Source organism: Mytilus galloprovincialis, chromosome 7, assembly GCF_965363235.1.
Source record: "Mytilus galloprovincialis chromosome 7, xbMytGall1.hap1.1, whole genome shotgun sequence".
Lineage (NCBI taxonomy): Eukaryota > Metazoa > Mollusca > Bivalvia > Mytilida > Mytilidae > Mytilus > Mytilus galloprovincialis.
In genome coordinates this window covers 22011107-22083195 of record NC_134844.1, presented here as the reverse complement: position 1 = coordinate 22083195, position 72089 = coordinate 22011107, and the positions used below count along the sequence as shown (strand labels likewise).

At 31.5% G+C, this 72089-nt stretch overlaps 1 protein-coding gene and 1 pseudogene across 1 annotated transcript; both read right to left on the bottom strand.

Moving 5' to 3' along the window:
* Positions 1–12546: 12546 nt before the first annotated feature.
* Positions 12547–44133, bottom strand: LOC143082550 (uncharacterized). The gene is made up of 24 exons (XM_076258270.1): positions 43884–44133; positions 41711–41760; positions 41200–41535; positions 40551–40625; positions 40115–40177; positions 39529–39610; positions 37640–37760; positions 36168–36240; positions 34403–34594; positions 32363–32489; positions 30912–31031; positions 30342–30451; positions 29449–29567; positions 27333–27487; positions 26887–27000; positions 25940–26034; positions 23273–23405; positions 21909–22090; positions 21110–21194; positions 19127–19504; positions 16684–16775; positions 15285–15414; positions 14717–14895; positions 12547–13414 (listed from the first exon to the last, which is right to left on the bottom strand). The coding sequence occupies exons 1-24, from the start codon at positions 43942–43944 to the stop codon at positions 13328–13330; spliced, it is 3159 nt and encodes a 1052-aa protein (XP_076114385.1). The 5' UTR covers positions 43945–44133; the 3' UTR covers positions 12547–13327.
* Positions 44134–68395: 24262 nt separating this feature from the next.
* Positions 68396–69332, bottom strand: LOC143084154 (cyclic GMP-AMP synthase-like receptor 2; annotated as a pseudogene).
* Positions 69333–72089: the final 2757 nt, after the last annotated feature.

Here is a 72089-nt window from a genome sequence, read left to right as displayed (position 1 = left end):
ATATAAAATTAATGTCAGATCAGTATAGATAACTTATTGACTTGTGTTATGGGTAAAAGCAAACATTTCTTTTTATATAAATAACAGCCGTTAGTATTCTCGTTTGAATTGTTTTACCGTCATTGTCATTCCGTGGCCTTTTAGCTGACTATGCGGTATGGGCTTTGCTCATTGTTGAAGGCCTTACGGTGACCTATAGTTGTTAATTTGGCGTGTCATTTTGGTCTCTTGTGGAGAGTTGTCTTATTGGCAATCATACCACATCTTATTTTTTCATAAGAAGATACATGTAGATGTTTTTGTTATTGCTAATGAGACAAACTCTCCACCAACTCCAAAATGACGTAGAAATTAACAAATATAGGTCACCATATGGCCTTCAACTATGAGTTAACTCCAAACCGTATAGTAAGATATAAAAGACCATGAAATGAAAAATGAAAACAATACAACATAAGATACAAAAACTGACCTCGAGTTGAAGGTACAACTAATAGTTACTGTAACTTGCTCTATTATTCAGTCATTAGGTTTTCTAGTATATTGAACAACAGCTTTTAATATAACTATTTTATAGATTTGAAAAACCAGTTAACTAAGTATTTTATATTATCATGCGAAAAAGATATAGTAACGCGAATGGTCAATATTTGTATGATAAAAAATAGTAAAGAAAATTAATGTTCGGTAAAAATATATTGTAAATGCAAAACTTTTTATTGGATTAATTGTCTATTTAACTATTGACTTGCAAATAGTCAACGGAAGACATATGGACAGTACAGCACACATTTTCATTTTTTTCCTATACTTTATTATGGTTAGTATAAAAATAGGAAATATCATACTCAAAGTTATTTTATTTGGTTCAAAACTCGTGATTATCGCACTAAATTTAGCCTTGACTTGTTTCTAAGACTGATACAAAAGTTGATATGATTATAATCTTATATTTCATATTTACACATTCCTGTTGTTTTTAAACCCGTTTGAAATAAAATTTATCAACATCATCTATTATAACTGAAAATCTCAGTTGGATGAAGTTGAATTTTCGGTTTTGATTAAATGAAATTAAGTGCCCGCACAAACTGTAGATTGAGATTAATAAAACAAAATATAAGTGATTACGCTTTATTTTATTGGACAGTTAATTCAAGATAAAGTCAGGTGAACGATTCCTTTCAATTTGTATTTACTATTCTAGAAAATTAATCTCCGAATACTGTATAAAATGTTGTATTCATTTTTAAAGATCCCAAGTGTCTAAAGTTGTAACAGATCTAGAGTTTTAGGTTAGAATGCTATTCCCTATATGTTTGGGACCAGAGACATTTATAAGATATAGACATATGTATCTGTTCGGACTATAACTTATTTAAATAGAATGTAACGAAGAGCTTAACATTAGAATAATTTACACAAGTGCCAACATAAGATACATACATGCAAACGTTGCAGACACCTTCCTTCATTCACTAAAAGCAGTTTTAAACCAAAAAGTAAACATTAAAGAAGTTTCAACTTATGTGACTAAATGTACATTTTGGAAATAAGTCAACGAGGTATGATAAAAAAAAAATGAAATAAAAAAAATACCGAACTCCCAAGAATATTCAAAACTGAAGATCCGAGGTTAAATCGCAAAAGCTCAAACACATCAAACAAATGGATAGTAATTTGTGAAAGGCATTTCTTATATAGAAAGTGGAGGATTAAATCTGGTTCTATAGCTAGCTAAACCTCTCACTTGTATGACAGTCGCATGAAATTCCATTATTTTGACAACGATGTGCGAACAAAAGAAACAGACACAAAAGGTGAAAAAAATAAAAATAGGTCAACAACAGTCAACACAATCTTAATCCCAACTAATTCTTTAATAATTTGGTGAAATTTTAAGGTTTATAATGAGTAAATTACCAAATCGTTAATTCGTGATGAATAATCTCAAATATATGTTATAGTAGTACATGCAACACCATAGGTGTGACATTTGTAGCCTGATCTTCCAACCTTCACAGAGCACCTGGAATCACCCCAGTATTGTGGTGATGTTTCGTGTTGCCCAGTCTTTGGTTTTGCTGTGTTGTGTTTAGTAAACGCTGTTTGACTTTAGATTTGAACATACCAGTCAAGAATTCGAAGGGTATATATATAGGCTTTAAAAGCTACTATTTGACTTTAGTTCGACGTAAAACTGGTGTGTTATATTAATTTACTAAAATGTATTTATTTGATAACGCATTATAAAAAGGCCCGTAACATTTCATCTTGCTTTAAAGAAAGAGACATAAATATACCAAAGGAAAAATGTTAATATAAAAAACGAAACAAAAAAACGAGTGTACAAACAATATTTAATCTAGCTTAGAATGAAGACTACAGTATATAAAAACGTAGAAAAGAAGATAATGCTGATTTACTGAAGCTAAAAATATGGTTAAGGAAAATGATTGCTACACATATGTTCTGAATAATAAAATGAAACCCGATAAAAAATAACGAAGAAACAAACTGAAATGACACACGAAAACAATTTTAATGTTGTGTAAATGAATATATGTATTGATTCAAGTGCTATTATGTTATAGATAATATTAGTTTATGTTAAGGGTGTTTTTGCATAGCTAATCCAAAGGAGTAGGTCCGGTAAGGACCGATTTTGGCCTCAAATTTCAGTTTCATCTGACGAAAGTTTTTGACCACTTTTTAAACACTTAAGTGTCTATTTCATATGATGCAATTAATTTATGTGAAAGATTTTAACTTATTTAGTCATTAAAAACGATCCGATTCAGGGTCAAATATGTGAAATATACCGAAGATGCGAAAAAATGTCACTTTTCAGATGGTTTTTGTCAAAAACGAAAGTGGCCGCATCCGTGTTCATCCTCAATTTATATATGTTATGTATTATCATCAAATACAACTTCCATTTCAATATTTTGGATGAACACGAATGCGGCCACTTTCGTTTTACACGGAAACCGTCTAAAATTTAACTAAAATGCTGGAATTGTGAAGATTTCAGTAATTTAGCATGAATTAATGGTGCTTGTTCTTAATATATGTGCATTGTATTGTCAAAAGGAGCCCATATTTATGTAGCAGAACCTTTCTACTATCCAATAAATGACTAAAAGTTTACATTTTAACAATTTGGTAAAACTGCTATATTTTGGGGCCAAAAAGGGGTATTACTGGACCTACTCCTTTATCTTAAACTTTTATGATTTAATGTATTTTAATTTATTCAATTTCTGCATTAAAGCCAGTTTAAGTATCTAAAAAAAATGCGTGTATAAATGTCGAGAATAATTATGATGAAAATATTGGCATTTGTAATTATAATTAAAATTTGGAAAATTTTTGATGAACATTTTTTGGCATAAGATCCTTTATATTTTGTATTCCCCCCTTTCAACCGTTGAGCTTTTAGAGTATAACTGAGAAGCAGACTATTCCTATCATAAAACACTTATTTTGTTTATCTTATAATTACACCATATCATCTTTTTTTCAAATTGATGAACAAATGAAAACAATACAACCTAAGATACAACAAATGCTCCTCGAGTTGAAGGTACAACTTATAGTTACTGTAACTTGCGTTATTGTTCAACCATTAAGTTTTCAATATAGTGAATAACACAACGTTTAATATATATATATAACTATTTCATAGATTTGAAAAATCAGTCAACTCAGTATTGTATACTATCATGCGAAAATGTTATAGTAACGTAGAACGGTAGAAACAGTTCTTCATTTGTACAGTTATTCAAAATTTCAGATGGAACCATTTGCATGGATACTTCATTTATTGTATTTTTATATTTATCAAGATTTTTTTATTTAATTGTTGGTACTGTTTAAAATAGTATATATGAATGAACTATTAATACTTACACCGCCTCTTGAAAATAGGCACCGCATTTCTGCTATGAGATTCTTTTTTTATATATAATGTGTATTTCATTTAAGGTTATATAATGATTTGAACTTACCGTAAGAAAGTGTTGCCGTTTTACTCCCGTTAAAATTGACTGATACTAGCTTTACGCTGTTCTTTATATGACGCTGCTGTAGAATTGATTTTTCTTTCCCATTGACAAACCATTCGTATTTCCACTATCACTGACGCTTGCCATTAGCAAACAGTTTGTGCTGTAAATATGGGTAGATACTTTTTGTTTGAATTACTAAGGGGTATTATATTTTCACGTAAAAAGCGTTGCAGTGTTGTAGAGGATAGACAAGTGGGATAACATCGAACATTACATCCTTCTTCCATTATTTTTTTTACCCGTGCTAGTAAAGTAAAATGATAAAATAACAGTATTATCTTGTATACTTCTTTTTTGCTTGTTTGATTTAGTTATGTCTCATTTAAGTATACACCATTTTTCTATTTATTCATTTACATATACAATATTGAATATTAACCCTGTTTTGTACTAGACAAACATATTTTATCGTGCTATTTCACAAGGTAATATGCAGTTCGCAGGAAGACTGGTTACCTTACCGGACGCAATATCCTGACTCCGACTAGACCTTTTCTTTGCGTGCTCAATACAAGTACAAAAATGTATTTATAATCAGGGGCAATAGTATTTTGATTGATGTGATTGATATTTAAGAAGTCAGGATCAAGAATAACGAAAGTGTTGTAGGACTTCACCTTAATCCTAAAAGATGTTATTAATGAAATATTATTGTGTTTCACATTGATGAATATAATTGCTTGATTTGCAAATGCAGCTGCAACTCAAGTTGCATTAAAAAACCAAATATTTTCTCTTTCATCATGCACTTTAAACATGTTACACAAGTGTTCTAAACTAAAAGACAAATTGAAAGAGTTGGTTAGGCTTTGTTTAGTTCAACTGACTCTACTTTGGTTTTGGAAATCATGTCAAAAGAAAAACGAAGTTAGCAGTAGCCTTTAACTATATTTTCTGCTATATAGCTGATACTATCTCACTAAATAATTCTAAATTTCTATGTTGAACGCATCTATCCCATTGAACTTGAAATAAATGATTCAACAGATACAGTTTAAAACTCATATCTTGACTTATTCCCAATTCTGAACTTTATGTTGCACCATTCCAGCAGCGCTTGCTTAAGGAGTATTTATCTACCAGTTGATACGATATTCCAGCTTGTACTTCATAGTAGTATCAGGATTTCCTTGATAGAGGGTTTCTACTCACAAGGAAGGCATTAAACCAAGAGTCCGAAGTGGTGAAGTTGAAATCATCCCTTCGTAAATTTACGGACGCTATCACGAGTTGGTTGACCGTTATGAAATATTTATTTCACAGATGATAACGGATATTTTCATATTATCTTAACTAAAAACCTGTCCTATTTTCTCGAATGTGACCTGCCGAATAAGACTTATTATCGGATAAGTACTAACATCAACAACACCACGTGTGCCACATTGGGAGCAGGATATGCTTGCCCTTCAAAAGTACATGGGAACATAGAGGTTTTGGTGTGGTTCTTGTTACTCCGTCTTTAGTTCGTTTGCTATGTTTTGTTTGTGTTGTGTACTATTCTTTGTCTGTTTGTCTTTTTCGTTTTTAGCTATGGCGTTGTTAATCGACTTATTGATTTTGAATGTCCCTCTGGCATTGTTTATTTTTCTTTTAAATCAAAGAACAATGATTTCTAATTTCTTGGATAGTAACAGGTGTATAGAGATTAATCTAGAAATAATCTGCGAGTTCTTTCAATAGTGAATCTTTGATTTGAATCAATGCACTAATGCAAGAGATGACGGCTAGAACTGTCGAAGCTCTATGTAACTAACATTAAAAAGGTTACACTATCAACATATAATATTCACCAAGATCGCAAACTTTTCATCAACAAGTCTTGAGAAAGAAGAGTTTACATAAAAATATCATTATAAAATGTATGAAATCATAAGCGATATTACACCAATTGTTTAACTATGTGCCGCACCGTCCTTTCGGCGAAACATTCGTTATGATTAATGTGCATGATAAATTAAGTTATACCGACATATTTAATAGCATAATACTTGGTAAATGCATTAAGTAAGATTGAAATAATAATCTTCACTATTTTAAATAGATTCATGAGAATTGGTGTTTCATGCAAATGAAATTAACATTTGATAAATTTTACGCGTCGAATTTCTTTTTTGTAGTTAACTTGATCAGAAACATCTGAAGCCAAAAATTTAAAAGCCAAGAAAAGGCATAGCATCGAACACAGAAAGCTTTATTTTAATGTAACCTATGTGGTCGAGTAGTCTAGGGAGCTCGACATGGTGCAGGCGTGTTTTCCACTATAGTTCGAGGCGAATTTTAAGGTCTAACATTGTTGGGCTGAAATACATAATTATGTGTTGTTCAACTCCGTACCTTATTTTGCCTTTACCGGTTGTTCTTTTTTTCGAGCTTCGCTGATGAGTCATAAGGTGACAAAACGTGCGTATAACTTTCCCAATTCGATGCCATTGCTGAGTGAAGTTTTTCCTGCCGATGGTATCACCAAGCAAGCGCTGCAGTGTTAACAAGAATAAGAATGAAAGAATAAGAATATTTATAAAATCCAATCAAAGGGCCCGTTTATATAATATCAATTATACAGTAATTTTAAAGATATATTACATGAAATATAAAATGATAAAAATAACTATTGACATGAATATCAAATATATGGTCATTTTATAAATTTCCTGTATAAACAAAACTTTTTTGGAATTTTGGATCCTCAATACTTTTCAACTTTATACTTGTTTGACATTATTATTATTTTGATCTGAGCGTCACTGATAAGTCATATGTAGACAAAACGTGCGTCTGACGTATTAAATTATAACCTGGTACCTTTGATAACTATATACTCCATACAAGATGGTGTTTTAAAATAGATAAAATAGAATATTTTGTCTGTATAATACATAAACAATTTTGAAATTAAAAAGATAACTACGTCACTATTATGTGTATCTAGCCTTTTATATCTACCTGTCTCAATAGCTTAAAGAGGGACGAAAGATACCAGAGGGACAGTCAACCATATATAGATAAAAAATAAACTGACAACGCCATGGCTTAAACTAAAAACACAAACAGACAAATAATACAGAAGACACAACATAGAAAACTAAAGACTAATCAACACGAACCCACCACGGAAGAGCAAGCAGATCCTGCTCCACATGTTGCACCCATCGTGTTGCTTATATTATTGCAAATCCGGTTAATAGTATAATGCAGGAGGTAATATTCATGAAAAGGGAAGGGTATTGTCGTTACAACATAAGGAACATATCCGATATCATCTGTGAAACGATTATACCGTAACAGTCAACCAACTCATGCTGGCGTTCGTAAAATTTACGAAGCGATGATTTCAACTTCAGCCTTTGGAACTCTTGATTTAATTTTACTTGTAAGCAGCAATTCTCTATCAAGGAAATCATGATAGGAAATACAAACCCGGAAATATCGAATGAATTGGGAGATATATATACTCCGTATGCAGGTGCTGCTGAAATGTTGCAACATAGAAATGTATAACTGATGCACACTGATTCTAAATTGAGTTTAACTTTTTCGATACTTAAAAATTTATTAAGTTGACATGATTATGCTAACCCAAGACGTTTTAAAATTTAAAATAAGTACGCTATTTTCCTTTTTTGATATTTGCATTTCCGTCTATAGTATATTTTCCTATATCTACTAATTAAAATAGTTTTGACTTATTCAACGTCAAAAGTTTCTATATCAACATCAATAAATTTCAGAATATATACAATATTAGAATACCAAGATCACTTATTACATGAGTGATGGTAAATACTTGTGAAAAAGGCTTGTTTTAACAAATGATCCTTTTCTAAACCATTCATTCTTTACAAAAAGAATAGAACACATAATGTCAACATGCAATGGAGTACAACCTACTTCTTCCATAACAGCTTAACTACGAGACTTTTTATTCACCCCGAGACTTTATTTGTAGAACTTTAAACTTACGTTTTCGCTATCAAACTTTTTTTTCCTCAATATCAAGGGGTTGTTTATTTGAAATTTTGAAATATTAGAAGTATAATTTCCCCAAATTTCTGAATAATATGTCAACATTGGCTTTATTGTGTTGTCAAAGACATGAAAACAACTATCCATTTTTGGAATGTTATCATCGAAAGTACTTTTAACTTGAATTCTTGTTTAACCCCTTTTGATATAAATCATATCTAGCTGTAGAAAAACTTTCGAAAGCAAAGAAAAAATACCTAGATAATGATAATTTCTAACATTTTTAAGTGGGTCACCATTAAAATAAAAGTTAAGGTGACATGAACCGTGTCCATAATAATAAATCAGCAATTTACTAAAACGTTTACTGAATTTTCGAAATACTAAGAATTTTTACCCCATGGTCAATTTATGACCTCAATGCTTTATGTCCCGAAACTTCGTTGTTTATGCTGTCTTTAACTTTTCTTTTATTCGACTGCATATTATTCGGTATTTGATTATTTGAAGATGAAACGCTAGCCTAGAAAACAAAAAATTAAACCTGATATCATTGTTAAGGTTTTTGTTTTTATATTATTCGTGTTACACTTTGATTGTTATTCCATACATATATTTGCACATTATTTCTCCCTTATGATTTTAAAGCCATTATTGCAATCTCTTAATCATTGTTTGTCAATACAATTGTGTTGTTTTATAATGTAGATAGTCATTTAACACAGTAATTAAGGTGACCAACAATTAGTTTTACTTTGGGTTACAAAGAAAAGTAAAATCACAAAAATACTGAACCCCGAGAAAAATTCAAAACGAAAAGTCCCTAATCAAATGGCAAATCAAAAGCTCAAACTCATCAAACGAATAGATAACAACTGTCATATTCCTGACTTGGTACAGACATTTTATTATGTCGGAAATGGTGCATTAAACCTGGTTTTATAAAGCTAGGTAAACCTCTCACGTGTATGACAGTCTCATCAAATTCATTGAGGCAAATGCTTCAAGTGTGTTGCAATTGTTCAGATGTTCAAACCAATAAGAGTTTTTGCTACATAAAAAGAAATGAATTTAACAAACAAAACCTGTGGGAATCCCATGACCTACGAAAGGAGAAAGACCGGTGGTCAAAAGGGAAAAATATTGTTACAGAAATACCACACTCAGAAGGTAAATTTAAAAAAGGGAAATCGATAAAAACGGAAAAATTCAAGCTTGTTCAATCAACCTACCGAATAAAAAATAAAATGACAAAAATAACGACCCCGTGGAAAATTCTACACGGAAAGTCTCTAAGCAAATGGCAAAATCAAAAGCTCAAATACATCAAACGAAAGGCTAGCAATTTTTATATTTCTGACAAAAAGCAAAAATATTTTTTTATACTTCTGCTATGCATGCATCAACTTCAATGCAAATTAATACATAATCAAAATGTCACACTTGGTAAAATTACAGATCAGACTACTACACCGGTAACTAAAGATCTAAGACCTCGAATACATGTCGCTATTGAGTTGAGACACGGACACATCGTATCTTTCAACCTATAAGTGAGGGTGGCCGTATGGTTTTCCTTCATAACTGTATGTAGCGTTTTTTTACCTTTAAATCCCTATATTGTTTTCACGAGTGTTATGAAAAAAAGAAATATTTGTAATAATGTGGAGAAGAGGGTATATTACTGCTAAGAAATGAGGAATATTTGAAATATCACTTTTTTCATAGATTGAGTTTGAAGTGGTTCATTGAAATACGGTTTAGTGAGTGAATTTGGGATACCGAATCTCTGAGGATATATCACTCTAACCAAAAAGTCAAGCATTTCAACGACACCATCTTCGACCAATCGCAAGAGATCAGTGTTCTTCAAGATCTTCACAAAGTAAGATTTTGCATGACACAGGGAACTTGAATCTATGATTTCCACTTTTGTATAGTCAGCTTTGTTTTATAAAACGACGTAGTTGATATTTTAATTAAGCATGATAATAGTAAATTGTTATACGTAAAAAATCAATAATTTCGATATTTCAACAAAAGTGGAAAGATTTTGGAGTAGATCTTGAGTATTATTTAGAAACCACACCTGATTGACACCATTGGTTGAATAAACTTTCATCAAAATGTTTCTGAAAACCATCTTTCACTGTAGAAAGGGTGGTGGTCGGAATATCTTGACAACCAAGTTTAGGTATCCAATATAAATAAAAGATATTTTTATCATCATGTTTTGTTTGTTAATACTATATCTCAGAATGTACAAGGTACTTGGTACTTGGCTTTTAATTTATATTTTTCAACGAGTATTCAACAGAATGAATACTACTGTAAATTAATACCTCAATCTTTTGATGGAACACAACAAAGCATTATCATATCTTTGTTAGGCGAGATGACCTTTGATGTTTTTGTCTATGCTCTTGAAGTCAGGTTTTGGTAATATAGCACCTTATGAATGTACACCTCCTGGGCTCTCAACTGGTGGTTTAATCGGTATTGATGAAAGAAAATCCAGAAAAGCTCTTCCAACTTTTTAATTAGGTTTTAAGATTTTCAGTTATTTTGACTTCGAGTATCACTTAAGGATGTTCACCTCGGAGGAGTAGAACAATTAAACAATTACACTTTTTTTCTGAGCCTAATTTTTAGGTTTATATGACTGTTAAAAAAATAATTGGTGAAGAAAGAAATCACATAGTGGTGCACTTCTGTTTTTGCTACGACCCTTTGAAAGTACAAAACGTTGATGATTTTCTAATTTTTCATCATTTTGTACCATTTTTGGTCTATCATTGTGAAACAATCACAGTTCAAAAATTAAACTTTTTTTCATACTTTCAATAAAGTTAAAATGAACTAGTCTGAATAAATTTAACTTAAACAACTATAGGTAGGTGTTAATATACGAAAGTCTTATCATATTTTGATGCATTATCGTGATTTTTCTCTATTTTAAGAACAAAAGGCATATTATTTCAACTTCTTTGTTATAAATGATTGTAAAAATACGTATCTTAGAAAATTGAAAAGACAAAAAGTAAAATTAGATGTTCCTGGTAAAATCACTTCATCTACCACTCACCCACTTTCTCAAAATTTTGGCTAAAAATACTCAATTCAATTCAATATTTTATTTTAAAATACTAGCTTGGTTGGGAAAAAAATTAGCAAAATGTATTACTCAAAAACTGCTTATTGTAAATACATCATGTTTTGTCATAAAAATGTTATTATATCATTTTAAAAATTGTATGATATTTTCCACTTGTATCACATGCTTTGAAAATAATCCAGAAAGAGATTTCAACGAGACTGAAACGTTAGAAAAAATACACCCTTTAGAGACGTTATTGTCGAAATGTGTAACTGGTGCATAAACGTTGGTACCGTTAATGTTATTCGGACGTACAAGTTAACGGACTACGACGGACGCCAAGAATTGAGAAAAGCTCACCTGGCCCTATAGGGCCAGATGAGCTTAAAATTGGATCATAACATCAAAGGTCAAATATATCATTTATACTTACGATGAAGCCTATGTCTGATTGCTGTAACGTCTCATATTTAAACATTTTTAACTTTGTCTCGAGCATACCGGATTAAGGTAACATGTATTCCGGTAAACAATCGTCTTGTGTAGAGAAACGGGAACTATGTGTTTCAAGCGAATGTTAAATGTATCATCAACTCCAAGTGTGGTTGCATATGGCTTTTACTATATTAATCCTTCAAAATTACAGATGTACTAATAATAGTTAAAATAATCACAGTAAGAAAGAATTTTCTATAATTATTAGTCAGAAAAGATAATATAAAGAAAATCATTGAAGTTTTGATTAACATTACAACTAATTGTTAACATCGAATTGCCATTCACTGAACAACAAGTTTTGTTCCTTTGAAATGTGAACTACCGAATTAGACTATTTACTGGCTTTCTAATAACATGAGCAACACGACAGGTGTTACATGTGAAGCAGGATCTGCTACCCTTCCGAACCATTTGAAAACACCCCCTGTTTTTGATCGGGTTCGTGTTGTTTATGTCCCCTATTTGTGACCTTTTCTTAACGCATCATTTTCAATATAAAGGAATTTGATGCCAATGTCGTACAAGAGGTTGAGCGCTATAAAAGCAAGTTTAATCCACTATTTTCTACAATTGAGAATGCCTGTACCAAGTCAGAAATATGACAGTTGTTGTCCATTCGTTTGATGTGTTTTGTCGTTTGATTTTGCCATTTGATTAGGGACTTTCCGTTTTGATTTTTTCTCGCAGCTCAGTATTTTTGTTATTTTACTGTGTGAAAAGTCTAAAAGTATTGTATTAAACCTTTGCTACCAATTTGTTATAGTAAAATAATGAACTGCTAAGGAAACTGTTTAATATATAACAGAAGTATGAAATTCAGATGGACTCTTAATAGCTCAGGCGGCTGTAGTACAAATGTTTTTTGCGAGGTAATACAACTTTTCCGTATGACTAAACTACAATAACAACATAAAAATAATGCAAAAAATATTTATTTACAAAAGATATAAACTTTGAGTACAAACATTACTGTACATAGCAGATTTTAAAGGTATGTGTCGAAATGTTACACTGTACATAGCAGATTTCAAGGGAATGTGTCAAAATGTAATACTATACATAACAGATTTCAAAGGTGTGTCAAAATGTAACACTAAACATAGCAGATTTCAAGGGAGTGTGTCAAAATGTTACACTAGAGTCAATGAATATCAGAGTTGCAGTTGTATCGCATAGCGATAAGCAGAATTTAATGAAATATGGATACCATATTTCATTTGTTATTTTATTTGTAGATTGTTAGGAGTAAGTATAAATTCTAAAATGTACTTCTGGATTTTAATTATTTCTACTTTCCACACATTTATTGGAGTATTTCTTTCTTTTTTACAGTATTTCTATCACATTGTTGTAAAAAGGAATGCCCTTTAATATTTTATTTAAACGAGTGACATTTTTTCAAAATTGATAAATAAACCTGAGTTGTGAAACTTGTTTCTTATTGGTTACATTTTGACTTTATTATGTGCTTCCTGAATATTTTGACCTTCCAATCAAACGCAACTAAATTGATGGGATTCAACAAAATTTTCGAAAACTAGAAACAAAATACATATATTACAACATTTGAAAAATTAATTTTAAAAATATGCTCAATTCGTTCTCTTGAACATCCACCAAGATGTTATATATTAAAGTACTGAAGTTTAAAGGAATGTTTGTTAACTACATTACAAGCACTTGTTCTATTAAATGGCTAACATGGATTGTTCGTGAGAGTAATTTCGTCAAGTGCGATGTCACCTTTGCTCCTCGTTCCTCCTTTTGAAGCTTCAAATTCAATCTGAAATAATAAAAAAAACCGCTTATTTATCAGCTATCATTTTTTTTAATCGGAGAAAATGCAAAAATATATGAAGAGTTTATGAAATTCGAGATGAATTGGTCACATGAAATAAAACACATCTGACTAAGCGAGACACAAACTAGAGGCTCTAAAGAGCCTGTGTCGCTCACCTTGGTATACGTGCATATCAAACAAAGGACGCAGATGGATTCATGACAAAATTGTGTTTTGGTGATAGTGATGAGTTTGTAGATCTTACTTCACTGAACATTCTTGATGCTTACAATTATCTCTATCTATAATGAACTTGACCCAGAGGTTTCAGTGGAAATTATGTATGAAATTTATGAAAATTGTTAAAAATTGATTATAGAGGGCAACAACTCCTTAAGGGGCCAATTGAAAGTTTTGGTCATGTTACTTATTTGTTGGTCCTACTTTGCTGTACATTATTGCTGTTTACAGTTTATCTCTATCTATTATGATATTCAAGATATTAACTAAAAGCTGAATTTTTTTCTAAAAATTACCAATTAAGGGACACCAACCCAACAACGAGTTGCCTGAATGGTCTGAAAATTTAAGGGCAGATAGATCTTGACCTAATGAACAATTTTGTTTTGTAAGATTTGCTCTTAATGCTTTTGGTTTAGATGTATGAGCCAAAAACTACATTTTACCCTATGTACTATTATTAGCCATGTCGGCCATCTTGGTTCGCAGGTGGGGTCATCACACACAATTTTTAAACTTCATACCCTAGTGATGATTGTTTACAACTTTGGGTAAATTCATCTAAGTAGTTTCAGAGGAGAAGCGTTTAGTAAAAGATAAGAAAAATTTACGAAAACTTGTTAAAAATAGACTATAAAAGGACAATAACTCCTTAAGGGGTCAACTGACAATTTTGGTCATGTTGACTTATTTGTAGATCTTATTTTGCTGAACATTATTGCTGCTTACAGTTTATCTCTATTTAATATGTATATTACGAAAGTTATTTTGCATGATTGAAAACTTGGGACTGCTCTTCCCTAACCAAGTTTAATGAAAACATGCACGCGTTTAATTCGAAGATGAAAAAGAATGTATGTGGAATATGTCCATATAAATTTAACAATGAAAACTCGGGGATATTAATCCAATCGATAGTAAATATTGTTTGTTATTTTCAAAGTCAATCAAGCAGTTTGGACGAAGCAGATCGAAGGAGAAATAAATGCAGGTATGTATTATGGTGAATCACATGCTATTGTTGTTAGGCACATAATAATTAAAATATATTGTAATAAAACCTACAACAAGGTCTGCGTGGTAAGGAATCTCAACACTGGCAAAGGACCATTGGTCTCCTTGATTGCCAGACAGATCCCAATCATTAAACCACAATCCGGAATCTCTTTCCTGTGTAAAAACGGTAAGCGATCCAACATGACGTCCATACATGTGATAGTAAAATTGTAGACAAAATGTGGAAGCTGCAATCAACAAAATTACGAAACAATTTACAGATGTACATGTATAGCATAAAGTTTAAACTATTATCAAATTAATGGATACATTTAAAATTAAAGGTTGTAAATGTTAATTGAACTGTTTTTGATATAAGATACATACAATTTAGACAAAATAAAGATGCTTTAACCATAAAAATTAAGTAACTATTTACTGATTTTTTAACATTAAGTTGATACCATTATTAAATTTATGCATATATTGAAAATATTTTTTTTAATTTAAGATAAAAAAATTAAATATTTACTGCTTTGACTAACAAATTGCAAAAATTTTAAAAAGGTTACTGAAATACTGTGATATCAAAAGATTATTATTTAACAAAACATTTGATTGTGTTGAAAGTACTTACCGGGCAGTACTGTATCAATAGAGGACAAAACTGCTAAGTCATCGATTTGTTTTCCAGATACTTCAATATAAGCGTACTGACTCCCTGCGTATGCATTAGTAGGGCCTGTCTTTTTGTTCTTTGTTGGACCCTGTATTTATACAAGAAAATGTGTTATTAAAATGTTCAGGTTTCTATATAGAGAATAATACATGGCAAAATCCGTATCATATGTCGTATCATCCCGAGACATCAATATCAGCCCAAGGGCCTTTAGGCCCGAGGGATGATATTGGTCGAGGGTGATACAGCATGTGATACGGATTTTGCCATGTATTATACGGTTTATCATATATTTCAACAGAAGAGTATTATATTATATGAACTGTTTTCTGATCCATAGCACTGGGTTACCTTCAGTTCTACTTTTGTCTTGTTTCAAAGGCCTTTTAAAAGAACTATTCAATTACTTATCTGAAGCACCTGGGTTACCTTACAATTTGCGTGCTGTTGTTTTAAAAATATTTTGTTTATTATTGTATTTATTTGTGTGTTTTGTATTTTTTATACTTGCATTTAGTGTGCCGAAAAAAAATATAAAAACTTGACGTTCGTGACGTCACAAACAATATGAAAACTTGACGTTCGTGACGTCACATACCAAACAATGACGTCATTCAAAAAAATGACCTATTTTGATGAAAATTTTTCTTAAGAAAAAAAAAATCAAAACTGACTATGTTAAAAAAAAAAAAAAAAAAGTAGGGGTGTGATAAAGGGTATGCGATAAAGGGTGCGCATCAAAGTTGAGCGATATGGATTAAACAGCAGGCTATTTATCAAATATGCAAAACTACTGTATTTACTACTAAACATATGATAATTATAGATTATCGTTGATCATCTCAACGAGATTGATTTTCTCGCTTGAGCTGGTACAGCGAAAGTGAGAAAAGCAATCGAGTTGAGATGACCAATGATAATCTGTTTATCGCTATTTTACCTATGACGACGTTGTCAATTTCATGTCAATTTGGTTAGCAACGCCACGTGGCCTCCTTAGTTTCTAGCGATAATTTTTCCATCTCAAGCGAGAAGCATGATATGAAAATTATCACAAAAAAAGATCAAAGGAAAAATGCACAAAATAGCGATAAATGTATTTACACATACTTTATTTGTATGTATACAATGAGATTTTAGGTCTAAGTAGAAGAACAGCAATATAACAAAACAAAAAACATCAAAAGACAACTTAACCATTTTCAACACAAGGTTCAACACTTCATGTGTATCGAATTTACTAAGTATTACAAATTGGTCACGATCCTTCATACAGAGTTGAATGAAATATCTTAATTACATATGGAATCTTATCTACCCCTGCATAACTTGATTTCACATTCTGAATAATACTTACAGAATGATCAACAGTCCAGTCAAAATTGTCGCCTAAAATATTTTGGAAGACACACCCATGTCCTTGTTCAAAACCACAGTAATAGGACGCACCTAGAAAAACAATTGAAACATATATTATCTTTTCAAAAGTTTTAAACCATCATACAAAGGTATGCTTAATTGATTCACTCATTAAAACTATAATAACCTATGAAACGACTGCATTCTAATTTCAATGTAAACAAATGGTGAGCTTACCATATAAGTTCAAAGTAAATGATAGTTATGAAAATCAGACCGGTTTAAAAAATAAAGGAATACGACGTGAATGCTTCTTTAGATATTGCAATACAATCATTGGACTTGGTTGTTAAATTTGATATATGCTTTTTGTGCTTCTTTGTTAAATATAGTTTCCTTTTGTTCTGATTGAGATTAAGACAAGATGATGACTGCTGTACCCTTTTTGACAACTTTACCTATTAGTTCTGTTTTGTTCATGTATCGTTTTCAATATAATGGAATTTGATGCAACTGTCATACAAGTGAGAAGTTTAGCGTTATAAAACCAAGTTTAATCCACCATTTTCTACATTAGAAATGCCTGTATCAAGCCAGGAATATGACAGTTTTTGTCCATTCGTTTGATGTGTTTTATCTGTTGATTTTGCCATTTGATTAGGGACTTTCAGTTTTTAATTTTCCTCGGAGTTCAGTATTTTTGTGAATTTACTTTTTACATATTCAAGAAGTCAGAATGAAAGACATGAAATTAAATGCAATTTGATTATAAAAATTTACACAACTTAATTAACATAACTAATATAAATTAAAAAGATGTATGATATACATCTATGAGACACAAATTTACATTTAAAAACGCAAAAGACATGAAAAGGTTTAATAACTAGTTATTAAATTTCAATATAATTATAAACTAGCCTTCCACCTACCAGTAATAAATAAAAAGTACATGTATATTTCCTAAGATAAAACACACAAAATATAAAATAAGTAGATATGGTATGATTGCAAATGAAATAACTCTCCACCAGAGACCAATTCAAGTAAAAACTTTAAAACATAGGTCATCTGACGGTCTTTAAAAATTAGCAAATAGTCCTGTTAATCTAGCATAAATTTGACCCTAACCTTGAAGTAATTGCAATAGAAAATTTTTAAATTTTAATCTTTAGCATTATATCCCAAATGTACATAGAAAAAAGTCCCATAAAATCTCACTTGAGGAAAACTAAAAATTCATGATTTTAAATTCCTATGGAGATTTGCATTGACAAGGGAGATAATTCTGCAAAAAAGACAGAAATATCAATAAAATTGATACAAAATTATAAATGTACCGCTTCTACTCAACAGAATGTATTGATTCTTGATATTTTAGCCATCTTTAGAGTATGACAAACAACCTTAAAGGTGTTTTCGTATCTTTTATCAAGCTACAACCTAGATTTCATAATTCATTAGTTGACTTTTTATTAGATTTTTCAGCATGTCTAGGTAAAGAATCTCAAAGTGAATAAAACTAATTACAGATATATTCTTCTTTTTGTAATTTAAAGTTTCTTTTAACAAGGCAGATGCTGAACACATATAATTTACAGATATGAACAATACCAAATATTCACATTATGTTTTCAAAATGGTCACAAAGACATAAATTTGCAATTTCTTTAACGAAAAATGTGCCAAAATAAAATAAAAATATCCTTAACATTTAGGTTTTGTACATTTCATGAGCAGAAGATTATATAATATAGTCAAATTCGAACTTATAACCCCATCAAAGTATCAAACTTTACATGAATTTAAAGATAATCGACCAAAAACTAACAAAAAGGACTCTTTTTTGGCGGAGTTTTCTCCCTTTCCAATATTAATTTCCATAAGAAATTAAAAATGCAAATTTGAGTTTTCCTCAAGTAAGAATTTATGGGACTTTTTTCTGTGTATATTTGGGGCTTAATGCTATAGATTAGAACTAAAACATGTTCTGTTGCAATTAGTTAGACTGGACTAAAAGCCCATTATGCATAGTAAGCTTAAAGGCCCCGATATGACAAATGTAAAATAATTCAAACGAGAAAATGAATAGTCTGATTTATGTTCACAATAATAAACAAGCAAGGATGACATACAACAACAAACGACAACCATTGATTTTCAGACTCCTACCAAGGGGAAATCACATATAAAATGAAGTAGGGCTTTACATGTTTGATGGTGCCAAAGCCCCGTTCCCTTAACATGAAAAATGATGTAGCAGCACAACACAAGACCAAATTTTGAAACTTAGTTGAATGGCTTAATTCATCAGATCGATATGCATTTGTGGTAATCAATATGGCTGCAGCGGTATTGTCATCTCTGATATAATCCAACAGTATCGAAGATGTGAGACGGAGTTCAAAAACATACAGTTTGCACTGTATTTATAAGCTTACCTGGTGGAAGATTCGTAGTAGTTGGAGTTGTTGTGGTAGTAGTTGGAGTTGTTGTAGTTGGAGTTGTCGTAGTTGGAGCTGTTGTGGTAGTAGTTGGAGAAGTTGTAGTTGGAGTAGGTGTGGTTGTAGTTGGAGTTGTCGTAGTTGGAGTTGTTGTGGTAGTAGTTGGAGTAGTTGTGGTTGTAGTTGGAGTTGTTGTAGTTGGAGTTGTCGTAGTTGGAGTAGTTGTAGTAGTAGTTGGAGTTGTAGTGGTAGTAGTTGGAGTTGTAGTGGTAGTAGTTGGAGTTGTTGTAGTAGTAGTTGGAGTAGTTGTGGTAGTAGTTGGAGTTGTCGTAGTCGTTGATGCAGTGGTAGTTGATGGAGGTACAAGAGAATTTTCTACAAATCATGTAAGCTTATATAAGGCAGATGCACATTTTTATTTAGAGGCCAGCTGAGGCTCACCTTCGGCTGCGGGTGTTTCTCGCTGTTTTGAAGACCCATTGGTGGCCTTCGGTTGTTATCTGCACTTTAGTCAGGTTGTTGTCTCTTTGACATATTCCCCATTTCGATTCGTAATTTTATACACAGATATATTTCATTATCTAAACTTGTATAGTATCTGTTTAGCCAAAATTTGCTTTACATTTAGGAGCTTGTGCAATTAATATGAATTTTTGCATATCTTAACTATTTACGGAGCCTCGTTTTTTCATATCAATCAAAGATGTAAATTGATATCAGAGTTTTAATTATAATAAATATGAGCTATGCGTATTCAAAGTTGTTAGTCAGTGCATTGGTACTTACATGATTTCTTTGATGCATTAAAATTGTACATAAAACAGTTTATTAGACAAACTTATCCCACTAAACTGTGGTTGTCACTCATTTAGCAAATCAGTCCTTTTGGTTTATATTTATTAGAAAATTAACAGTTTCTACTATGCAAATGTTCAGTCAATAATCAGCCAATAATCATCCTTCCAAAGATTTCAAACAACAAGTTTATTGAAAGCTTATACAAGTCAGGCATACATGCTAAGTAAAAGTACGTATAAATAGATGTTTCAACTACTTTTTTTCAATATTAAATCACTAAAAAAAATTTGAATCTTTATTAGACCTTTCTTTGTTTACTATATGTAATGACATACCAACAAGAAATTATATAAATACTTTTTAAGCACGACGATAATGTATATAAAGGCACGAGTGTGTTCAATTTTTAAGTATTTTAAACTCAAAATTGAATAATTGTTTACCAGAAAAGGTCGTGGTTTATAATAGAATGTTTTAAAAGCTGCATCATTTAACATGTTGCTTCCCCCAAATTTTATATTCCTTGTTTAATTGGCAAAATAGTATTTTAGCAAAAGTTCACGTTTTATTTCGTGATCAAAGAACTCATAAAATTTAGGATAAAAGTTAATCCTGCATATCAAAATAGTCTGATCTGGTATCACTACTTTCATAATTCGCTATTTCGCTTTCAAAATAGTTTGATATTTGTTTTACATGTACAAATCAATCATTGTTTCTCCAAATTATGACAAACGTATATTGAATAAAGCCTATTTATATTAATAATTTAAACTCTCGGTTAAAAATAATTAAGCTACCACTCATTATGTCCAATCTGATTATAATATAAAATGCTTGTCGCATGTCTACATTGACAAAGTGGACCTTAATTTCAGTGAGTTCTTCTCGTTTTATTCGTTTTTGAAAACGTAGCTCCTATGGAATTTATATGTTGAACACCACAACTATGCTTAGCTCACTTATCTTCTATTTTGTAATTTAAATGAATAGCTAACCATAAAAACTAAATGGCTAAGGCCTCCTCAGATTCGTACTTTAAATGTGTGTTTTGTTTTGATGTATCTTTTTCAGTCACTTCTTGTAAGAAGTGTTTTAAATAAACTTTGTTCAGTTCAAACATTTCATTCAACTTTTACTTATCCGACTAAATCTTTAGTTTCTTATTAATTTTATACTAACCACAGGTGCCAGGAATCAACCAAATGTCATCAACGGCCATATCAGACATATAGGTAGTATCACCAGTTATCGATTCAAATGTAAGCTAAGGAAACAATATATAATGTGTGTTTATGTATAAAACGACACGCATAACAATATGAAAGACATATATATAATAATATCTTAATACTAATGGTACGAATAATCTTTTCCGTTTAATTACAATACTGAAAATATTGAAACGAAAGAATGTAATTACATAAAAAATTCAAATGATAAAAAATAATAATATAAAAATTATACAATGTGCTAGCTTGGATATTTTATTTTAATTCAAATCAAATGTATATTTAAATTCGATATTAGAGCAACAATATACTACATATATACAAACAGAAGAGAGCCTCTTGACCTTTTAATTATGCATGTTCAACTCTGCAAACAAATGGCCCTAAAATCACCCCAACAAATTATGATTTGAAATTCGTGTATAGAAGGGATTTCATGAGGCAACCTGATGTCATTTCCACTAATGTTATTTTTAGGAATATGTATCGTTTGTCTGATCGAACATTCTTATAGACATTTGCCAAGTACATCATATAAAGGATAAGTTTATAATAATTTTGATTACCCCGTATTGGATCTGTTAATAACAATTTTATCTGATGATGGTTCATGTACGAAGGCAACAAATGAAGAATCGATCATCTTCATGCTAAAATCTTTACAGTATCAAATCATGCATGAAGTGAATACAAATACTCGTTTCGAACAAAATGTGTTCCCACAAAAATATTAGTTCAGCTTTACTAACCTTCAAATTATCTACAGCAGGTATATATATTTCTGCCTGCCTCCAGATGTTTCCTTGATTGCCAGATTTTGTGAACAATAAAGTGGATCCACTATCGTCTGACATGTAAACGTCCAATGTCCCCATATGTGAAGCCGTATAACTGTACATATGATACCAGAAAGACAAGCATCTCTCCACCTCTGCAAAATGCATACTCCAAAGTCAAACAATCAGAATAGTTAATTGACTTTATAAACTCTTACAAACTTCGACAAACAATTCAATTTTATATTGGACTTTAAAATGCAATAATATACATCGAAATAAACTTATCAACTATAGTTGTTTCGAAAAAAAAGAAAATAAAAGAATTACAAGGACATTTTTTAATGGAGAGTCCTTGTTAAAATGACAAAGTCAAAAGTTTAAACCCATCAGAAGAATGAAAAACGACTGTCATAATTCTCACTTTGTACAGGCATTTCCATATGTAGAAAACGGTGGAGTAAACCATTGGTTTATTTGATTTGATTTTTTTTTTTTTATTTTAAACATATTTTATTCATTAAGATATGAAAAGGATTGAGCAACAGGCACAGCCTATAAAAGCGCTCTCCATATTACCATTGGTACGGTATTTATCATTTTATCTAATGAAAACAAACGCCTGATATATGATACAACAATGAATAAAAAACAACTATAACACAAGAACCAACTGGTTGTGTTTTATATCTGAAGGAGGCTTTAAATAGATTCAAGGAGAAAAGATTTGATTTTTTTCTAAAATTCATCGTATCGTCACCACTTGAGTATGATTTTGAAATATGGTAGATAAACTCATCATAGATACCAGGACTAAATTTTATATATACGCCAGACGCGCGTTTCGTCTACAAAAGACTCAGTAGTGAACATTGTTATATCAAACAAGTAATTACTAAAGCTTTTAGGTTATTTAAATTTAAACTATAACTCTTCACAAGGTAAAGTCATGTTTAAATAGGCCAAAGAACAAGTTAAAAACCAAATAATACTTTGAATCTAAAGGCAAATATTATAAAAAAAGAAGATGTAGTATGATTGCCAATGAGACAACTATCCACAAAAGACCAAAATGACACAGACATTAACAACTACAGGTCACCGTACGGCCTTCAACAATGAGCAAAGCCCATACCGCATAGTCAGCTATAATAGGCCCCGATAAGACAATTAGTTTTATTTTTGGTGTAATTAACAATGTAGCTACGGCTTTACTCTCAAACCAATTCGCTAAACCTAAAGCTAACTGGGAATCATACTTATTTTGAGGAACTAGTAATTAGAGAACGAATTTTATTTGAAGTACTAGTAATACATTTTTGAGACAGTGTACTCACTTGGTAAATCCATATCTGTATACATAATGGCTGTATCGTTAGGTATCCGTTTACTCCAAGTCTTTGTATAAAGGTATATATTTCCCTCTTTAGCAGCTTTGGGACCAGTCCAAGCACTATAAGGTGCCGGTTCCTGAATGAAGTGAGACATTTGTTCATTAAATGTGGAATAATTATGTATTTAAAATAAGAAAATTTTATTCACCGTATTTACCATACGCATTAAACTAAACAAATCAAAAACCTTGTTTCTTTTTTAATGAATCAACAGTTGTTTTATTCATTTGTAAAAAAATCAACTTTGATTATTTTCTGTTATTACGATCTCTATACTTGTGTAACTACAACAACAACAAAAAGAACCGTTCAGTAAAGCTTCACATTTAAAACAATTTGTTCGATGTTAGTTCTAAATGAAGGCAATTCATTTAACAGCTTCGTGAATGAAATCTAGAAACTTATGCATTGCAATGGTTATCAAAATTGTGATGTCGATCATATTTAAGGAATGACTGTAATATTTTTTCTGTCTATGAAGAAATACATAAAAAATTTGGTGCACACTGAATAACGCGCGTAGCGGGTTATTTAGCAGTGTGCACCACATTTTTTATGTCATTTCGAATAGACAGAAAAAATATTACAGTCATTTCTTATAATTTAATTCTAAATTCCATTTTAAACCGTAGAAAACCATGAAAAAACGTTGATGACGTCACGGTCACATGACTAAAAGAGGGACGAAAGATACCAAAGGGACAGTCAAACTCATAAATCTAAAACAAACTGACAACGCGATGGCTAAAAATGAAAAAAGACAAACAAACAACAGCACACACGACACAGCATAGAAAACTAAAGAATAAACAACACGAACCCACCAAAAAACTAGGGGTGATCTCAGGTGCTCCGGAAGGGTAAGCAGATCCTGCTCCACATGCGGCACCCGTCGTGTTGCTTATGTGATAACAAATCTGGTAAATGGTCTAATTCGGTAGGTCACATTCATGAAAGGGAAGGGGATTGTAGTTACGAAAGGAACATATCCGATATCATTTTTGAAACGGTTATTCCATAACGGTCAACCAACTCGTGATGGCGTCCGTAAAATTTACGAAGGGATGATTTCAACTTCACCATTTGGAACTCTTGGTTTAATAGCTTCCTTGTGAGCAGCAACCCTCTATCAAGAAAATCATGATAGGAAATGCAAGCACGGGAATATCGTATCAATTGGGAGATATATACCCCGTATGCAGGTGCTGCTGGAATGTTGCTACTTAGAAATTGAAAGTTCACAATTGGAAAGCTGAAATCATCTCTTTTGTCGTAAAGTTTTGTTTTCAACCGACCCTCATTGTCAATTTCTAGATGCAAGTCAAGATATGAGGCCGACTTAACTGTATCTGTAGTATCCTTTATCTCTAGCTCGATTAGATAGATGCGTTCCACCTAGTCACCAAATTTTGAATTATTTAGTGAAAGAACATCATCTATATAGCGAAAAGTAGAGTTAAAGGATATTGCTAACTTCTTATCTTTCTTCCTAAGAAGTTCCTGCATGAAGTCAGCCTCATAATAATAAAGATACATGTCGACAAGTAGAGGGGCACAGTTTGTTCCCATTGGAATCCGACAGTCTGTGGAAAACACGTCCCCCGAACGTAACAAATATGTTGTCAATCAAGAAATCAAGCATCTTGATAATATCAGTTTCAGAGAATTTTTTGTTCGAATCAGAGTGATCCTTTACAAAGTAGGATTTATCCCTCCCCAAGACAAGATACTTGTATCTACGTTGGCCATTCTTTTTTACGAAGCAAAGCAATACCAACTCTTTCAATTTGTCTTTTAGTTTGGAATGTGGAATACTAGAGTAGAAAAGTCAAATGTTTTAATACTGTTACAAGATGAAAGAGAGTTAGATTGTATGTACTCTAAAAGATCTTTGGAATTTTTAAGTATCCACATCTGATTCACGCCCCCTCTAGAATAGGCAGTTTCACAATAACTCTGAAGCCCGTCTTTGATTGCTGATAAAATAGATGTTAATAATTTAGAAAGAGGTTTCGTGGAGCACTTGGAAGACCCAGCAATATACTGTTGTTTGTAAGGACACTTATGTAGTTTAGGTATCCAATACAGTGATGGCAGATCCAGTTCTTCATCTTTGGTTGAAATTCCAAAGGAACACAGAACAGACCTATGATTATTCAGGATTTCCTCTTTGGTAAGTGTCGTGAGGGTATATGTTGAGTTTCCAAGTGAATTGATAAATTATGTCTATGGGTTCAAAACAAAATAACGTCAGCCAATCAGAAGACGCGTTACATCCAAAATTAAATTATAAAGTGATAGTTTTAGGTCATTCATTGTCATTTGGAACGGGTTTTGATATAAGAAAAACTTCTTTTAGTGAAATTCCCATTAGATGAATATGCTTTAATTTAGATAAAATAAAAACGTTAAGTCTAGTATACATGGTATAATATTAGACAAGAAAATGTTGTGAAAAATCTGTCTCATTTTAGTTCAAAGTGATTAGCAATGGTGCATATGCGTATCTGTTAGGAAAGCGACTGTCTTTTATAATTTTGTTTTTCGGAAACATAGATGATCTTTAAAATGCATGGCAAAATTCTAGTGAAAAATATTAAGTATACTTACAGAACGAGTTTCCCAATCAAAGATATCATCATTTTCTTCTTGAACTAACATACAAGGTGAACCAACCTCTACAGTACAACTAAAAACCGAATACACTGTAAAAATGAAGTAAAACGAAAGTTAGATAAGATTGTAACATATTGATATTAAGATAATAAAAATTATGTTATTCGTATCACACATAGTTATAAAACCTTAACAATGTCGGGAAAAGTTTTCAATTTACAAAAAATGATTGATTATAACTTACAAGTTCTGGGATATTTATTATTCTTTTTGCAACTAAGTATGATGACAATGGAACTGTTGTTTTTCTTATTAAGAGCTATACCTTATAGTAAGCCAGTAATACACTTACTGATTGTCCAATTTTGTTAAAAAAAAAAAATTAAACAAGAATGTCTCCATACTGAAATTGGAGTCAAAACTCTAATTTTACAGTTAAATTAGAAAGATCATATCGTAAGTAACATGTGTACTAAGTTTCAATTTGATTGGACTTCAACTTAATCTTAAACCTTTTTGACCAAAAACTTTAAACTAAAACTTTAACCTGAAATGGGACAGACAGACAAACGAACACACGGACGGATGAGCAGACAAATGGATGAACGAAAGGAAGCACAGACAGAAAACATAATGCCCGTAATTGGGGCAAAAAAAAGAAAAGCAAAAATGCATGCCTTTCGGTGTGTGTATAAGAATTTTGAAAGAGTACATGAAACCCATTGTAGAAGCATGAAATCTAATAGAAAAATGGAAGAAAAAAAAATGGTTTTTTTAGTTTTAATTGTTTTGTTTTTTTTCAATAATGTACATATCGGTTTTTAAGCAATTGCATATATATAGTTTAAATTGTTTGCAAACGTTTGGGCTATTTTTCAATACTTGTAATATTAAAGATATAAATATAAATGTGTGTTGTCGTCTTCATCTTGTTGTCCTACCTGAGGGTACATCACAGTTAGTTCCCGAAAATCCCTGGTCGCATGTACATATGTAGCTGGCTGTGTTTAGTGCACTATCGCATTTGCCATGCTTACACGGGTAATCAACACAACCTGAAAGCATTAATAATTTAAATAAGATACAGTACTCATATTATGTGTCAATGTTTAGAAACCTAACAAGGTGGTTAAATTTGGGTATAGATGAGAAAATACCTTTTTAAAAATGAAATTGTAAGCACAACGCATCTTTAGGATGAATTAAGAACACGACATTTCACTTCCTCGTTTTTACCTACCTGTTCCAATGGACTGAAGGGTCATACTAAACCCTCCATATGTACCTACCTGTTCCAATGGACTCAAGGGTCGTACTAAACTCTCTAGATGTACCTACCTGTTCCAATGGACTGAAGGGTCATACTAAACTCTCTAGATGTAACTACCTGTTCCAATGGACTGAAGGGTCATACTAAACCCTTTAGATGCTGCCTTATCACTGCCTATATCGCTGTCAAATATGATGATCATAGTGTTCATTTCTTCATCTACTGTAGTATCCCATATCTCATTGTCCTCAATGTCAGTACTTCCGCATCTCCTTCAATACAATATACACTTCAACAATTTATGTTTGACCTTTCCAGTTCTTTATACTGTCCCCCTACCTGCTGGAACTATCTACTTTTTTATTTTATTTATTTTTTTGTTCTCGTTCAGATCATGCCTAGAAATCGTGGAAAATCAACGTTAAGTAAGCAACAACCAATCAATGTATCTATCTAGGATTGGCACGCCTTTCTACTTAAGTTAGTATAGGTATAGGTAATTATATAAGAGAACGTGTAGAGGAATGAAAAACGCATAGAAATTCATAAACCTTCATTCTCATTGTAGTTTTAGTCGTTTTTTATGACTCCGTCGTCATTAGCTATCCATCATCCTTTTCGATGGTATATAAGGAATGGATATGGTGTCCCTAATGTTCACTTCCCGATACATCTACTGCCAGTTTCTGCCTCTTAATCCAAGGCGAAATCTGAATAGAAGAAATATTTGCTGCTATGAAAGGTATCTAAATTCAAACCAAGCACACTGCCAAGGATGCAGAGCAAAAATTATTTCAATCTGATAAAAATTGGACTTTAGTAAAACAAATTTTATCTGATGCTGTATTTTTTTTAATGGACATTGGCCAAATATTGTAAATTTCGGGATTGCAGTTATTATTTCAATCTGGAACTTATCAATTTTATTCTTTTTTTTTATCCCTTCGGAAAGCTAAAACAATAACAAGAACAATTTTATTTGCGTTACGGTGTTGATATAATGAAATCAGCTAATGCACGGTATCACGGGCCGCGCGGACACCGGGGACTCCACTGTATAATGAGTTTGTGCTGACTGTAAACAAACGAAAGAATCACCATGTTTTATTCCATGTCAAGAGACACTGAAAACAAAAACTAAAATGGAGTATCTTTTAAAGAATGACTGGAATATCTGTATGAAGAAATGACATAAAAAATGTAGCGAGTCATTTAAAAAAAGTGCACCACATTTTTTAGGTTATTTCAAATAGACAGAAAAGTTATTACAGTCATACTGAATTCTAACTTCATATGGAAAGGAATAATCATGAAAAAAATGTTGATTACGTCAAGGCCACACTTCAAAATTATGTCTATGAGCTGATAGGCAATTACGTTCAACCAATCAAAACGTGTTACATCCAATTTTGAATTATTATCAAATGTTGGTTTCAAACGCAGCTTAAATGGGGTTATATCGTGTACAAGATATAACACAAAACTAAAAATGCTTAAATTTGTGATAAATCTTTAGAAATATAATTATTCTATCAATTAGCATTACACTGAGTGTTATTTTGTATTCAGTTTATAGCAAAGAGATGTGTAATTGCCATTCGATTCAATAGGACAAGAATAACGTTGATCCGGCCATTTACTGTCAGACAGAAACGAAGTATTCTTTTTTATATGTTAATAGAATATGCAATAAAACCTTAACGCGTCATAAGATGAAATTCTTTACTGAATGATTTCAGAAATATCGCAACAATATAGTATTCTAGTTTTTCAGAGGTAAGAAATATAATCTTTAGATATTGACAACATGAGAGAAAAAAAAATCATTTAGCTTTCAGTTAAATTGTGAAAAACTATGTAGCATTACAAGTTCAATTTATATTGAAGTAAAAGTTATTATCACAATATTCAAATTCAAACTTAACCTTCATTTTATTACCAAATATAAGATTTGAAAATGATATTCTTTTGCCCATTTAATCAAGTTTTGACACGAGAACGATATTATTATTCAATCAATCAAAGACTATAGTTCCTGCAAGTCAAAAGTGACAATCACAGTGCTGACTTCGATATTTCCGAGATGACAATGAGGTCTACCATCGACGTTCATAAAAAGTTGGTCGAAATGAGAAAAAGCAGAAGAGAAAAAAAATGTGAAAAAAGTTAAAATGCCTTTACACAATTATATGATCAAATCAATGCTTAGGTTATCTATGAATTATTAACTTACAGTGGCCCCATATTGCCAAGTAGGTGATAACGAATCTGTATCCAGTGATAACATGCATTGTCGTTATTGCTTATTTCCATATCTGTAATAGTGGCTCTAATAAGGTTTTCTGGTACCCCCTGTCAAATTATTTATAGGTTTTAGTGCATTGTCTAAAATCAAACAGAGACTATAAAATTTATGTATATCAAATCACATACAATTAAAGACCGATAAATATTTATTATTCTTGTTTCTATATCATTGTAGATGTCGCCAAAAAAAGAAATCAATAGAATTAGGCAGAACAAAAGACAAAATACAAATAAAACACACATTAAATCTACAAAAGAAATGATAAAAATAAAAACACTATATTTTTTATTAAATTTTATACCGACGTTATTCGAATGTCAATATTCAATTTACAACTTTCCTTCAACCAGATTCTGTGTGTTTTGTAAAGTAAATAGTTTATCAAAGGTACCAGGATTATAAGAATAAGACTCATCAGTGACGCTCATATCAAAATAATTATAAATTCAAACAAGTACAAAGTTGAAGAGAATTGAGGATCCAAAATTGCAAAAAGTTGTGCCAAATACGGCTAAGGTAATTTATACCTGGGATAAGAAAATCCTTAGTTTTTTCGAAAAATTCAAAGCTTTGTAAACAGGAAATTTATAAAAATGACCACATTATTGATATTCATGTCAACACAGAAGTGTTGACTACTGGGCTGGTGGTACCCTCGGGGACAAAACGAAAAGAAGGTTGCCCATCTTGTCTTTAAAAAATCAAATGATCCGATTAACTCAATTAAAACGTAATTCAAAAGTAAAAAAGTTAAAAAAAAAAAAAAAAAAAAAAAAAAGCATTGTTCTGCTTATTTCAAGTTCACAATCCATACTTACTTTAATCAACCATGTACATTTTGAGCCAAGATCATAGTTATTTGGATAGTTTGGTGATGTCAGTATTTTTGTCTCACCAGCCGCTAGGTCTATGGTACCTCCGCATGTATCTGGAATATATACATCAGGACTGTATAAATGTATGTCCCTTAGGTTTGTTATTTATTAGTTGCTCAAAATTTCATACATTTATTTATCATTCTCGTATTTCAAATTGCAAGCTTATGCCATTGACTCGGAAACACGACTGTGTCTATTTAAACCTATTATAAACTTTTACCGTCAATTTTCTACTGCATTTTTTAATTCAATATAACATACCAGACAGCAAGTTTTTTTAAGTGCATAATCTGTACCAAATACATATAAACGATTGTGTACTTACCCGTGTTAATTGGAAGCTCACAAAACTCTCCTGGTAGTACGACAGGCAATTTATATGTTTAAATCTATTATCAACTTTAACAGTCAATTTTCTACTGCGTTTTTTAATTCATTATAACATACTGAGTAGGTGGGTTTTTTTTTTAGATTACATCATCATTAATAAATACTTAATTGTATACTTACCGGTGTTAATTGGCTGCTCACAAAACTCTCCTGTTAATACGTCCGGACATTTACATGTACAGGTTTTATCAACGAATCCTCCATGCAGACAAGGTTGGGAAGGGAGTGTGCCACAAGATGCTAGAAAAGTATTTCATTGTGGAATTGAAACACAGATTTATTATTTTGAATCTATAAACCAAAAAAATATTAAAGAAATATTCATTTGGATGCTTTATTGAATCTGTTGAATTGTCCGATTGATCCAAGTCACAAATAAAAGTAACAATAGGACAAAAGACCCAAAGTACCAGTCTGAAATATTTCGCAGTTACTGAAACTTAAATTTAATTTAAAACCAACAAACTAATAAAACATTATCTATCAAAGACAAATGTATTTGTAATGTTATCTTAACTGTTTTCCAAACGATTAAATTAAAAAAGGACTAAGCGATCAACGGAAAAACAATTTTTTTACTACATTGCCTGCAATGAACTATTATAGTTTCCAAGTGAAAATAAATACAATAATTTCACAATTAGAATAAATTTGATAAGTTCACTCCTCTAACGCGTTTCATCATCCCACACTGGGTGTTATCAAGACGTTGGTGACGGTGCAACAATACAATTGAGAATGTATGATAAAAAAGACATAGGTTCTTTAATTTGTTACTTTATTTTGAATTGAGAGCCCGTGCTAAATATAATGAAATGAGTAACGTAACTAACCCAAGAAATGAAATATCGAAAAATATGCAAGCCGTGACCGAACAACACTGATAATTAACGCATGTGTGCGCGGTCGTCAATTGATGTGTTATTCTAAATATTAATTCTTATATCAAAATTATTAGATAAATATTACATTATTTTCAATGAAATACCGGGATTTCAATGGAAAAATACCTCTTAATTTTAGATGTTAAATAAATCAAAATATTGCAATCATCTGACGTCATTAAACAATGATTGATGTCGATAATGTTGCAACAACACAATTTGATAATAACTAGAACAATATGTAATTCCTTTCATTTTCTACTTAATTTCTATTAAAAAATCCAACTGTCAAGATAATAAAAGAAATAAAATAAAGAAATAAAAATTAAAAAAATCAGATAGCGAAAAATATTCAACCCGTGACTGAACAAGACTGATTACAATACCGAATTAGACTATTTACCGGATTTGTAATCACTTAAGCAACACGACGGGTGCCACATGTGGAGCAGGATCTGCTTACCCTTCCGGAGCACCTGAGATCACCCCTAGTTTTTGGTGGGGTTCGTGTTGTTTATTCTTTAGTTTTCTATGTTGTGTCGTGTGTACTATTGTTTTTCTGTTTGTCTTTTTTATTTTTAGCCATGGCGTTGTCAGTTTGTTTTAGAGTTATGAGTTTGACTGTCCCTTTGGTATCTTTCGTCCCTCTTTTACTAACTAACATGCATTCAAGAAATAATTATTTACCTGTACATGTATAAGCCGTAGTTATATCAGCTACATCATAGAACATTAAGCCAGTTGCACTATCTGCCTGGAACTCTAGACGCCAGTCGTTAAACTTAATTGTTTTGTCTCCATTAATAGAGAAACCCTGCAAAAAATCGTTAAGAGTTCGTATGATAATAATAATAATGACACTTTGAAATCTGAACTAATAAAGGTTGGTCTTTGTGTATTTTCCTGATTCAGACAACTCTATTTTTTAGTATTAGGACATTTTCTCTGATTTATTCGTTACTTTACGAAGACGTGATGTAAATAAAATTGGTTTTTTCACCGTTTGACTCGGGGGTTTGTGAGTTTGACCCCCATACGTAGGAGGACTCCAATCTTAATTGCATATGATTGTCTTTTTTTCTGCTGAAGAACAGTGGCTTTTTATGGAGACTCTGTCATCCTTCACCAATAAAAATGTTAGCTTCAAAATAGGCTATAGTAATGAAAATTACGTTAAAACATCAACAATCAATCAATCAATTTTTAAAAGTATAATCCGCAAACCATTAATGTAGGACACATGGGAGAACAGACGAGAGGGAAAAGCAATTACTACATGCCCCCACATGTTTTAGCGGAGACCATTCTCAATTTTATATTTAACTGTCGTTCCACTTTCAAAACAAATATCATATCATTGACAGATATGTCTATTAGATATGAAAATAAATCCGTTTACAATTAATAAGATAAGCATTGCTCTGTCTGAGTGTGATATTGCTGTGTATTCAATAAGATAAGCATTGCTATGTCTGAGTGTGATATTGCTGGTTATTCAATGATATAAGCATTGCTCTGTCTGAGTGTGACATTGCTGGTTATTCAATAAGATAAGCATTGCTCTGTCTGAGTGTGACATTGCTGGTTATTCAATAAGATAAGCATTGCTCTGTCTGAGTGTGATATTGCTGGTTATTCAATAAGATAAGTATTGCTCTGTCTGAGTGTGATATTGCTGGTTATTCAATAAGATAAGCATTGCTCTGTCTGAGTGTGATATTGCTGGTTATTCAATAAGATAAGCATTGCTATGTCTGAGTGTGATATTGCTGGTTATTCAATAAGATAAGCATTGCTTTGTCTGAGTGTGATATTGCTGGTTTATCAGAAAGATAGACATTGCTCTGTCTGAGTGTGATATTGCTGGTTATTCAATAAGATAAGCATTGCTCTGTCTGAGTGTGATATTGCTGGTTATTCAATAAGATAAGCATTGCTATGTCTGAGTGTGATATTGCTGGTTATTCAATAAGATAAGCATTGCTTTGTCTAAGTGTGATATTGCTGGTTTATCAGAAAGATAGACATTGCTCTGTCTGAGTGTGATATTGCTGGTTATTCAATAAGATAAGCATTGCTCTGTCTGAGTGTGATATTGCTGGTTATTCAATGATATAAGCATTGCTCTGTCTGAGTGTGATATTGCTGGTTTTTCAGAAAGATAGGCATTACTCTGTCTGAGTGTGATATTGCTGGTTATTCAATGAGATAAGCATTGCTATGTCTGAGTGTGACATTGCTGGTTATTCAATAAGATAAGCATTGCTCTGTCTGAGTGTGATATTGCTGGTTATTCAATGATATAAGCATTGCTCTGTCTGAGTGTGATATTGCTGGTTTTTCAGAAAGATAGGCATTGCTCGGTCTGAGTGTGATATTGCTGGTTATTCAATGAGATAAGCATTGCTATGTCTGAGTGTGATATTGCTGGTTATTCAATAAGATAAGCATTGCTCTGTCTGAGTGTGATATTGCTGGTTATTCAATAAGATAAGCATTGCTCTGTCTGAGTGTGATATTGCTGGTTTTTCAGAAAGATAGGCATTGCTCTGTCTGAGTGTGATATTGCTGGTTATTCAATAAGATAAGCATTGTTCTGTCTGAGTGTGATATTGCTGGTTATTCAATAAGATAGGAATTGCTCTGTCTGAGTGTGATATTGCTGGTTATTCAATAAGATAGGCATTGCTCTGTCTGAGTGTGATATTGCTGATTATTATAACTTACATATAACCCGTACATCATATCAGATGCTGCATCCAATGGATGATTGTTCATCGTTTGTTGTTTTTGGAAGTTACCTTCGCGACCACTCTGTATATTCTTTTCTATAATAGTCATGTAATTATCACGGTCTGATCTCGTCTGCTCATGTTGAGAGCCAATGGCATGCATCATTTCGTGAACGGCTGTTGGTTTCTAAAAAAAAAGGAAGAATGGTAAGCTAATCATAGGTAATTTGGTACATGTACCGCGGTACCCAGCGCTAAATAACATTAGGTCAACAAGGCTAATTAAAAATATACCTTTCGGTAGTCGATATAATTCCTGTGACTCGATCACCTATAGGCAACATAAAAATATAGCATGAAAAGGCACAACATTTACCACATAAAAGCTGGGTTTTTTATGAACCCCAAGTGTTTTAATGGTCTATGGTTCTAGGCACAGTGCAGGCGGTGTTGCAATGATGTCATAGACGCAAGAGTTCGAATCCCGCTGAGAAAAGAACAATAATTTGCTAACACAAATTTGGAGATATAACATTTAGGGCTAAATTATCTCAGATCTGAACCTAGTGTTGTATTTGTTTTTTTTTTTTTGGGGGGGGGGGGATGTACAAGTACCCGTCAACGTCCACATGTATTTTTGTCCATCTGATGAGTTAAGCCTTTTTCTGATTTTTATAGTTCGTTCTAATTTTGTACTGTTATACCACTGTCCCAGGTTAGGGGAGGGTTGGGATTCCTCTACAATGTCAAACCCCGCCACATTCTGTTTGTATGTGCATGTCCCAAGTCTGGAGCCTGTGATTCAGTGGTTGTCGTTTGTTTATGTGTTACATAATTGTTTTTCGTTCAATTTTTGTAAATAAATTAGGCCGTTACTTTTCTTGTTTGAATTGTATTATATTGTTATTTCGGGCCTTTTATAGCTGACTATGCGGTATGGGATTTGCTCATTGTTGAAGGCCGTACGTTGACCAATAACTAATTTCTGTGTTATTTTGGTCTCTTGTTGAGAGTTGTCTCATTGGCAATCATACGACATCTTCTTTTTTATATGTAAATATGAATGGCTTAATTACTAAATTAAAGAAGGTCACGCAAAAAATTACAATAATTGTCGCCTGATTACCAATTTTCATATTACCTAACGAAGGCAAATCAATTAAAGGGTTTCTCAAATATAATTATTTATTGCGAACAAATATTGAAAACAGCTCAAATAAAGCAATAAATACATCGTATACAGAGGTATAAGGCATACAGAGAACATTATTGATCTGGCATATACAAAAATGTGCTAGTTGAGTTATGATGAAGAAAGATTGCAAACGACAATAAACACGTTGTATGGAAATATTTTCAATTTGGTTGTGCGCTATGATGTGTCTTTGTCTTTACTCCCTATCTAGGTGTATTTAAGGTCTTAGATTTTTTTACACCAAAATTTCGTCTAATCTGCATATTTAGCTTATGTGTATGTTATCGATTGCAACTTTATGACATTGTATGGATTCATATGGCGATTGTTGCATGTATAGAAGGAAACGCATACTCTGTCGAATCAACGATCTAGCTCATTTTGTGTTGCATGTGATTCGATTAGTTTTTGTTGAATTCCTTCAATTTGTATCTTTTAATTAGGTTTATGACATTAATACCACTATCTTATATAAATCTGATATTTTTATATCTCGACTAAACTGATAACGGTGAATCAAAAAAGTTATAGCTTTGTTAAATAAAAAAAAATAAACAAAACGTACATTTACACAGCCAGTTCCCAAACTTAGTTCTTGTGGAAAATAGTTCATATTTCCAACGTAGGACCAACATCCACTATAAAGGATAAAGAAACCATGAATTATAGTTACAAGTTAAATTCTGTGTATCAAATAAGTATGGCATTTTAAACGGTTAAAAATAAAATTGACTTTATTAGGGAAAACAATAATTATGTACTCTTCTTAAGGTATAAAACCACTAATGCATAGCCCCATTGCTTTCTATGTTAAATTCTGCAATTTCAAGCATTAAATGGCTACTTTATCTTAAGTTCAAATAAAGTGGCAGTTATTTCATGTCAAAACTGTACCTTACCTTTAATTGCATATTAGAGCGTACTGGTTCCCAGAAGTTTGACAGTACAAAAACAGAAACTTCAAATCTAAACAAATGTGCCCTCCTATCATAAATTCATTAACTTTTTTATTATTCAAATAAATCTTTCAACAAGGGTTCTACAGTGATCCCAAGTCCCGAAGCTTTCATTTGATACAAACACTACACAATTATATCCGCTATTGACAAAGATACAGCCATGCGTAGGAACTGTTTTGTTTAAAATATGTACTACTTTCTTGTAGGTTCTTTCCGACCGGGCCTGAATGAGTGGTTTTATACCTTAAATTCGAAGAACAGTAAATGGTGAATGTCAAGGATTGTTTTGTTACATTTTGCAAATAACTTTTGCATAATGAAATAAAGCCTATTTTTCCTTTCTTTTCTGAAATATTACTGGGTAAATTATTTCAAAAAAGGTATATAAAGGAATCAGAAATAATCGATGTTTTTTCATAATCATCAATATTCAATTTTTATAGATCTACGTAGATGTGTCTTATAAAAACCATATGTTCTCGATACATACAATTTACGTTTCAATGATATGAAATGGTCAAATGGTCACCAACGTCGTTGTTAGTGTATTTACCAATCGAATACATTGTTGGTGCTACAAAAGTAATCTACAATCGACGAATTTAAATTCTTACAACGCGCGTTGACTTTCCGATTATTTCAACGTTTTATTTTTTTTTTACCAAGAACACCACTTTGATTGATATTTACCTGTAAATCAAAGTCGGTTACCATACTTTTATTTAAAATAACTAAAACAGAAAGTTTTGTACCAACAACATATAGTATTTTTTAAGCAAACATCTGTGTATCAACAGTTGTATATTCCATGAATTTAAGACAATAAAAGATCGTTTTTGGCGTTGTTTTGTGCTTACTTTCCATATGTTTACCCATTTTGAAAGAATTAATTCGCTATGCTTTAGAAAACAAAAGAGATAGAGGCATTATCTAAATGATTACTAAATATACAAACCGACCAAAAGTGACAAGTTATTCTCATTATTCAGACTATATACATGTTATCTTCGCCCGTGATCCTAAATGGTTTCTCTGGAATCATGCTCTCTATGCATCTATCAGTACTATATTAACTCACCTTCCAGATATAATCTTAATGTATGGTACATCTGGCGTACCATCATGTGGTACCCAATTTAAACACGTTTGATCATTAATTTCTTGTACAGCGCTCTCAATAATATCTCTGTCTGCTGCATCTGAGTAAAAAAGAATTAAGAATTCATTATAAAGAAGCATGCAATTCGCTGTTTTAGAATCTTTTACATTATTGGTAGTGTCATTGTTCGTATCAAAAATTGAAAACATCTTCCCTTCATTGTGTTTGGAATGTTGTGAGCCAATCACAACGTGTTGACGTACTCTTTAGAAAATAGAATTAAAATGCATTACATTCTGAAACGACTTATTTGGCAGAAAAATATCTCTCTACGTGTTATTTTATTACTTTCTTGATATAAATATCTTCTTAAAAAGTTTGCTGTTATGTGATATCCAGTAGGAAAAGTTGACAGCATTGGTATGTAAAACATGCAGTTTTTCTTTCCCTAAACAATAATATAATAGTTGACATTGTATTAGAGAGAAAAACATCGGCATTCAATAGCCTAGAAAAAAAATATTGTTTTATTTTAAAAATATCCAAAAGTGAATCGCTAAATAAAATCGAAAATAATACACCCAGACACCATCATTCTGAAAAATACACAAACTCAATGTCTTTTCGAACTTATCACAACAATGGACAAAAGATGCCAAGACATAATGTACCATAACCATAGTCAACGCATGCAAATATATAACTAATCATAACTATAGACAATACAGACCAATATATAAATAAGAAGGGAGTTAGGGGTTGGCTAGCCATAAAACCCACTATTTTGTCTTAAAATGTACTATAACAAGTCATGCAGTTGTTATCAGTTAGTCCTTTTCTATGTATTTTGGCGTTTGTTTTTGTTGCAGTTCAGTATTTCTGTGGTTCCGTTGTTTTCTCATATAGTTGATATGTACCCTCGGTTTTAGTTTGTTACATAAATTTTCCTTCATCAATTTATTGTTATTGATCAGCGGTATATTACTGTTGCCTTTATAAAACATAAGCACAGTTAAAACGTGCCATTATATAATTAAGTTATTAATAAACATAACCGTAGACAACACATGCTAAAATATAACTGAACATAACATAGTCAAACTATGCCAAGATATAACTAAACCATAGACAACTCAACATAATCATTGACAACACATGTTACATAACTTAGCATAACCATAGTCAAACCATGCCAAGATAAAACTTTACATAACCATAGTCAAACCATGCTATTATATAACTTAACATTACCATACACAACACATGCTAACATACAACTAAACATAACCATACAAAATATGTCAAGACGTAAACATAAACATAAACAATACATGCCAAGATATAACTAAACATAACCATGGCTAAAACATGCCAAGATATAACTTAACATAACCGGAGAAAAACATAAAAAATAAGGAGATGTGGTATAAGTGCCAATGAAACAACTATCCACCAACGTTCATATGCACACGATAAAACCAATTATAGGCAATCGCACGGCCTTCAACAATGAGAGACCGTATAGTCGGCATGAGAAATGTGAAACTATTCAATTTAGTATACTAACGGCCTAGTTTATAACAGAATATTTACGACGAACAAATATGACAGATCAACGATAACGACTGAAAGTTCTACAGGCTCCTATTTTTGGAAATGACAATACAAAATGTGGCAGGTTTAAAATATTTGTGAGCGCTCAATCATCCCCATAAATTGGGACAGTGGTGTAACAGCACAACATAAAAACAAACTCTAAAAACAGTTGAGTTTTAACTTAACTCATCAGATCGATATAATGAAAAACCTCAAACAAAAACATAGATCGGAGAAGTAATTCTAATAAGATAGCATTTAACTAAACATACCAAATACGGCATCAATTTCATAGAATACCCTTCCATTCTGCCATGACTGAAAAGTACTTTTGAAATTTCTTTTGAGTTGAACCTGCAAAAAGAACCGAAATATTATTGACGCGCTTAAATTCATCTATAGTATGATCTGTTATTATGAAACATTAAACTATCCTCACTGTAAAAAATGTTAATGAATGTTATTTCAACACTATTGAGTAGTTAGTTATTCCATTATTCATTTTAATGTATCCTATAAGTACTTTATTATTCAACAACTAAAACGAAAGCGAGACTTAAATTTAAAATTTATTATAGATCACTTTGCAGCCTTCAACAGTTAGCAAAAGTCTGCTATTAAAGGACCCGACTTGAAAAAATGTGGAATCATTCAATCAAAAATAATCAGCGGCCTGATTTATGTAAAATGTAGCCGTACAATGTGAATACTCAAATAGTGTCTCGAAGTGTTTAAAATGTCTTCTGAACTCAACTTTTTAATGTTGCATTTTCGTCTACTTTTCAACGATTTTCTTAGTTTTAACTATGATTTTAAATAAAATATTAAGAAATTCAAATATGTCAAAGTATTACTCACTGGAGGGTCTCTTTCCAAATCTTCCCCTTTTGACTTTTTCTTATCCTTATGTCTTCCTTTGGGCTACAATCATTTGAAAGTATTAAAAAATCACAGTGAAAATAGTATGATACATTGTATACAACGAGTTATCACTATTTCAACTTGTGTATATTGAATAATCCTTATTTTAATACATTTTACAATGTTCGTTGCACTGAGGTCGGTTCATTAAACAACTGATAGAAAGAAATTCCCTGCATATGGATGAAGTGTCCTGCAATTTTTAAATTCATAAATCAGCCTTTCATATTAACACGAAAGAATTTGAAAAAAATATATTTTATATATAAATTAAAAAATCTTTTATTATGTCTTATCTTTTACACGTGAGTAATAAATTTGCGTTAAAGAAAAAAGAACAATATATAAAAACAATATACACATTATAATATACCTGATAAACATGTCCGTGCAAATCCACACTCATCGCATCCAACAAATAAGAAAACTCAGAATCTGCATTTAGATCCTGGTAAAAGTCAAGAAAAATAAAGTGTTTGGAAGTTACAGACGACTTTCAAATTCGTGCATCTTCCAGTAAATTTCCGAGTTCTCAAGACTTATGTCAAAACGTCGCGATAGGATTCCGATATCTACGCTGATTCATGTTGGGTCAACAGGCGTTACTCGTTCATAAAAAAAAAACTGGAAAGGGATCTGTATTCACTCAGTACAAGCGTCTTTTTCATAAAATCAGGGATGTTTGTAAAATGAAATATATTTTATGCAAATTCTTGTAAATATATTATCCATGATCTTATAGGTATATTGAAATGATTGTGAGGGGATATGTTTTTTGGTACTGGAAAATATATATGTTGTTTAGGTTAACAAGGTTTGCATTTGAGCAACTGTCGTATGATATGTTTGTACCTATTAAGATATTGTTTAATACGTAATTGTCAAGCATAAAATACGCACGCGTATCAAATGATTAATTTGTGTCATGTTATCTCCATTAGACATGTTGTTGTACGAACATCTTACAAAGTTTAAAGACGGTCTGACGTATAAATAAAAAGAACTAAATGAAAATAAAATACCTCTGGTTTATCAAAAATGTACCCCATTTTACGACCTTTTTTGTTTTTGTTGTTCAGTTTTCTTCCTTTCTTTGTTATTGTTTTCCGCCCAACTTTTTTCGTATCCTTCTTTTTTGAAGCTAGGAGTTGAGATAAACGACTGTCATGCTCTCTTCCAATGGCCTGTAAAATTCGATGTGTTTGATCCTGATTTATTTCGTTTCTTTTCCCTGCTGTTGGACGCCCATAGTGACGTTTATAGCCGCCTTCCCTAAATTTGTTGTTTAATCCTGAACCATGATTCAATGATTTGATGTCTTGTTCATCAGTTTCCAGTATCTGCCTGTTTTTTGTTTCCTACAAGAGAGTGTATGAAAACTCATCGATAAACAATGGAATAAAATTATATTTATTGATGTCATATTGGAAAAATTGATATAAGATATGTCAAAATACTTTGGAATATATATACTTATTTGTATATTTACATATGAGAGAGCTGGTCGCTATCATTAAATTTATGCATACTTACTGCGAGTAATTCCTTCTCCAACTCATTGATTTCTTCTGCTATTTTGTTCTCTATAAATAAAAAAAAAAAAAATAATACTGTAAATAAAAAATGTACTGTGGGATGTCAAATGTAAACGTTATTTCTACATTAGATGAAACATTTAACAGCTGTTACTGTAAGTTCTCCTGCCACATTCATTAGTTATATGTGAACAAGAGAAGAAATGAATGAAGCATTTTCTGTCACTTGTACTTGTAGATCACCGGATGTAGATAGAAATGTACCAACTCTGAAAAGAACTGCCAATTCTTCCTAAACATCTGGTCCGACTCCCTAACCCATTGTTTTTCAATTAGGTCGGGTTGCTCAATCTTGTTGTTTATTTTTGTTGTAATTTTTCTGGTATCATCTTCTTTTTACAACAGAACTTCTATATACATTAAATTTGTAAGAACGTGCTCATTGGGGATTAGGGACTTTCCGTTTTGAATTTTCCTCGGAGTTCAGTATTTTTGTGATTTCACTTTTTTATTAAAAATCTTTTGATACCATATCGCTGGTTGATTGATTGATAGTTGGTTGTTTAAAATTTGTTGATTAAATGACAAATAGGTACGAAATGTTGATACTTTATTACGAGTTCATGTATTGATAATTACGTCCTATGGAACTTTCGTAATTTGAAAATATGAGTTAATTTGTTATAAATCTATTTAGTCTGTGATGTTTATTCAATTCGTAATACTTGACTGCTAACTTCGCTTTAAAAATTTGAAGTCTATGAATGAAAAAGATAGATTTGTTGATTCCTGAGTTAATTGATTTTTAAAAGTGTCGAGGAATTTTGAAACTTTTCACATAATGTATAAGCAGCTAACAATGAAATCAAATTTCCCTACAGTAAAGACCAAATTCATCAATTCATAGGAAAAAAGGATAACTATTCCATTATTATAACTAAAAAGACTTCTTAAATTTCAAATTTTATTCAGCTCATCTGCATTTCAATTATAATATAGTATTCATATAAAATTGCATGATTCAAACTAATGATCACTAACTTTTTTTTGAAATATTTGATTGGAGGGGTAGTTTTAATTTAAATCTTATTTGACAGGTTTTTAAAAAAAAACAGTACTGTTGAATAATTTGTATTTAGTGAGGCTAAATGGTTTCCTATTGATATATGTTTTATTTTAAAATCGTTTATGGTTATAAATATCAGCGGGATCATACCTCAGAAAAGAATCTCAATTTAGCTACATTTGTACCTTGGCATAAACGTACGGTTTATTATGTAAATAACGCTGAGTATAGGTGACATGAATAATTATGACAAACACTTTTTAAAGTTAATTGGTGGCTGTTTGATAAAAATAGCTCATTGCATTGGTTGTACTCTGCTGCATTTTTAGGCATTTACTAAATTAAGACCTTTTGTAAAAACCTGAAATTTTAGGCAATTTATAAAATGTCTTTTTTTGACAGGCTTCCAATAAAATGACTATTTTGATAAGAGCGTCACTGATGAGTCTTATGTAGACGAAACGCGCGTCTGGCGTACTAAATTATAATCCTGGTACTTTTGATAACTATTTACACCACTGGGTCGATGTCACTGCTGGTGGACGTTTCGTCCCCGAGGGTATCACCAGCCCAGTAGTCAGCACTTCGGTGTTGACATGAATATCAATTATGTGGTCATTTTTATAAATTTCCTGTTTACAAAACTTAGAATTTTTCGAAAAACTAAGGATTTTCTTTGTCCCAGGAATAGATTACCTAAGACGTATTTGGCACAACCTTTTGGAATTTTTGTACTTGTTTGGCATTATAACTATTTTGATATGAGCGTCACTGATGAGTCTTATGTAGACGGAACGAGCGTCTGGCGTACTAAATTATAATCCTGGTACTTTTGATAACCAATTAAGATTCTTGATCATTTTGTAAAATGCGTTTATAAAACAAATTTGCTTGTTTAGTTTTATAAAATTGTAAAAAATTGAGATGGATATGTCCAAACACACCCTATCTTGGAAATAAAATAACCAATGATTTTGTTAAATTAAGTTTGCTTTTCATATACCAACAAGTGTTTATATATATTATTTGTATCAATATGTCCGTCGGATTGGTAATTGCAACAATTCTTACTTATCGCATACAAAATAAATAAGTAAATTCTTACCGTAGCTGACAGAGACTGCAGTCGTAAAAAGAACAATCAAAATTAAGCAACTGAAGTTCATTATTAGTTGATTTAGTTGTTCCGTCTGTAGCAGTTCTAAACCAAACTCTACTTATATACCCGATTGCATTTGATGATATACGTTAATGAAACGTCATTCTTGGTCGAGGTATTTAAATAGCTTCCGATTGGTTTTATATTAAAAGAGAAAGTAAAACGGATGAAAAAGCAACTTACGTACATTTAGAGATTTATTTACCTTGGTCCATTACATATCAAATGCAATTAAATATTACAAATTGATAATTTTGATCAAAATTAAGATTTAACAATTATTTTAAAATCGTGCTCACACATAATGTAAATGATCGTGGTAACTTCGATAGTCCTAGATTTTACTTCTATCATGTATACAAATATATAAGGTTAATTGTTACGTAAATAGAGTCATTACCCAAATAAAGATTACTTATAACCATTCATTAAGGTTTAAATGGTTCGTTTCGTGTATATAAAAAAAGTATTTTGAATTTTAAATAGTGTTTGGGGTACTGACGTTGTTTATCATTTAAAGGGGGCTCGAGGGTAGAAATCTATTTTTTTCTATATAAATATATGGATTTCCCTTTTTTTCTACATGTATTTCTATGAACTTTATCATATACTTAATAGAAAAATAGAATTAAAAAAATGGGGTCAACGTTCATTTTAGCTCACAATCTCCCTTCGAAACAAGCATGCATTCTTGTTAAGGTACTTCTTTCTGTTGAACAAATAGGCGAAATATCGAAAAAAAAAAATCTAAATTACAGAAATCGCTTAAATTTTACAATTGTTTAGCTTTTTCAATGATAAAACATTTTAAAAGTCATCTGGGGCCCCAAAAAATGCTGTTTTTTTTTTGAATTTTGTACCATATCATAAAGTAGCAACTAACAGTGTTATGAATAAAATTTGTTATGAAAAAATAGTGTTTTAATTTTCGCTGAAATTTTTGTACCCTCGAGCCTCCTTAATTACGTGTTATAGAATTCTATTATTTGTCTTTACAATATTACTTTTACTGTTTAATCTGTTTTTGGTGATATCCATTTGACGTGAATTTGTACTAATATATCTTGTCATTGTGTTATTGCTATATGGTAAATATTTGTATTATTGTCTTACATTTTTGCTATATGCTTTTTCTATATGCCTTTTTTTGTTTGCTTCTTTGTTACATAAACTATCTATCTATCTATCTATCTATCTATCTACATATTTGTCTGTTCTTATATATAGTGATTAAGATTATAATAATCTTAAATTTAATTTATAAGTGTCACATGATAACATTTTTATTTTAAGTGATTAAAATATATAAAAGCATGCTGATATATGTTCCTGGGTATTTAATCTTTCTACATATGGCTTTGCCATTACAATGGTCTCACTTATTTTAAAACAGGTTAAAAGGCATGTAATCAAGTGGTGCAATCAGAGAGGTTTTGTAATTCAAAATTTAAAATGTTTGACAACTGGAAATAGATTTGATTGCATGCTATTTTCATTTTTTTTTTAACATATTAAATATGCTTATCAACCTAATGTTAATTAAATCGAGTTTGCTATAATAGACTATTTTTATCTTTTATATTTGTAACTTCCATTTTACTATAGTGTGAGAAAACAAATAAAATGTGGAGCAATATGTGCACACCCTTCCGGAACACATGTGATCACTACTACTTTTGGCGCTTTCATGTTGCTCAATCTTTAGTCGGTTTTTTTTTTTTTTTTTTTTTTTTTTGAGAATGGCATGGTCTGGGTTTTTTTTTTTTCGATTGGTGTGTTTTTCATCTTCTGTCATTGTTTCAATTATTAGTTGTTTTTGGCTTTGAAGGAGCTTTTAGTAATTGCGAGAACTTTATTATGGATACTGTGTGTGTCTTTTGAACTCATGTTGCTTGTACTGGTTTGACGGGTCAAGCCTTTTCCATTATATTTAACAGTATGTTTTATGTTGTCCTGTTATAACACTGTCTCAGATTAGCACAGGTTTGTGCGCAAACATGCTTTACCCAACATTGTATAGGTGCCATACCCAAAGTCAGGCGATCTTAATGTACAAAAACTTTATTTCAGGTCATGCGTGTCACAAAAATATGATGGGTTGTCAAGAGTTGCATATTTTATTTAGACAGGAAAGGAATCATAGTTAATCAACTGTCTGACTAACAATTTAATGAGTAATATTGTCAGGTATGATATCAGAAATAATGTATAAAATATAGATATTCAAAACAGAAATATGCCAACTCAACCCAAAGACTTGAAAATAGCAATAGCAATAGCAATAATCACATGTACACATGAAGTATTCAGAATTAGAAATGTTTGCTAGGGGTAGAATAAAAGTCCTTGTAGGGAAACTTATATTCTTTTAGACTATAATCATTTCAACGATTTCAACGATTTATTAAAAAACACTTAGATAACTATTTAAACCAGTGGGTCGATGCCACTGCTGGTGAACGTTTCGTCCCCGAGGGTATCACCAGCCCAGTAGTCAACATTTCGGTGTTGACATGAATATCAATCATGTGGTCATTTTTATAAATTTCCTGTATATAAAACTTAGATTTTTTTTTTAAAAACTAAGGATCTTCTTATTCCAGACATAGATTACCTTTGCCCTATTTGGCACAACTTTTTGGAATGCTCTTCAATTTTGTACTTGTTTGGCTTAATAAATATTTCGATATGAGCGTCACTGATAAGTCTTATGTAGACGAAACGCGCGTCTGGCGTACTAAATCAAAATCCTGGTACTTTTGATAACTATTTAAACCACTTGGTCGATGCCACTGCTGGTGGACGTTTCGTCCCCGAGGGTATCACCAGCCCAGTAGTCAACATTTCCTCCCTTGGGATATTGAACCAACGACCAGTTTCTATAGGTAAATGTAAATTAGATGTGCGTCATGATATGCATGACATATATTCCTATGGATTTTTAACGCCAATGTGATGTCTCTACCATAATCAACATACCGTTTGTGCATTATTTCTTTCTTTATTGGTGATTAATGTTAACACCAAAAACGACACTGCAATTTTATATGAGACTTTAAATTTCAATTATGATCTATCGCTTACTGTTAAAAGGAAATAAAATTTATAAAAGTTTATAATATTAAGTACAGTAATTAAATATATAAAATCATGTTCATATATGTTCCTGTGTGTGAAATTATCTTACTGATAGCCGTCATCACGATGGTCCACCTGTTTTAATAGCAGGTTAAAAGTTAACAAATTCAGTGTTGCAACTAATAAAGTTTACGAAAGACAGAAATGTCAAATATTGAACAATTGAAAATTGATTAAATTGCATGTTAAATTCGTATTTGTTAGTGATTTACAATTTATATATACCTATAACAGAAAGTAGATTAGTTTGATTTTGCTAATATAAAATAGAATGATATTTGCAATTTCCTTTTAACTATAGTGTAGGATAACATGTAATGTGAAACAAAATATGATTTTTTTTAACATTTACGAAATACATGCCATCATCGTTGTTTTTGGCGGGGTTCTTGTTTCCGTATGGAAAACTCATAGGTACTTTTATTTATCTGATTGCACTACATGACTTTGTCCTTTTTGATTTAAACACTTCTATAAGCTGTAGATTGAAAAATAAATTATATTACATTTGCAGATAATTCTGTCTTTTTTCTATCCTGGATCTTAAACAAGCAGTGGATATTTTTGAATACGTTTTGCTCACTTCCATTTAGGTTCTTTAAAAAATATTGTTTGTATGCAGTCAAATACATGTATAAGTAGCAATATAAAATTTCAAATCATGTTTATTTCTGTTTTGAAATACTAAGTCGATGCCACTGCTGGTGGACGTTTCGTTCCAGAGGGTATCGCCAGCACAGTAGTCAGCATTTCGGTGTTGACATGAATATCATTTTCATAAATTTTCTGTTTATAAAAGTATGAATATTTCGAAATACTAAGAATTTTCTTATCCCAGGCATAGATTACCTTAGCCGTATTAGGCACCACTTTTTGGAATTTTGGGTCATCCTTACTGTTCAACTTTGTACTTGTTTGTCTTTATACCTAGTTTGCGTCACTGGTGAATCTTATGAAGACGAAACGCACCGCTGGCGTAATCAATTATGAGCCTAGTACCATTGAAACTATTGTCTTTAATGTTGTCACAAAACTATTACCAAATTTTGAATTTTGCCTTTCAGTTTTTTAAATCTCTCTAGAAATAAGTTTCATCATGATTTGATCATTGGGAAGATGTTATAGTAGTTTCCTTTGCTTACCTAGTTATGTTGTGAAGAGTTTGTAAGAACTTTATTTAGAGAAATGAATAGTACAAATATAAAAAAGAAGATGTGGTATGATTGCCAATGAGACAACTATCCACAAAAGACCAAAATGACACAGACATTAACAACTATAGGTCACTGTACGGCCTTCAACAATGAGCAAAGCCCATACCGCATAGTCAGCTATAAAAGGCCCCGATAAGACAATGTAAAACAATTCAAACGAGAAAACTAACGGCCTTATTTATGTAAAAAAATGAACGAAAAACAAATATGTTACATATAAACAAACGACAACCACTGAATTACAGGCTCCTGACTTGGGACAGGCACATAAATAAATAATGTGGCGGGGTTAAACAAAGTTTATTAAATATTTGTTTTCAATTTCTAAGTTTTAATATCCCTTTGACAGTTGCAATTCTCTCGTACTCATGCAAAGATTGTTTTGACAACTAAACTAAAATTAAACATTTTATGAGATGTTTTTTTGGTTTTTGTTGTTGTTTTTTTTTTTTTGGTTTTAATCATTTCTATTTAGGTTCTTTAAAACTACTGTATATCAGTTTTACGTATATGTAGTGCAGACACGTGTATTTCAACAAAGTATGCATGTACCAAATATTGTTTGTATGCAGTCATATACATGTATAAGAAGCAATATAAAATTTCAAAGCATGTGTTTTTGTCTGTTTGGAAATCATTTTATAATCTTTAATGTTGTCATAAAACTATTATAAAATTTGGAAATTTGCCTTTTAGTTTTTAAATGTCTTTAAAAATAAGTTGTATCATGATTTGATCATGGGGAAGATGTTATTTGTGGTTTCCTTTGTTTACCTTGTTACGTTATGAAGAGTTTGTTTGATCATTATTAAGAGAAATAAATAGTACTAAATGTATTGAATATGTTCATATTCAAACATTATTTGCGTTATGCAAATCAAATTTTTAATTAATACGGCAATTATACGACTTACATTTTCATTCAAATACAGACCAGTTACGTCAAAGTGAGGAATACTTTTATTTGACATTTGTTATAAATAGATTCCAGTGAGAAGTACCTACTTCATTTTGTCATATATTGAATTCATCAAGGACGTTATATACGATACTTACGTTAACTACCCAAAAAACATAAAGACTTAAATGAATATAAAAAAATACATATAAGCTCTTAAAGGCCCAAAGAATCGCAAGGGTATTGTTTGAAGTAAAATTATTCATAGTTACTGTATTTTCAGATTAGTAATTAATGTACCCCATTTCCTTAATGCATACTCACTGTATTGTTGTATTGTTATATATTGCATTATACATGTTATAGAAGAGACCTTAAAAGTATGGTTTACTTGTGTCTAATCCAGTTTGCCTTGAGCAATTGAAATATTTTAAAACAAAACTTATTTAATGATGATCTTATCTATGACCGGATTGACATATATCATGAATTCCCGTGTTACTTGTTTAGGATGCTATATAAGTTAAGCATCTTCTATAAGTATTTTCGAAAATGACAATATTCAACGCTCTGGAACGGAATCTGTTAGTGCCATTTTTTATTTTGGGGTTATTCACTATGAGTTCATGGTTCCCAACATTAATTTACTAACATAAATTATTATTATTATCACAAACAACACGAGGAATTTATTAAATCAACTGTTGGCGAACTTCAAACGCAAATGTTAGGCTAAAACAATGCAAATGTAAACGTCATCGAGATAGACCACAAGGTTAAGGAATACTGTTAACATTTACGAGTAGATATATCTGTGAAACAGTGAAAACGGTTGAACTTTTTGATGCCTTAATAGAAAAAATGTGATTATTCATATTGAATTTGAATGTTTGGTTCATAATCAGCCTTATTTTCTCCCCTATGGACAAATTTTATAACTTTTCAATATATATATATATATATATATATCTGTGTGCTGGCGAAAAATATTGTCTAGTCCTGCAATTTGATTGGTAACCTTGACAAGGTTATGTCCCTGGATACTCTGTTTACAAAATAGAACGTAATTGTAATTCTTGTGGAAATCATGACTAGCCAGTATAATGTAGTTGTTATTCGGCCTGCACAAGGGTTTAAGAGATATAAAACACTGACAGGGAATATGGGCCCATTTATTCTCTAAAGATCCCGAATAATATTAAGTGTTCAGCTGTATAAAATATTTATTTGATGAATCTTGTTTTGAATGAAGTAAAACTTTGTCTTTTTATTTTCTGATTAATGTAGTATATAAACGTTTTCATACATTTTTTTCAAGATAACATTAGCATAAAATTCGAATGTTTTATTTGCAATTCATGTTTACATGCGTTGTATTCCTATTGATGGCCTCGAAAATGACAAACTTTATTTTAATCGGACGGGACTTTTATTCAACTATACTACTTAAACTCTACATTAAAAGCATTTAGTACATTTTTAGCTATGATATATGTATTACATATCTGACATGTAAATATCCAAAACAATTACTAAGGTCTGATTCAACTTATTTTTTTCTATTTAATTGTGATTGCAATCTATTGTGAAAACGACACCCGATTTTTTTTTCTTTAGCCGTTAACATTACATTTGAAGAGCCAATATATTTTTTGACGACGTTTTTCGTTATAGAAAAATAATGAAATGGCAATAAATCAGCATATTCACATAAACTATAAGGCCATGTGATTTTGTAAATGAAAAATGTGCAACAGATATCTACATTCAAAGTTTCTATTCACTTCAGCATGTATTGAATAATATTTGATAAAACTGGGACTTGAGGTTGTTTGCTGCTCAGTTTCAAAATAAATAACTTTCCATAAAACTAGTATATATTGATAGGGGTTTAATTGAGGAATCAAAAAAGCAAAAAAAATATAGGGGTCAATGTGCTTGTTTTCGAGATATTAGCCACTGGAATTTTGGCGGAAAAATGATCTCTCTTGATTTTTCATAGCTTTATCATTGACAAGTTCAAGTTTTCAAATTCTATTAAAAAATACATAAATTTTTATAAGACTTTCACAAATGGCTTATAATTATGTATGTAAAAGATTTATAAAAAGAAAAATGGGGGTCAATGGGCAAATTTTTTTAAGGCATTCAAATGGATAAAACCAGAGGATTTCGAAAATTTGACCAAAATTCCAAAACATGACAAGCAAACATCATTAATACTATTCGAAGTCAATATTTTTTTCTTTGCATAAAATGTATTTGCATACTGTGCCCTGTCACGTATTTTGGTGTTTTTTTTTTATTTTTTTTTTCTGAACATCGGTGTATTAGGCTGACAATTGTTCACTATTTTACCAATCTAGAATACCAATAGGGAATAAACAAATTAAATAAGCAAACAAAAACTAGGGAATCGAAAGGAGCGCGACCGGGTGCATTAACAGGGTAAGCCTCTCCTGTTATGCATGTGTCACACGAATTCACACACGTTAACAATATCACAATCGGAAATAAGACTTATCGGAGAAATTACAGATTGGACAACTTTACTGATATTTTTTACAAGATCTAATACAGCGAAAACATATCGCTAGTCAGTTAAGACACTTCGTATCGGACAACCAAATTTTGATGTTTTCAGTTGTTCTTATAACGTTTTTTCTTTTTTTCAGGAGGACACCATTGTTAAGGAAGTATGTATAGTGTGAACATGTACGAGCGTAACATGTTATTTGAGATATGAAAAGCCAAACGATAGAGCAATAACCATTAAAGATTCGACTATTTAAAAGTTAATCACGTCTGTCTTTGTATCTACTGAGTAGTTTGAAGTGTTCCGTCTGTATCAATATCAAGAAAACAAAAAAGATTAAAAATATAACTTTTTTTTATTATGGTGATATCTTAACGTAGACGATTTCTCAAAATGAGCACGGTGAATAGAAGTATAAATCGTAGAAAAATCAAAAGTTTTGATACTACTTCATTTTTTTAAATATTTTTGAGGTGAGTTTTTAGAATTTTTAATGATCCAAATCTGATAAACACCGCAGAATGACTGTGAATAATGCAAACATTTCTTACTGCCATCTTCTATTATTGAAAGAATGGCGGTTAGAACTTAAGTGGCCATGTTGATATTTTTTCATACTGTGGATTGTCTTTTGGTTCTCCTCTTTTTTTGCTAGGGCGTATTCAGTATATTTTCGAGTTTTAAGTTTCAATATTCCAATGTTTGATTTTTTCAGAAAAATATATAGTCGAACATCTTGACGACCAGGAAAAGTGTCCATTTTATTAGAATAATAGTTATAATTTTATCTTTAAAGATTTGTTTTTTTATTTCTTCACATATTTTTAATTGCAAATTTTGTTCTAAACCATTATTAATGTTTGTTTTTTTCATTATTTTAGGAAATAGTTGTTAATGATTTGAAAATCCTATCATCAGGTTAGCAACATTCATAATTATTGGCAATTTGCAACAATTATACTTTGAAAACTTTATGTGTTAGAGCATCTTGGAATAGCAAATTGAGCTAAGAAAATTGTATGAAAAATAGGAACTAGAAATAAGAATATTTCTAAACAATCATTAAAACTGAAAAGAGCTATTTGTAATCTTTTTTATATAATTCTTCTAAATGTTTTGATTAAGACTTCTGTTTGATTCGGTTTTATGTTCATATTGAAATTATAATAATAATCCAATAGGAACATTAAACGCATGGAACCGATGATATGCAGCTGTTTATTCATTGCACGTGTGCATCAAAATATCGTCATTTAATTCTAAATCACTGAATAAATCATTGCAATTGGTGACAAATAGACAAAACAAGGACGTTTAGCCTCTTTTCTCATTTAAAGAACTTATTTATTACCAATTTATGATGATTTTATTAGTCAAAATAAATAAATTATGAAGTTAAAGTACAAATTCAAAAATGTAAATATAGCATGTTTGACGAGTACTTGTAATTGCTTACTTTGTCGTCAGAGTTTGTTTAATTATATTTTTTTTGTAGTTCAAAAGAACTGTTTAAAGTACTTTTCTTTTTAATTATATGGTTCTCATAAAAAATCTTATTACAAATTAATTTGCTGCAACTCGCATAAAGATACTTTTTGATATCAACATATATCAAAAGGAACATAAATTCCGTCATTTTCAACAATTATATAGTAATAATAAAATACTATAAATAATACAATTAGGAAATAATCCCTGAAATTTTAAAATTAACTAAAAATATGAGTGTAACGAAATTACAATCATGAAAATTAAATCTCAGAGAAAACGAAACAAAGACTTCTGGTTGATATTTAATTCAGTTGTCAGAAAAATAAATTACTATATCTTAAAGTACCCGTTAACACCATTTAAGGTAAAAACAAAGTAGGCTCATATATTGACTGATGTTCGCCTATTTTTGATATTTTTACCTATTGTGGCTCTTTGTTTTGTTCACACGTCGTTTTCAATATAATGGATTGTCATACAAGTGAAAGGTTAAGCATGCTAAAAAACAGGTTTAATTCACCATTTTCTACAGAAGAAAATGCCTGTACCAAGTCAGAAATATAACATTTGTTATCCATTTGTATGTAGTGTGTGAGCTTTTGATTTTTACCTAAACGGACTTTCAATGGGTCTTCAAAATAGTATCTTGTAGCATTTTTACAAACGTATTTAGCTAAAAAATTTAATGAAAATCAAGATCAGCAGATGAAAAAAGTTTTAAAGAGAAAATGCAAATCTGTATTTAAATCGCCACAGTGACTTTCAATTAAGGTTTGACAACCCATTTCTTAATCTAAAATATCAAATTCATATATATTGCTTAAAAACCTGACAAGCTTATATATTCTATATTCATGATACAATACCCTCATACACGTACAACTTTCAGGAGAAAAGACATGTGACGTGCAATGAAGAAACATCTGTTATGAAATTTATTACAACCAAATTGAGAATATCGCAGTTGAATATGAATTTTCATAACAAGCAAAGAATAATCTAGCATAACTCAACATTGGAGATATGACCCAATGAATTACAGGTAGTAGGTGAGTAAGTATCCTTTAAGTTAAATACTTCAGTGTTTAAGTGAGCGTACATAGTTTTGTAAAGGAATCTGGAATGTAGCTTCCCCAAACGGGGCACTGATTGGTAGGGCATTTGTTAAGTTGCTGAAGTGGTTGTCTTGAAAGAACTAACGGTAACCACAATACGGGATTTGAAATCAGCGTTTTCTTTCTTATAGACAGACCACTTTCCTATACTCACGAGACTCATCATTCCGTCTTCTTGTAGTATAGTCTGATGCTTCTATGTGCCCAGTTCCCGTTCGTTGCGAGGGGAGGTATCACATAAAACTTGATGTGGAGAGGCTATGTACTTGCATAGACTGACTGACTGTTCCCGTTATACATTTCTGCTAGCAAACAGTGATAAAAGTGAGAGGTAACAAGCACTTAGACACAAAACACAGCACACAAGACGTATAATGTAAAGTATAACATACACCACATAATCCCTGAACTAGTATACATTATTTTTAAGGATTTCCTCGCTGTATTAAAGACCCACTAATGACCTTGTGCACATGTTCTGTTTTCGTTCTCTATTTTATCACTATATATGCTTACTCAGTAGTCATTGGGGTATCACAATACCAATGGCTAAGACAGTTTTTCAAATTGCAGTTTGAATTCTTCTCCTGGAAACTGACCAACTGGTTTAATATTCTAACAAATTGCTGCAATGAAGGCATTGTTAGTATGAAGTCAATATAGGGAAATAAAAAGTCATACTTATCATCCAGTTCCAGGTAGCTGATGACTATGTTATGAATATTCAGAATGAAATAATAAACTACTATAATATGAGTTTTTGGTTTATGAAGGGATAATTTTGAAATTAAAATTACTATCCCTAATAAATTTTATAAATATATAGTTCAAACCATTGTTTTGTATATAAAAAGATACCAAAGGGACGTTCAAACTTATAAGTCAATTTCAAATTGAAAATGCCATGGCAAATAATAGATGATTACAACGTTGCCGATAGGAACCATTTGTTCAATCTTTTCTTTTGCAGCAATCCTATTTCGAGAAAATCATGATATTAGACGCAGGCTAAAGTTAAATAGAACTGGTTATTCATAGTCATTCCAAATTACTGAAACACACTAAAAACGTTACAGAATACCTTATGTCGAACATTTTAGATTACATTTATCAAGAAATTTGATAGGGAAAAAACGAAATAGCCTAAACGAACATATCACGGTCGCAAATTTGAAATTTAAAGACATTACAATACATATTTCAAACAGAGGAACAACTTTTAAATGTATAAAACGTGGTTGATATGATTTCTTATGGGTTTCATGTTGCGCAGTTTTATGTTTTCTACATTCTGATGTTTGTCTTCGGTAGTGTTTGGTAAAGTCTTATGAGTTTAAATATCCCTTTGGTATATTTCGCTTTATTTGCCGATGTTTGTAAACAAAAGTATTCTATTAACATGGTTTCTTAAACCCTTTCCATTTTTTAATATGTTAATATGGGTATATGTTTCCGTCTGTCCTTGGGTAAGAGAGTTAAGTTTGCGCCTTATGTATTTTTTTTTTTTTTTTCTTTAAATCTTTTGCTACATTCATGTAAGTCGACCAGCGTTAAGTTTGTGTTGATTTGTCAATCAGTGTACGACAAAACATATCGCGTAGATCTTGTTTGCAAGCTGGATAATTTCACGTCGTGTTATCTTGAATCGCTGGGTTATCATACATGGACAGATGTATAGATTGTTTCTGTTGAGAACATACAAAATAAACATTGTATTTCATTCGAGATTTTGTTTATACATATATATATTTTAATGTTTTAATACAAGAATAAAGACGTCTTTTTGTTTATCAATATAATTAAATTTGAACAGAATTTTTTTGTAAATATAACAAAGAAGATGTGGTATGATTGCAAATGAGACAACTGTCCACAAGAGACTAAATACATGAAGTATATGTTATAATTAAACAATACAGTAAGTTGATTTCGCGCAAACGTGATACTATTTCTTTATACCAATAGATTTTGCCCATTACAGTCATTTTAAAATATCAAAGTCTTCTAGATTAAAACGTTATTTATTACGTCCATTGATTAGCTTATTTTTTTAAAAATTAATGAAGGGAGGTTTATTATTTAATGGGTAACTTCATAAAAGGCTTAACTGAACGGTTGGTTTAATAGCCAAAATTAAGAGTTGAATATATAAAAATATGTTAATGTATTAATTAATTGAAATTGAATTTTATTTAAGTCGGTTAAAGTGATTGTTAGTATTTTTAGTGACCTTTTAACATCAGAGGTGAAACTCATCAAAAATACCCGACGTCACAAAGGAGAAGTGAGTGAAGCATGACGTCAATAGCTCAATTAAAGCAGATTCCAAAATAGCGATAAGGTAGTTTAGTTCAATATCATCGTACACCAGTTTCGTGATAATCTGCAATTTAAGGAAAATAAAAATAAACTTTATCAATAATTTTATAGCGGCCTTACAGAAAATGTATCACGTAATCTTTGACTATTGCAAAATTGAGATTTATTGCATTATACCACAAGAACTACAAATTGGTGCACCTAGTATATTTGAATAACGTATGTCCAGCCAATGTATTGGTTGTCTAACGCCTCTATCTATCATTTTTTTTTTATTGATTGATTGATTGAATTGTATTTCATGTCACTTTGACCACTTTTGTTGTATTTCGGGTCGTTAAGCGTGTATTGGTGGAGGAAACCAGAGTGATCGGAGAAAACCACCCGTTATTTCTAGAACCTTCGGTAGAATTTTCGGTAGACAAACTGACAATCCTGGGCGAAAAGTAAAGGCAACAGTTTATCTTTATTACCAAAGTCTATATAAACTATAGGTATACATTTGAATTACATCAACATCAATAATACATACATAAACACAAACTATGTGACAGAATAGCAGAAGGTGTTGTAGTAATACACATACATCAGTAGTATACCGCTGTTCGAAATTCATAAATCATCAATAACATTCACATTACCGGAGACATATAATACAATTGTACAATATGTATCTGACAGTACTTATAGATTTCCTTAAACACATCTTTTTAGTTATTTTTTTTTTATAAATAGTTCATAAAATTCGTTTACTATTTCCGTTTGTTAACGTTTATTTTAAATTTTAAATTTGATAAACGGTTTAAATTTCTTTTTAATTAATGGCAATTTAGATTTATCGGATACGACAAGTTCAAAAATATAATAATTCGAAAAAGCATATTCACAGTAATTAGACCAGGGTTTTAAATTATGTAGAGACATGTTGGCAGTTCACTCCTACTACAGGTCGACCAGAAAAAGAAAAAAAAAACAAAATAAAATAATGTACTTAGAAAGTTTGTGTGGGTAAAAATCAACTGAAAATGCATTTTATTAGCTTAAAACTGTGAGTTCTCAATTTTCATCCACACAATTTTAATGATATAAAATATTAGTGGTCAGAAAATTCCCTTTTGTAATCTTAAACATTAATGTGTGAGTGCATGAAAAAAAACATTGAAATTTAAGACAAGGCAGATCTACTAAAATGTTATTACTTTACCTATTGAGATTCTTTTGAAGGAGGATCGAGTTATTCAGTTTCAAAGTGAATAAAAATTATTTTATTAATGCTTTTTACATATGTGGTTTGTTTTAATTTCTATTTACTTCCATTTAATTGCATCTCTAAAAAAATATTAATGGAACTAATTTCGCTTTGTAGATAATCAGAGTTCAAAAAATTCCAAGAAGCGTACAAGATGTCATACTATAAAACTACATAATTTATTCATATTATTTGCCTTTATTATGAAATAATAGTGGTCAAAGTCGTTACCTAGATCTAACTTGAAGACCGTTGTTCATATAGAACTACAAATATCTGATAACAGTGACCATGTGAAAGCTGTTGTCCAATCTAGGTCACGTGATAAATCATTTCTCAAGAAAACCAGAAAAATGCTTTGAAAACATTCAATTGGATGGTTAATAGAACATGTAGCAACGTTAGTAAGAACAAAATACGAGCTCGACAAATCACGATGATTACCTAACAATGTTCTTAAAATCTTCCCTAAACATAAAAAAAGGCAAATATTAGGATATGATATTGATTTCAATTTAGAATTTTGAGACATTACAATGCATAATTTGAATATGAGGTAGGAAAATGATTATATTAAAAACCAATTAAAAGTTGTCTAGAAAATATTTTCGACTGCTAATGGTAATTCAGCTGTTTTTATTTCTTATTGTAAACATAACAAAATGAATGAGGAGGCCATGTGATATGTTTATTACTTCTTACAGATTTAAATTATGACAGAACTCGGTAAATCATATGTCACGAGAAAAAAATATCCTCATGCATTCACACAGTGTGTCATGCGCACTGCTTGTGGATTGTAAGCAAAATAATGGCGTCCGTTCGTACTGATTTCATAATAGCTTTTTATTCAATGACACCATGTGAGTTACTGGAACATAACGTGTTGCTCTAATGCCCAGATTTCCTTTATGATAAATTATTATTTCACATCATGTTTTATTTCAAAACAGCAATGACTATTAGTCGTAACTATTTATGAAATATTTACGACTGAGCATTATAAGCAATCTGTCAATCAAAGAATTCTAATTTATATTATGCCTAGACTCTACAATTGACTAATGCATGTGCATGCTAATCATTCATTGGACATTTGCATTGAAAATAAACACATTTTTTTTTAAACCAGTTCATTATATGGGTTATGTTCTCGAATACTTTTTGATGGTATTATACTCAACCTCCAGTTGGAGGAATTGTAGTTGGTTTGAATGGGACGAAGGAATAATCTTTTAATAAGTTTAATTCAGGTCTGGAGCTGGCATATCAATAACTGCTTGTAGTTTATTTATGTATCATTAGCATTTTGCTTAGTTTCTTTTGTTATCTTTTCTAACATCTGACTTGGACTTCTTTTAAACTGAGTTTTACTGTGCGTATTGCTGTGTAGCTTTATTTTTTATTGGCTAGATGTAAAGGGAGTGGGTTAATAACTCACAATAACCCCGCCGAATGTTTGCGACTGTCCAGGAACCTTTGGCCTTTGTTAGTCTTCTTTGTTTTTATTTTCTTTTTGGCTCATATAAATATTTCGGACGCAGTTCGTAATTTTTATTTTGACGTAAATTGTCGCTATATACGTTCACGTATTTGTTAAAGGTCCACCTGAAACGTGTCTCCTGATGCGGAATTGTCATGCTGTGTTGGAGACTCATTGGAGGTCAGGGGCTACTCTTTAGTTGGATTTTAATCTCTTTGACACATTCCCCGTTTTTTTTATTTTACATCTATCTTATCTAGGGTTATCATTAGATTATCTGTGGTCAAAGCATAATCCTTGATGCATCTACATTGGTGTATGATGTGTTAAATCACACCAGCAATTATTAGTTAATAGATTACTAGATTCGTACATACTATATTATCTTTATATACATGTTTTAAAATACAGTTCTCTGTGTCTAACAATCTCAACCAGTAGGTTACCATTTTCACATATCTATTTACATACAAGTGCACTCTGCCCAACTCAAAATATACCATGTTGTTAACAGTTCCTTTTCTAACTTTAAAAATTCTTTTCATATAATATAAATGCAATTTCTCTATATCTTCGGCTGACTCCATATGGCTCAATACCCTGTTTGATCAACTCTATTTCTATATCATTTACATAGAGTCAATATAAAAAGGGGGATAATGACTCCCTTTGCATCAATCCTGCGTTACAGTAAAAAAAAACTCCGAAAACTAACCATCTAACTTAACACATGTTTTCAATTTAGAATACATAGATTTAATTAAACACAATAGATTACCAGTTATTTCACACTTTAGCATTTTTTGCAATAAAATAAGATGTGAAACGCTTTCAAAAGCTTTAACATAATCAACAAAGCAACAACATAACCGTTTTCCTTTACGTAAAGATTTAGCTATAACAGAATGAAGAGCAAAGCTTGAGTCCCTTGTACCATATCCTAGAATGAAACCGAATTGCGCATCTGTCAAAATACTGGGTTTTTTTTACACCATTTCATCAATCTAGCATGTATTACCGATGTGAATAACTTTCCAACGTGAGAAACCAGTGATTGTAATTCCTTTATAGTTACCCGTATCATTCATCGAGCCTTTCTTGAATAGTGGTAATAATACGCTAGTAACCCATACTTCTGGGAACCATCCTGTACATAATGGACTTTCTTTTTCATATAGAAACACGAAAATAATTGACTTTAACAGAAATGAAACGAATCATTACGCACTTTGAAAAAAAGGGAGAGGGCTTTTGATACCTTGTATGAAATTCTCCAAACATAATATCTTTTATAAAAATTTATCCCACAACAATATAACACTAAAAAGCTTGTATAGTAACGGCAAAAGGGAAGTTTTACATTCTTTAATAAATATATTAAAAATATTGTCATATCCTGGTGCTTTTTCACGTTTTAGTTTCTTCACACATATGTCTATTTCTTGTTCTGTAAAGGGGCGATCTAATTCTAAATAAACCACATCATAGTTTTCATCATTTACTTGACCATCTATAATTTTGTCTTTCGATACTAAGTTCTTGAAATGTGTGACAAAGTCATCTAATGTTAAATTACTATTAAGTGTTTTTCTTTTTCTTCTAAATTTTCTGTAAAATTATTTTGGGTTGGTTCTTCTCATCGAACTAAACATATCTCCTCTCTGGGTTTTGTAACGCCTTTTTAAAGTATTTTTCATACGCTTAAACCTTTGTTTTGAAATATTTAGGTAAAGATTATTTTCCTCACTTCTACATATATTAAACTGTGATAATGCTCGTTTGTAAGTCCGGTATAACTCTTTACATTCGTCACTTATCCACGGCTTATCACGGTTAAAATCATTTTCTCCCAAATTTTGTTTTTTGTCGTTACAATAATCACACTTAACAGTTTTAATCACTTCTCTTTTTGTGTATTTTTCTGAAATGTTTAAAAAAAAAATGTCGTTCGTAACAGCCACAATATCGTCAATATTGTCCGTTTCATTCACACTATTCACAAGATCGCTTATTTAATCTGCACTTGCACAAAGGGCTCTCTTTCTATCATCTTTATACTCTTCATTCCAGTGATAGGTATTATATTTCACCAGAACACACCCGCGAAATCGCGGGCATATACAGCTTGTATACTGTGTGGGATAAATTTTTATAAAAGATATTATGTCTGGAGAATTTCATAAAAGGTATCAAAAGCCCTCTCCCTTTTTTTCAAAGTGCGTAATGATTCGTTTCCTTTCTGTTAAAGTCAATTATTTTCGTGTTTCTATATGAAAAAGAAGATGTGGTATGATTGCCAATGAGACAACTATCCACAAAAGACCAAAATGACACAGACATTAACAACTATAGGTTACCGTACGGCCTTCAACAATGAGCAAAGCCCATACCGCATAGTCAGCTATAAAAGGCCCAGATAAGACAATGTAAAACAATTCAAACAAGAAAACTAACGGCCTTATTTATGTAAAAAAAATGAACGAAAAACAAATCTGCGTGGCCTCAGACCACATTATTCTTTCCCTTTGTTACAATGAATTTTTGGTAAAATTCAAATTCACCGCTTCAAACATGAAATAAATGTAACTGCTTATAGACCATTATTATTCTAATAAAATCTGCTTCTGGGACAATCCATCAGTGTTTTTTTTTTTCTTTTGGGAGCCCTACTTGCATGCCAATGGTAGGATTTGAATCTTGTATAAATGACTAAGGCTAATTTGAGTGGTGGTTGGAGGGGTCCTGACGTTTTGAAAAAGCCCTGTCTCTCTCTATTCTCTACCCTTCTTTTATTTTGGCTAAATCACTTCTTTCACTTTCAATAATGAATTTATATGCCCCATTTATGAGCATTATGTTTTGATAGTCTATGCGTCCGTTCTCTTGTCCGTCCGTCTGTCCCGCTTCAGGTTATAATGTTTTTGGTCGAGGTAGTTTTTGATGAAGTTGAAGTCCAATCAACTCGAAACTTAGTAAATATGTTTCCTATGATATGATTTTTCTAATTTAAATGTAAAATTAGAGATCTTACCCCATTTTTTACGGTCCACTGAACATATAAAATGAAAGTGCCAATCACGTTGACATCCGTGTACTATGGACACATTATTGTTTCCACATGTTATACTTATTTCAATATATATATACAACTATTATGACCCCTTAAATAGTAAACATTTCAAAGAAAACAGTAGACAGAAAAAGAAAGAAAAATTTTATGAAATAAAAAAAAATATGCTCAGCAAAAAACTGCTTATTCATTCGTTTAATTTTACGCTGGAGTGGTAGTGTTCAGTCACAACAAATATTTAAAGTGTTAAAACATTGAAACATTTTTGTAGTACATGTATAATCGTAGTTTACATGTAGATACACGCAAAAAATAATTGTCCTGTCTAAGAAGGTATAATATTTGTTGTTCTTGCGATCTAAAAACCATGATATTGTTCTCTCATTGGCTTATTTATTTTTCATTTTTGTTATCTATCATACGATTGGTTCTCTACATGCACTTGAACCGGATTCTTGTGTATGACTTAAAGTCAGTCTGATGTCGAAAACAATATCCGGACATCTTTTTTGTCGTTTTTTTTTCCCAAAAATAACTCAATCTGAATAATCATAAGAATAGATGACAAATGCGACTCTGCATGTTACCTAAAGGTCACAGAGGCATGATGATTTATTTATTGTGTACGGAAGAGAGGCGACACACAAAATGAGGTCTTCTCGTTTAATACTATAGATGGTAAGCATACTGAGGTAAAATAGCGACCAGAAAAACAAACAAACAACAGAACATCAAACCCAACATAGAAAATAAAAACTGAGCTACACGAGCCCTGCCAAATACTAGGGGCGATTGCAGGTACCCCGAAAGGGTACCCAGATCTAGCACCACATGTGTCACAGGTCGAGTTGATAGTGTTAGTACAAAGCAAGTAATAAGTCAAATGCGGTAGGTCACATTCGGGGACGGGATTGTAATGACGATAATTCGCCTAGGCTCCGTGTTGAAGACCGAACTTAACCTATGATGGTATACTTTTATAAAGTGTTACTTGGAAAGAGAGTTGTTTCATTGACACTGACAATGATAGGAAATTATCTCTGCAAGCTTTCCTTAAATGTTTGAAAAGACGTTTTACACTTGTTATTCTGGGGCCCTTGTTGTTTGGTATCCGCCAATGTTCCGTGTTGAAGACCGTACTTTGACCTTTAATGGTTTACTTTTACTAATTGTTACTTGGATATAGAGGTATCTCATTACACTCATACCACATATTCTAATACTAATCAAATAAATAAAAAGAACATGTCGACAAGAGGAGCACAGTTGGTTCACATGAGAATGTCAATTGCTTGTTGAAAACGCCACTTATATGTTGCCAATAAAAAAACAAGCATCTTGATAATGTCATTTTCTAAAGAAAAACCTCTTTGTAGTCCGGCCGCTCAGTGAAAAAAATGCTCAAATAATGAGGAAAACACCAATTTTTGCGTGATGGTACATGTTTGTGTACTGAGCAATATATATCAAAATTCAATATGGCGGCTTATTTCAAGATTGTTGCCGTATGTTCTAACATATTTTCCAGTAATGCACAAACCACAGTGGATTTGATGCTGGAAGCACACAAATCAACATATTTGAATGACTTGGTGTACTAAGCAAGATTTTGTTTTGGTCTATCTTTGAAATACCAAATGATGGCTATTTTCAAAATGGCCTCCTTGAAAAATAAGCAGATATTCATTATTGAGAATTGACTTGAATATAAGCATTTTATTGATGTATAGTGTCATTTAGTATCTGTCCCAGTTCTGTCTTTTTGGAATTTGCCTTGATTGTCATTTTATACATAAAGTAGTAGCTTTCATAAAAAGCTGCAGTAGTAGCTTTCATTAACATGGCGTTGTCAGTTTGTTTTAGATTTATGAGTTTGACTGTCCCTTTGGTATCTTTCGTCCCTCTTTCATTAAAAGCTGCATTATTTGTTGTCTTGAGTCACACATAAAAGCTGTGATTTGGGATTTATCTGCCTTAAGATATTACTTAGTATTCAGTGCCTATCTTATTTCATGGGTCGCAATATTTTGCAATTTGAGATATTAAACTGTGTGAGCTGAGAATCATTTAAACACATATAAGTTAAATGGCAGGAATTGAGGACAACAAGGACAAGAACATTAAAATTGAAGAATCTAAATCACTTGGGGATATGGAGAAACCCACAGCTAAAGAAGCTTTAACAGAGACAGAATTTTTAGCAGATATAAAACAGAGCGAAGCACGAATTGATAAAATATGTGTTGGTCTTACGTTTCAAGCTGAGCAGAAAGAGGCAATGAATATTTATAACGAACAGATGAGAGCAATATCTCAGCAACTTCAACAGTCTGAAGACAGGATAGACAACAAGGCTAGTAATAATTGTTTGGCAGAATTGATGGTCAGACCAATAATATATTCAATATACTATGGAACTCACCAGTTTATAGAGTTAAAAAAAGGAGTGTTACACATGGATTATGAGAATGGTGGTTTATACAACATAATCCATGCCTTGGGTCTTTTCCCGAATTGTTTTTCGCATGAACCATCAACCGCGCCAACTCTGTCGAAGGTGTCTTCACCTTAAGTCAAAAGTCCTATGTCAGGGCCCTTGGCCCTGAATGAGACAGTTCAAATTATTCAACAACAATCTCCATTCAAGAACATACTATGAACCTCTAGTACTAATCAAGGGTACCAGCAAAAGGCGTATGTGTGTCCTCTTATGCACACTTATTATCTACTATGAGTCAATAATATTTGGTTCAGAGCAGCACACCATTCCAGAAACAATTGGCTGCAAGTGGATTCTATCAAGTTTATCCAATGCTGAATGCAGTGCCTACCTACGGTATCATCCATCCCCGTCAAGTCAATGGCAAATTCAGCATTTATCACTCCAATTATATGAACCTTGTCAGAAGATTATAAAACACGGCTCTCGACATTAATAGAGTAAACATACAATAGGATGTGTGCAAAGAGCCATTAACAGACGATGTTATACGTAGGCTAGATATTGTAGACACACTGAGCGCAGTGATAAACCTGAGTACTCCCACAATTACCATCAACAATAAAGTGATAAACCTGAGTACTCCCACAATTACCATCAACAATAATGTGATAAATGCGGCATTTGTTAACAGTGGAAACGAGATTTCAACTCAGAAAGTTCGATGAAACGACCCATCACAGTTCCGCCAAACTCACAAATGACTGTTACCATTAAAACTAATAAAAATGCTGCGCAGGAGTGCATTTAAGGACCATGCTCGGTGAATAGTTACGAATTGGTTTCGCACGTTGTTTGAAAAGGAAATAATTGCCCCTTAACCATTTTAAATGATGGCAATCGTCTAATCCGTATGACGAGAGGTACACCTATTGATTACACAGAATAATTTGATGATGTAGTGGGTACGGCAGATGAAAACGCGATAAGTGACGTAAGACGTGGCATTGAAGAGACACGAGTCCATGTGCCCTCGGCACTGCCTCAAAGTTCAGATGAGTTACCTACTATTCAACCACATTTAACAGACCTATATTAAAGTTCAATCGACTCGTTTCAACCTATTTCATTCTAACCATTAAAACTGAAAGCGTTTAAAGAACATTTACAATAACATGTAACATATTGATTAACATTTTGAAAATCTTTATTTGTGTGTGTATATGCAGCCATATTTGCAAATGTATGTGTTATAGAAATAACCAAATTATTTTTTTTATATTTAAGATTCATTGATAACAAATTCAAGAACATGAAGTCCATTTTTAAAGAATCATTACTTTAATTTCCGAAATTTTATGGACTACCTTAAGGAAAATCTTGATATTTATACCGTTTTTCCGCAAGCTTGAAAATGGCAGCCATATTGGATTTCAGAGTAGGTCCATAGCTGAAATCAAAGGGTATATAACCAAGAACAACTATGCAAAGTTTCGTGCTTTCCTCATCAAGTGAGCAATTCTTCTCTATATCTGCACCAATCGGCCGGACTATTGTTAGAATCAGAGTGAATATCTCTTCAGTGATTCACGAGACCAACATATTTTAATATCCCAAATCTGATAAATAATAATAAACCGTTGAAGGACGGAGCATCTCAAACCAGACTCTCAGAATTGCCAAATTTGGAAAGGCAATCAGAGCTTTGCACGAAAAAGATATTAATTTCATGATATGTTAAAAAAGCAAGTTTTAATCAAACAATATCCGTATTTTCATGCAAGTATCAAATAAATCCTTTAGACATATTTTCTAGGTGTCATTAGCTTCGGACTAGTTTTCAGTAATTGTTGCTACTCTTATATTGGTGATTTATGTCTATTTACTTTATTAGTATTTTGTGCTTCGTGTCGATCTCTCGAGTTTAAGTATTTGCAACTACTTTTTTCAGTTTTTTGTTGTGTGTTATACCGCTGTATGACGATTAAGCTCTTATCAAAATGTTTAACCCCCCAACATTTAAAATGTCTTTTCCGAAGTCGGTAGCATGGCATTTAGTTGCATGCGTTGGTTCATCTCTGTCATGTATATGTCTCATTTGTAATCATATCACATCTCCTTATTGATGTAACAAAAACATGTTGTTGTTATGTCAAAAGTATATGTTTAGTAGACTATATATAATACACATATATATATATATATATATATATATATATATAACGTATATGAAAAATTTAATGATTCATTTAATGTTACATGATATAAAAGTTTGTAGAAGACACGTCACAAAACAACAGTTAAAAGCTTAGTAAAAGTTATTTCAATTCAAATGTTCAAGAAATCAGCAACAAAGCTTAAACCTTTTTTTCAAAATGGGCGGTATCGAATCACGCTCGTGTTGTAATGTTTTTTCCTCGAACAAGGGCTTCAGCATCTTTCCTGCAGTCTTTTGGACAACCTTTACACGTGACTTAATCTTCTTCATTACATAACCCTTGTACATAACCGGAAATTTGGAACAATGGTGAAAAAAGTCCGTTAATAAAAAACCTGGCATAGTTTCAACAAAATCCATTGCCTCCGCTAAATATATTGACGAATTCATGTATTCGTGGGGACGTGTACACTGTAAAGTATAGGCATTCAGTAAGCGGAGAGCCTTCCATTTTTCGCTGTTGTTCTCTAGACAATAATGGCATTGAATAAGTCGATAAAGCATTTGTATCTGCGGATAAATCATCACCATTTCCTCCTTCAAATGTGGAATCTGAATATCTCCTTGATAAATCGTTAAATGTGGCTTTGCCTCAGAAGTGATATAAAATAAATCAGAACACGAAAGTTTATACCGCTGAACAAAAGACAATCCATTTTTCTCTATATCAGGCGTTATTATTTGATCATCAGTCGAACTTTTTAATTGACATAGTTGAATTACCTTTAAAGTTTTTTCAAACTGTTTGCCTTGAAAAAAGAATTCGGCCAGTAGAAGCCATCCGGTATAGGAATCAGAAAACGTTCCAAGTACGGTATACCAAAGACATTTCTTGTAGTTTAGATAGAACATTTTATTATGCTTATATTTTTTTAATTTTCTTTTATTTATATCTTTCCTTATAATCCATGAATAATGCCTTCCTAAAGTTGCGCATAATTTTGAAAACCAAATGAAGAATATTTGCTTTAAGAACTTGCATTCTCCATGAGACAGTATACAATAAATCGGCTGAAATATAGTATTATTACCTCCATATCCTATCCCGTGCATATAATGTAAAAGTGGATATATGATAGAGTCCAAATTAGAATGCTTTGTTCTAGATAACTCGAAAGGTGCTTCGAAATGGCAAAAAAATGAGGACAAACTTTGTATTTGTCGTAATGAATTGTTTTCGTTAGTAAAAACATTAAGCAAAACTGATAGTAACAACTTTTTCTGATAGTCAGTCATTCCTTCTATCAAATTGTTGTGTGGTATAAAGTAATTTGGAAGTATATTGTGCTAAACAAAATAAAGCAGCCTTTTGATGCATTTTGAAAATCCATGAGGTTGCCATTCAGAAATCTGAGATTCTTCTATCATCCAGAATAAAACCGTTTTCATAAAATATGAACACATGAGTCCTTGTATTTTTTTGTGAATTTCATCTTTTAATGTATATTTAAGCAATGCATAACACAAAAGTTGTGTATGATTAAAGGAATACACAAGCATTTTCTCCGCAATTTCGAAAGATATTTTCCATTCGTAAGAATTGTCCTTCTCATTATCAAATTTACTTCCAATAGGTGCAAGCAAGACATTCTCTCGGACTATATCTTCAATCAACTCTGTAGAGGGCCATTGATATTTTCGACATCGTGTTATCCACTCTGCAGTTATTATCGGCCACGAATGACATCTGTACGAAGATAAGAAATGATACGACCCGCAAATAGTAGACGGACAGGAATCATGTGACATCCAAAATGGCCCCAGTATATCGCTTCTCCAACCTTGAATTAGCACTTTTTGTATCAACTGTTCGTAGTGGACATTTGTTAACAATTTAGGGTTTTTAGAGCACGCATGTTTATGCTGTATCATATTGCTATTATTCACCTGTAACTGAATATTTACATACCCCCGGTGGTGTGTTTTGGAAATCTAAATAAAGCCCATATGGCAAACCACTTGGTATTTCAGATTGTGTATTGTAAACTGTATCCATCTGGTTGACATACATGATATCCAAGTCGCTTCCTGGTAAGTCTAAGCCTTCTGCCTTACTTCCACTGGTCACTACTCGCCACTCAGGACTGTACTGTAAAGCATGATCTAGCACTTTAAAAAATATCCTTCGTGCTCTGATGTCTTTTTCAGAGCCAATTATTTTGCAAAGAAATTCAAATAATTCAAGTGAAAAATTCGCCTCTTGCGTCTCAGATGAAAATTCCATAACTACAAAAGATTTATAGTATGATTTCTGATTTATTAAAAATCAGACACTATTTGTTACAGTTTTGAAATGAAAACACCTGTTTGATAACACGCAAATATTTTCTTAAATTGGAAAATCATAATGAACGATAGAAACTATATCAAAAGTAATGATGATAAAGTAACATATAAAAACATTGCGAACAAATAATTCAAACAAAACACTGGAATTGAAAAAGTCAGTCTTAAATAGCTTATGTTATTTTAAGGGATGAAAGATATCCCAATGATGTATATATCTGATTCCTGGTTCTAATTTTGCTACACTTTTTTATGTTATATCAGCTATATAACTTTTGATTTTGAAAAATTTGTCTACCCATCACAAACTATGTTTTGGTGACCAATCGGAATTATCCTGTTCGTTCGCCTGTCTCTCTGTCTATACGCCATATAAATCCAATTACTAATCATCAGCTTGTCGTATATTGTAGCATGTTAATTTATTGTCATAAAAATTGATAATATCCAATGAAATTAGTAGATTTAGCTAACAAAGTCCTAATATTTGAATCAAGTAACATTTTTTTTTAAGTGGAAAATTGTTTGAACGTCAATTAAGCTATAATTAGAAAGTTTTTGCAAGCCCCTTACTAACAAAAACTGAAATCTATTGAATTTATAAATTTTGTCATTATTCAAAATTAAATCAAATAACAATACATAAATATAGAATTGTGAACTTGTTCAAAAGAGACAGTACTCGCATTGCTTGAATTTAATTTTTCGAATTGGAACATAGAACAAAGGAATGTTACTCTTGCATACAAATGACACATCAATATAATTTATCAACTGCGCATTGTCACTCGTTCTTTACATTCCATAAATATTTTAATTATTAATATAACCAAAGTTGTTAATCTATATGATAGTGACGATTAATGAATACTTCTTTAAAAAAAATTAAACTTATTAAGAAAAATGCCCGAGCTACTTGATTTTCATAGGTAATAATTAATGTTTTATAAAATAATATAATATAGTTATCAAAAGTATCAGGCTAATAATTCAGTACGCCAGACGCGCGTTTCGTCTACACAAGACTCATCAGTGACGCTCAGATCAAAATAGGTATAAAGCCAAACAAGTACAAAGTTAAAGAGAATTGAGGACCAAAAATTCACAAAGGTTGTGCAAAATTCGGCTACGGTAATTTATTCCTGGGATAAGACAACCCTTAGTATTTTCAGTAGTTAAAGCTTATTTTCTTTTCATAGTAATAAGAAACAATAAAGATCGTTTGCTAGTATCAACTTAACCAAATACAAACTTAAATAAATCCTGAACATTTTACATTTTTTATTTACTTTTATCCGTACCGGTCTTTAGAATTATCACAAATACCTGTTAAGGTCCAACTTAATACCCATATCCCACAGGCACTTGTCTCAGAATAATTTTTTAATGTATATAGGAAAAAAAGTTTTGGGACAAGTGCTAGATATGGTCAGGTAAATACACTATACATTGATCAAACTTGACAAAGTAGCAGATCACTGTCTTAAAATGTCCAAGAAGTAATTTGATAGCGGTTTATTATGTTTTGCAGAGATTATCAAATAAGTTTTACCTTTTAGTGAATTCACAAATAATTAAAGTTGATACAAAGATATAGTAATGGTCGAAATCACATTCATTGTAGATAAACTTCCCGTTAAAATTATCATTATTGTGTTCTAAATGATATTTTTCTGATTGTCTGTCTTTGTAACTTACCATTTTTTTTCTTTGGATTGACCATAAATAAAAACATGGTTACAGTAATTAGAATAATGAAATGTTATGCATAAAATATAAAAAAAAAATGTGTTTAATGTCACTTACCTCAATAACTCATATGCATGCGACTTTTATATGATAATTTGTTAGTAAATACACGATTTTGCATTTATATACTCATGCATGCACCTTCCGTGTCTTTTATAATGTTAACAAAACTAATGTTTTCATTGTTTGAATTTTTGAGTATTTGAATAAGTCATTTTGTTTAAGATTTATTCATAAGGAAATTGTTTATAAAGGTTAATTGTGTTCATTTATTTTCACATTCAGATATATTGATGATGTCTGTTCTATTACAATTTCAAACTTTTCTTATTGGGTTCCATTAATATATATCTTTCAGAACTAGAAATGAAAAAAACAGCGCACATGACTTCATATATGTCTCGTTTTCAGACCTCTATCTCGAGTTTGCCATAAGCGCTCATCTCAGTATTAGAATCTATGACAAACAAGACGATTTAAATTTCGAAATTATGAATTTAACCCGTTTCAGCAGCAGTATTCCTACTTCAACTGAATATTTTTATCTAATGCGTCTGTTTGTTTTGCTCAAACATTGTTGTTAATATAATGGACTTATATGTGTCCGTCATACCAGTGACAGGTTAGCTAGCTTAGAAAACTAGGTTAAATCTGCAGTCTACATGAGAAGAAAACAAAATAACAAAAATATCGAACTCCGAAAAATAGTCAAAAAGGAAATTCCGTTATCATATAGCAAAACCAAAAGTTCAAATACATTTAAAATGAATAACAACTGTCTGACGTGACTCAGCATTTCCGGAAAGCGAAAATGGTGGATTTAACCTGGGTCTGTAGCTAGCTTAACCTCTGATTGTTATGACGGTCGCATAAAATTCGAATATATTGTCAACGATGTGTGAACAAAGCAAACAGACATAATTCAAATTAAACATGATTAATCAAT

Excerpts from the sequence above, each read along its gene's own strand:
- LOC143082550 (XM_076258270.1), bottom strand. The coding sequence starts at position 43,944 with ATGAACTTCAGTTGCTTAATTTTGATTGTTCTTTTTACGACTGCAGTC. Across the intron at positions 39,611-40,114 it reads ATTTGGAAAGAGACCCTCCA|GTTCAACTCAAAAGAAATTT; the intron begins GTGAGTAATACT and ends TTCTTTTTGCAG. Across the intron at positions 34,595-36,167 it reads TGGGAACTGGCTGTGTAAAT|AAACCAACAGCCGTTCACGA; the intron begins GTACGTTTTGTT and ends CTTTTTTTTTAG.